At 43.5% G+C, this 60,948-nt stretch overlaps 2 protein-coding genes across 4 annotated transcripts; both read left to right on the top strand.

Moving 5' to 3' along the window:
• The first annotated feature begins 1,511 nt into the window (after positions 1-1,511).
• On the top strand, positions 1,512-32,621 carry mdm1 (Mdm1 nuclear protein). Of its 3 annotated transcripts, XM_018755683.2 has the most exons (14): positions 1,512-1,603; positions 3,760-3,865; positions 4,039-4,385; positions 7,693-7,827; positions 9,121-9,257; positions 10,264-10,360; positions 10,850-10,888; positions 13,550-13,731; positions 14,266-14,520; positions 16,423-16,565; positions 17,383-17,510; positions 18,657-18,891; positions 30,306-30,371; positions 32,476-32,621. In XM_018755683.2, exons 1-14 carry the CDS (start codon positions 1,586-1,588, stop codon positions 32,583-32,585), a joined length of 1,998 nt encoding a protein of 665 aa, XP_018611199.2. In that variant the 5' UTR covers positions 1,512-1,585; the 3' UTR covers positions 32,586-32,621. The 3 variants fall into 3 exon arrangements, with proteins under 3 accessions (XP_018611199.2, XP_018611200.2, XP_018611202.2); XM_018755684.2 differs by lacking the exon at positions 10,850-10,888; XM_018755686.2 differs by lacking the exon at positions 14,266-14,520.
• A 2,976-nt stretch (positions 32,622-35,597) lies between these two features.
• LOC108936480 (interleukin-22) lies at positions 35,598-37,446 on the top strand. The gene is made up of 5 exons (XM_018755849.1): positions 35,598-36,098; positions 36,239-36,307; positions 36,604-36,747; positions 37,011-37,070; positions 37,315-37,446. Exons 1-5 carry the CDS (start codon positions 35,943-35,945, stop codon positions 37,387-37,389), a joined length of 504 nt encoding a protein of 167 aa, XP_018611365.1. The 5' UTR covers positions 35,598-35,942; the 3' UTR covers positions 37,390-37,446.
• The last annotated feature ends 23,502 nt before the right edge of the window (positions 37,447-60,948 follow it).

The raw sequence follows: 60,948 nt of genomic DNA, 5'->3' as shown, positions 1-60,948 counted from the left end.
GGGTGAAAGACCCGATGGACACCTGAGATAACCTGACCCCAGCTGATCTGGTGACATGCTTCCATGTCACATAGGTCACATAGGTCACACAGGTGGTTTGCGGATTGTTGTTCAGTGCTTTACAGCTATCTTGCGATTTCTGTAGCGATACGTGTTCACTGAGCTGCTTTCCAAGTTCTGTCCCAGTCCCGTGCTCCAGTCCTTCATAGTTCTGTTCATATCTTGTGCTCCACTTCAGTCCATGTCTTGTCTAGGTGTATTAGTCTCATGCACGCAAACTCATTGCATTTACTGTCAGAACACTCCATGTGTCTCCTTGTTCTGTGTTCATCTTGTCACCAGTACACTTCATTTCTCAATTCATACTGTGTACTTGCATGTACTCTGCTATTGAAGTTCTTGTATTTTAGTGCTTGTCCTGATGTTACAGTAAAATACTGTACATCTGTCCATTTCACATTACACATGAGCAGCAGTAAGGAGCCAAGAAGAAAAAAAAAACACACACACACACACACACACACACACACACACACACACACACACACACACACACTTTCTGAACCGCTTGTCCCATACGGGGTCGCGGGGAACCGGAGCCTACCTGGCAACACAGGGTGTAAGGGGGAGGGGACACACCCAGGACAGGACGCCAGTCCATTGCAAGGCACCCCAAGTGGGACTTAAACCCCCAGACCCACTGGAGAGCAGGACCTGGTCCAACCCACTGCACCACTGCGCCACTGCACCCCTGGAAGAGAAACAGCCACCTATAAAATAACAAATTTCTAACTAACTTTCATTATCCAGTTTTTTAATATTTGGAAAATTTTTAGGAACAAATTAACTTAAGACTGTTAAGTGGGGAGTATTACATGGTGGGCAAAAACCATATCTGAATAGCACTGGGTATGAGTGTGACTTCAAGGAAATGTTTACATTTATTTATTTAGCAGATGCTTTTCTCCAAAGTGACTTCCAATGGATACTATGTAGTGTTATGAGCCCACACACCTTATTCACCAAGGTAACTTACACTGCTAGATACACTATTTACAATGGGCCACTCATTCATACATCAGTGGAACACACTATGGTTGAACCTAAACAGTCTGTCTTTTTTTTTGACTGTGGGAGGAAACCCACGCAGACACGGGAAGAACATGCAAACTCCACACAGACTGAGTCCTGTAGGTGGTGTGGCACAGAATTCCCACTATCTGTCATATTCACGCGGCAGTGGACTGTCGGGGCATTGTACCTGTACTGTAAAACTTGGGCTTTAAAAATAAATGCCCCTTCTTATAATAATAAACACGGAAGCACAGCGAGTATCGCTGCTCACACTGTTATAGCACCGGGTACTAGTAGTGTGAGAAGACACGTGCCGGGGTTCGAACCTCCTCCCTCGAAAACGGGGGACACGAAGCAGGCGCCTACATGTGCGCATGCGCAAGGGGGCTTAAAGGGACGCTTCAACATTCACCAAGGCAACTCGAGAGTCATCGTAACAGTCCGCGTGGCAGTTACGCACTTCACACATCACTTCCACGGGCACCTGTGCGCTTTGCGCTTGTTTTTAAAAATGCCGGTTCGTTTTAAGGTAAACTCTTTGCAGTTCTGTCTTCTGTACTGTAGCGTGTAGCCCAAGAGCAGGGAGTGCTGTGCGGAATACGGATGTTTTGCACGTACATGCTCACACTAGTCTACGTCACACCTCCCTCCCTTTTTATATATAGCTCACTGCGCAGAAATTAAGGTTTCGATTTCGACTGCGATTTGAAGCGTAACGAGTCATCGGGTGCAGTATTTTTGGATGCACAATGAATATCCGATCGCAACTTCAGTTAGGCCACTTTGCACGTGTACAGGATAATCTCAGGTATCCGCTTCGTTATGAAACAGTTTTATAACGATGTGTCAGATTGTTTTCTTTCTGAATCTGCTGAGGGTTACGAGGACCGGCTGTCAGGAAAACGAGTTGCGTACACAGGAGTTTCATGAAATGACACTAGTAATCCATAAGGGCGAGTAGGATTTGTATGGCGTTGTTCCTAAGGAGATTAGAAGTGTGTTATTCCATTCTTGTTCACACGGCGCGCGCACGCGCGCACACACAGACTATGATCACTCCTGCTGTTCGTCTTTTAAAGAGGCAATGAATGGAGACTTTGCAGACGTCCTCGTTGAGAAACACAAATGAGTTGCAGTCAGTCTGCCTGCAGTACCCACTAAGGTACTTTATTGAATTGCTCCAGTGAGAATACCCTACTGTATGAATAGAATAGGTAAATCATGCTGAAGTTTGTCACACACTAATTCTGTAGGTCACCTGTAAAGGTGTCAGCTAAATATATCAGTAGTTATAGTCAGTGCTGGGGAGTTGGAGTCAGAAGCAATTACGGTTACTGGTGTCGGAGTTGGTAAAAATGTTCCAACTAAATGTACTGTATATGTCGGCTTATAAATCAAACCGGCATATAAGTCGATCCTCAAAAATTACATGTGTAATATAGGTTTAGGGCTGTATTCGCTGGATGAATCGACCCACAAAATAATGTGCAAGTTTTGGGCAGTGCTGTGGAGTCAGAATCGTGGAGTTGGAATTGGAAGCAGTTATTGGGTTACTGATGTCGGAGTTGGTAAAAATGTACCGACTCTGACTAAATGTACCGTATATGCAGGTTTATATATAAATCAATCCGGCGTATAAGTCAACCCTCAAAAGTTAGAGGTATAATATAGGTTTAGGCCTATATTCGCCAGATAAATCGACCCCCAAAATAAGCAGCACTGATGTATGGATGAGTAACCCGTTGTAAGTAGTGTATCTAGCAGTGTAAGTCACCTTGGTGAATAAGGTGTGGGCTGATGAGACTACATAGAATTCATTGAAAGTCCATTCCATTGTCAACAACAGCTTGTCCCAAGCAGGGTCACGGCGATCCAGAGCCTATCCCGGAAACACAGGGTGCAAAGCAAAAAGAGGGAGGGGATGCACTCTGGATGGGACACTAGCCCATTGCAAGGGACCCCAAGCAGGACTACCCCAGACCCACCACGTAGCGGGGACTGGCCAAACCTGCTGCGTTGGGCTAAAGTGTCTGCTAAATAAATAAATGTAAATCTAATGTGCAACTTTTGGGCCTGCGGACTCATATGCTTATGGTTTGGGCCTAGGCTAGGCAGCAGAAGTCAGCAAATAGCCCCGTTTCATATAAAATTATAAATGTTGCTTTACTTACTGTATCCTGTTATATGGCAAAAAGAGTTTTAACACAGTCGGCAGTTTTTGAACACTTTACAGTCACAACAGATGGGAAATATTATCTTTGTCAGTGTGTTGTGGAACATGATGATGGTGAAAATGTATGTGATGCAAAATCAGTAGTTTTACTGGTTCCGAAAAAAATGGACCTACAAGAGCAGTGCTGTAGAATTGGAGTCGAAAGAAATTATTGGGTCACTGGAGTTGGAGTCGGTCGTACCATAAATTGAGGAGTCGGAGTCGAAGGTTTTGTGTACCGACTCCACAGCCCTGCTTATAATTACAATAATGCAGTAATTACTGTAAATCCAAATGACAGTGATAAATACAATGTAATAATTCAAAATATAAAGTGGGAATGTTCTCCAAGAGCAGCATCCAGAATATAGTGTAGGGGTGTGGTTTGCAAGTTGTTAGATTTTGTGTTTGCAGCACCATAGGGAAAACTGAATGGGGGTTTTAGCTCTCGTGACCTCCTGTGACCTGTGCAGGGTGTGAGTGAGTATCAGAAGAAGTTCAAAGGTCAAACTGCACAGTCCGGAGGAGCATCTTTTCATCCTGGGACGCGACAAGCGGGCCTTCGCTCAGACCAGCTAGGTAGGGTACCAGTGCATTTTTCCTTCTGCTGCCTGTCTCTCTGAGTGACTGTACTGTCCCATCAAACATGGAACATGAGAAGAAAGTCTCTTTAAGAAATAGCAAAATCGCCATGTAGTAAGAATGTGTTTCACTGATGTGCCTCCTTGTGGTTGTCTCTGTCATGCTGCCAGGAATCACAAAGGAGCCCCAGTTTCTTTCCAAGAAGAAGGTCCCCTTACACAGACCCCAGGTCTCTAGATCCCTGGAGTGTAAGGAGCTAGTAGATCCACAGTGGCATCCACAAGATTTGGAAGTCCATAGGCCGAGCCCTCCTCTTGCAGAGACCCCTGAAAGACCAGGCAATTCACGAGAACCTCAGGCCTCTCTTGCCTCTAGGGGTCTCCAACCTCCAGAAATCCTGTCTACACACCACGCACTAGATGCCTTACCCCATCTCACTCCTCCAGAGCCTGAGGAACCTAAACAGCTGCCTGGTCCCAAAGCTTCAAGTGACAAGTTTGAGGCTGCTCAGAATGGGGTAAGCTTTGCAGTACCATGCACCAGGGTCAGACTAACAGAATCACATGTCTGGTTTGGAAGTTGCCCTTTTCGTTATTCAGTGGAACTGGGAGTTACATGACCAAGCACAATAATGCTTAGCAGTTGGCATTGGTGAAAGTGTTGCATTTTATTTGCGCAGGATGTTTTAGAATGAAGACTGTCTCTCAACATTTACTCTGGAGCCGCTCCTCTGGCATCTATTTTGTACTGAAATTAGATAAATAATTTCCTCAGCACCACAGGGGTCGAATGTGCGCTCATAACATGATTGGTTTGTAAGTCAAAAGTCAGCTTTACCACCAATCCACAATCTATAAAATCTTAGTAATACAGATGTCCCTTTGTTTGTTTGTTTAGGTTCTGTAAAAACCTCAGATAAAGCAATAATAAACAAAAAAAACCTATGTGACATCATTAATTTTATTAACATCAACAATATTAAAATTATTTTAAAATTACTGAAAAAAATCTCACTTCCACTACCTCCTAGCGTGTGTAAAGCTTGTCATCTTCTCAACATTTTCAACTTTATATTAACTATAAAGTTCAACTATATATTTTAAATTTACAATTAAAGGTTAATGATACAGACATCCATAGATTTATTTATGGCTTCGGTTCTCCAAAACTGTCCGCCAACACTTATGATAAATGAAGCATACTTTGACTTTTTATTTTACATTTTTACGTACACCCAGTCACATTAAAACAGAAACTAATTTAAAATGACAGAAAATAAAAACGTTGTCTCCACAAATTCCTATTTAATGCTGATTGCTGACCAGTTATCCTATGACCATGTGCAGTGATATTCATTTTGTCATTGAACACATTTTTACGCCAAATATCTGCTGTAAAACTGCAGAAACCAGTTGAAGGGAGGTGGTCCCACTTTCCTGTACTATTTTGAGGCCTTTTACTTCCAACTAATGACTAAGTGCGGAAATGCAGGTCTCTTCTGCTTTGCAACAGACAGATGTTTTAAAAGTCACGATTGTAAAATTAAATATATATAATCTGGAAAATTTTTGTATATTATGAATTGTATAATTTAAGCATTTGTCGCAGAAGGAGTCAGTGTACATTTGTATCGTGTTACTGAGTTCTGAATTTTCAAAGATATGAATATTTCACATTTTATATATTTTTTAATAGTGTTTAATAGCAAATTTCTCTTTTGCAGGGAAAAACGGCCAGTATTTCTGCTTGTCCTCATTAGATGGCAGCAAAACACACTCAGAATAGAAAATCAGATGGCAGTGTTTGGGGGGAATGGAGTTGGAGTGAGTAACTTTAAGGACTGACAGAGTGTTTTCGAATTTATTATAGCTACCGGTATATCTGAGACTTATATAGGAACTACCCAGGGAATGAATAGAGGCACATTTCTGTTGGTCTTTTTTTGACAGCAAACAAATTAACCAGATGCTGACAAACATGCTGACAAATGTAATGCATCAGTTTTTTCATTGTGGTAATTTTTTTTTAGTTTTTGATAAGACACACAGTGAGCATTTAAGGTGAAAAACTTTGTTATTTCTTCTCACGTCATGGTCCTGCATTATACTGCAACTCACCCTGCTTTCTCTACTGGCACCTGATGGAGAAACACATCCACATCCTGCTTGTACAAAGCAGGACACAGCACTTTGAAAAGGAGGTTGTGAAAAAGAGTTATTTTTTACTTTCAATAATTTTGAAGTAGAGTTAAAATTTCATATTGCTTTATATTAGTAAAACATTAAATAAGCTGTTGTACCCACCTTACCACTTATGTTGTCAGTAAAGTTTAAAGTTTATTGTCATAAGTATACACCACGTGTACATAGGACACAGTGAGATAGTAAAGAGCAACACTGAGACCTACATAAACTGCTGATGAAATTAGGATAAATATCTTATTTATAAAATATATAACTGCTTGATGAAAACAGAATAAGTTTTATATGGACTTTTCATCTCGTGGCATAATTTGGTGTTTTTAACAGAACCTAATCTATGAATAAATTGCAGGATTAAGCTGTACTATTAATATTTTATAGATTGTGATGTAGTGGTTGGACTTATGAACTATTTCTTTAAGGAACAGACTTTGGTCCGATTTATCTTCTTATTTGTGCTCCTCAGCTTTTGGGTAATGCAGTCCTCTTTCACAGAATGAATTACATAAGATAAGTGGGTCCTGTGATATATTTTTGCATATTTTTGCATGTAGAAAAGTTGCAATCATTCATCTAACTCAGAAATAAAAAACATTGGATTATAGCTTTCAGAAACAATCTATAAATATGTAAATATTTATATAAGTATTTTTTTAAACATGAATACCCTTACACAATCATAAGTGAAGCCTTAAAGAAATTAAGATGATTCGGTATCAAACGTTACACAGTGCCTCTTGTCTGATTAGTAAGACAGTCATCTTGTCCCATCATATACATCTGTGATCAAAATTGTAAAAATGTCTCCTAAAACAGTTTCAAAGGCAGATGAGGATAAATTGAAAAAAGATGAAAAAATGTAATTTTAAATAACAACTTAGCAATCATTTAGCGCTGTTTATGTGATGAGAAGCAAAAATATGTTATTGCAAGTACCGGTTTAGCCTCCGAGTGTGAGAAGAAAGAGAAAGAAAGTGGTGGAAGTAAAGTACAATGATGAGAGGACCACTAAAAAAAAATGAATTATAAAGGAAGCTCTGATACTGCACTCACCTTTCAGCCTTCTGCTTCAGGACTGAAATTAAAATATTTTGGTTTGTTTCTTTTTTATGTATTGGAGTTGGATGGTAATACTCTTGATAGAAAAATTGTTCGCTCTTTGTAATTCATGGTACCAGTATTACTAACTTTAAGTGAAATAATTCCATAATTTTGCTTATAACTATTGTAAAATATGTTGCTTTTGTCATTACTGTCTGTAAAATACCTCATCTTTTACTTTAATGTTAAGTGTAATTTTTTTTCAGTAAGAAAGAATGGTAATTTGACCCCCCACAAAAAACGGATTTTTCTTTCCATGATTTAATTTAATGACTTAGCTCTGTTAGATGTGGGATGTGCATTTACTGTATTGCTGCATGAAAAATACATGGATTCCCAAGAATTTAAAAACATTTTTACTTTAATTTTCCATTTCAAATCAGCATCCCAAATGCTCATTTTATTCATGCATATTCAAATGAGTTCTCGCGGAGCTAATGTAACCCATTAACTCTACTGGGCACACTCAGATACTGCAGGTGCTGGATTCCTTGCAGACTAAGATAGCATGTGCCACCATAGGTTCATCGTGGGCTGAGGACTAGAGCAGGGTTCAGGACCAAGGACCACAAAGGTGGGCTGTACAGTTCAGAGTACCAGCGGCAGTTCCTGTGGAAGGCCCCTGCTGTGAGCTCCCCCCTTCTGGCTGCCGAGCAGGTATTAACGCCCTATTTCTCCCATGGCATGAGTGACTGTTTGACCTAATGGTTTCCTGTAAAACCTCTCACCTCATGACAGAGGAGCAAGGTTTTTGATAAAATTGAATTTCTTGAGAAAACTGATAAAATAGTACAAGTCCTTTTGGATAAACTCATGAGTTCAACTTGAGGTTTAATTAATGACAGAATATGCAGTCATACACCTTGCTGGTCTCATGATTTGTGAGATTTGTGCTTGACAAAGAGTAAAAAATTTTGCCCAAGATTGGCTCAGAATTGCAAATATCTTTCATCTACTCGCTGCTCCTATGTCGAATGTCAAAGGCAACAAAATATTTTTTCTGTGCTGTGGAGGAAGAATGGTACCCTTTGTCAGCTCTTGCATCTCTCACTTTAATGGCTATTAATGTAGTTCTTCGCACTTGCTAGATGGTCTACAGTAGTGACAGTGATTCCACCATTTAAGACAGACCCTCTGATCCTGGAGAGTGAGTACAGAAGAAACTTCAGGGGCTCTCCACCCCCACAAGGCCCACGGTTGCACCGGGACCTGGAGGACAGAGAGGGAGCGCTGTTTCAGTCTGAGAACGTTTCTCCTGAAAGTGCTGCTAAGGTTGTCAGCTCCTGGTCAACTGTGGTCTTCTTACAGTCATCCGTTTGACCTCTGATCCATAAAATTAAAAGTACTAGCTTGGAAATTATGAAGTCTCTAAAATATATATTTTAAGTATTTGACATATTTTAGTTTAAAACATTTGTTTTGAACATCCCATTTTTATAAGCTGATTCCGGTTCCCCGCGACCCTGTATGGGACAAGCGGTTCTGAAAATGTGTGTGATTCAATTATCCGTCATAGAAAGCGGGTACTGTAATTTAAATTTAGTGTGTTCTGTGAAGTTTATTAGGATAGTTGGGAGTGTTTTAGTAAAAAACATTTACTTATTAAGGAAATATTATAACTGTGATGCAAAGTCGTCATAATTGTATTTAACTGCGGTATTTTCCCACAGCAAGCAGTTAACATTTCAATGCACGCGACTGCCTCTTGTGTATATATAGATAATAATCTATCTCTTACTCACTGTGATGTTGTAGCAAATGTAAACAGAAAGGTGAAAGTGTCAACTAAACTGGCTCTACTAGAGGGCGTGAAGTACACAGGCATGTAGTAGTTTCACTTGCAGAACATGTTGGTGAATATAATTTCTGCTTTTGCTTTAATCCTGGCAAATCCAGCTTGGTCGATGATTGACTGTGTGACTCCAGAGCCAATTGTGATCTCTGTTACAGAATGAAAGGAGGAGAAAGGAGAAGATGAAAAAAAAGAAGCAGCACTCAAGGAAGGGCAGCCTCCAGAATGGGTTGCTGCAGCAGCCCACCCCCCCTCGCAGCGGATACCATTCAGACGTTGAGCTGTTAGAGGACAGGTGTGTTTGTTGTCGTTCCTGTTATAGTTTAGTGGGGTTTCTCAAAGGGTTTGGCCTCCACATCAAGTCACCTACAACAGGGTGGGACATCTGAACCTTCTCCATCCCTTCCCCTCCTGTCTCTGTCCTGTCTTCTCCCTACGGACTGCTATTTTGTGGTCAATGTTTTCACACAAATCTCTTTGGTTTTGAATAATATTACATTCCAAGAGGTGGAGAAGCTGGTAGCGTAGCAGTTATAGCAAGCCTTCTTCACTTGAAGGATCCAGATTCAAACCCAGTGCTCATTGCAGTACCCTTGATCAGGTTACTTACCCTCAATTGTTGTAGTAAAATTACCACACTAAATATATTTTAAACAGTTTAATATTATAAGCTGCTTTGAAGAAAACCAACAAAACAAATAGTCAACTTCTATCCTTGTTTTCTATTGGTCTTCTGAATTTATGGTTCTCCACCCATGCTAAACCCTGTTTATGCTGGATTTTCTTCTATATGAGCTTTTAATTTGCTGTGATTACTTGAAATTTTTAGAAAAAATGACATCCTTTCTGCTGATCCATGTTAATTAAAGGAAAGCAGAAGTTGTGGTAATTTGAAAGTAAAAGGCGTTTTCATAAAATCTGTTTACTCTGTATCGGCATCACATTGTCTGCGTTGTCTGTTCTGCTTTGAGATGCTACTGTCTGTAGCATAAGCCTTTGCTCATGAGAACATCAGCTGTGAATAGATCTTGGAACCAAAGACCACTTGTTTCTTCTAAAATGGTAATGGTAATGGTAAAATGCTAAAATGTTTACAAACAACAGTTTTCTTGAAAAATGACCAACTTTTCTCTTACACACACTATGACTTTGGGAGCTCTTTTTATACTTGTGGTTTTTGGTTTATATTTCATAAGTCATATTTTACATGTGATTTTGGGAGCTATTCTGATATTTTTCCAAACTCAGTCACAGACTGTCCATTGAGCTTATGTTTACAGAGTCTTTTTTTGCTACCGCAGGAAATTAAAGACAGAGTACAACTCCAACTACCGCTCGCCACTGCAATACAGGTACAAGGATGGGATCTGGATGAAGGCCCGTACAGCAGGAGACGAGGTTGGAAAGAGTATTTTCTACCAATTCTCCTTTTCTCTTGGAAAGAATTCCAGCTGGTTGGAGAAATGATCAAAAAGTATTTTCTTGAGTTTGGCACAGAAAAGGTTCAGATTCTTTAACATGGTGAAAGGCTAAGCTGTCCTCACCAGGACTCCTCAGAGTCTGGCCATTTCAGATTTACAGCCTATTCCTTTGATAAGATAGATAATATAAATACTTTATTGATCCTTGCGGGGAAATTGAGTTGCTTGCAGTCGCCAATACAGAGAAAAATAGACAATACACAAACCTGCAACAATGTGCACATACAAAGTTACAACACAAGATAATGATAAACATATAAAAACAGTATGTTCCTGGTGCTGGTCCCCTTTACCTGTTTAGTCTGTGGAGGTTTTTAATTGTCTGATCAGATGCAAGGCAGGCATCGGTGGGACACTGTAATGTGAACAATGACTCCTCGTTTAACTTTACTTTTCATTCCCACAGGGGCGTGACAGTAACCATAGTCACATGTGGTATGAAGAGGTAATTCAGTCTGCCTGGTATCCCTCCAATTTCCATAAGGACATCCCTCTTTGTATCATCTCATTTCAAAAATATGGCTGTTTGCAATTTTCCTCTTGCTATGTTTGGGAACGCAGTAGTACACAACATAAACAGGGTTTCCGCAACTCCAGCTTTTGCAGGCTGCTGTTTTCTCCTGATCTCTGAATTACTAGTTTTACTTTGCTTTTGACTGAATGACTTGCGTAACTGGAATACATCTTGCATAACTGGAGTTGCCAACCCCTGATGTGAAGCACTCTACCTGTGTAAAAATACGAGCGTCTGTAGACGTAGTAAGCAGAGCACTCAGAGAATAAGTATTTTATACCATGCACGAATCTTGAACTGCTTTTCTGCACTACACAAATAATGCTTGTTTCTAGCTCAGTGACCTATGCTGGCAACTGGGCCTTTGCAGCCATCCTAGATTAGTGTTGCTAGTAGGGGTTGCACAGACTAGTCGACTTGTCGACTTTACTGCTCTGCAGTGATGCTTTAAGCTTGATGTTGACTAGTTGCTGATCACATGATTATGACACTAACAACATGGACGCCTCCGAGAGGACAACAGGCGAGGAGCCTGGTGGGTCAGTCATTGCAGCAAACCAGCAGCGGTTCACACTGTCTGAAACCACTTGTCCCGACCAGGGTTGCAGGGAGCCAGAGCCTAACCCGGTAACACAGGGCATAAGGCTGGAGGGGGAGGGGTCGCACCCAGGATGGGACGCCAGTCTGTCACAAGGCACCCCAAGCAGGGCTTGAACCCCAGACCCACAGCAGCGGTTCAAGTGTGTGGAAGTACTTCACTAAAGATGAAGCCTTTGCTGTTGTCACTTGCAAAACGTGGAAGTCCGTCCTGCAGTACGACAAAAGTACAAGAGCAATGCACACATCTGAAAATGCATCCACTAACACTAGCAGAGGAGCGATCCAAATCGGTCTGTGTACCTTGCCTTCATTCATTTTTAATACGAAATTGAAAAACAAAATGCGAATTATGATGTCTTCATTTGTTTTTTGTTTTAAAAGTGAAAAAACAAATTATGAATAAACTAACAGAAAAAATTAGAAAAACAGCTTTATGCTGTTTCTGAGTACACACACAAAAAGAAAAGGACTTGTTTATTAATTTTCTCTTTTTGTTTAACGGCATGGTGGCACAGCGAGTAACGCTATAGTCTCTCAGCGCCTGGGCTGTGTGAGAGGACGTAGATTCGATCCACTACAATCCATACCGTATCGATTACCGTTAATGATCCATACGTTGTGTGGACTTTGCATCTTCTCCCCGTGTCCGTGTGGGCTTCCTGCCACAGTCCAAAAACAGGCTGTTCAAGTTCACCTGTAGTGTGTGAGTGATAGAGAGTGTGTTCCACTGATGTATGGATGAGTGAGCCATTGTAATTAGTGTATCTAGCAGTGTAAGTCACCTTGGTGAATAAGGTGTGTGGGCTCATAACACTACATAGAGTTCATTGGAAGTCACTTTGGAGAAAAGTGTCTGGAAAAAAAAAATAAAGGTAAACGTCCAACAAGTAGCCTAACCTCGACGTAAAAGTGAGCTTCACTGGCAGCCTTTTCTTCGGAAGAAATTTCCACTCTGGAGCCATTTGATTAAAAACTAGAACAACATATTCGGAGATCGCAGACAATGTAGTACAACGTGCCACGCAGGGTTGTTCTACAGTGAGTATCTGAAGATGTGGTGGGCAGCACAACGTTGTACGAAGAGGACACTGTCTAGCACCTAGTGATCCATATTAACTAATGATCAATAACTCGGAGTGAAGCCAGCATGTTCGATGAAGCCGCTGATGGATTATGTGCGGTTTCAATTCGTTTACATGCGGGTTATTCAAGAATTCCACAAAACAAAATAACTCAAAGTCAAAAAATAAGATGGCAAGAAACTATAAATGAGGCATATTTTAAATATTTTACATTTTGAGCAAAAAATGGTTTTTAAAAATAGTTAATTCATAATTTGTTTTTCATTAAAGAAAAAAAGCATTTATTTTTTTTATCTGGCTATGATGTCCCATCTTATCTGTTTTATCTATATAGGATATATATAGCTATATATCTAGCCTGTGTATGAGCTGTCTGTTGTCAACATATGCATTTAGTTTTAGAATACAGAATGAGAATGTTGTAAAGCATTCCCTTCTCCCTTATTTTTATTCATGACGTCATCAGCGATGGGGGGGCGCGGTGGCGCAGTGGCGCAGTGGGTTGGACCAGGTCCTGCTCTCCAGTGGGTCTGGGGTTCGAGTCCCGCTTGGGGTGCCTTGCGATGGACTGGCGTCCCGTCCTGGGTGTGTCCCCTCCCCCTCCGGCCTTACGCCCTGTGCTGCCGGGTAGGCTCCGGTTCCCCGCGACCCTGTATGGGACAAGCGGCTCTGAAAATGTGTGTGTGTCATCAGCGATTAGTCAGCGTCGACTGGACTTTCATCACATAACTCTCGACTTTAAAAAATCTAAAGTTGTGCAACCCCTAGTTGCTAGTAGTGACTAGTAACCAGGGGCACAGCATGGGCCACATTATGGGTACAAGGAGACACCCACAATGTACCTGCTTCTGTGCTGGGGGCACAGGTGTAAGTCATATTTGGAACTACAGCTGATATGTCTGGTTTTCAGGTGCGTGAACTAAGGGAGAAGGCTGAGGCATACAGGAAGAGGGCATGGGGCACTCACTTCTCCAGGGACCATCTCAGTCAGATCTTGTCTGAGCACAACCAGTTGTGGGAAGCCTCAACCACCTCATCTGCTGTGATGGACCTGCATGGTAGCAGCCCCTTGCATGCCCTGGACCTGGCTAGGTGAGCAGGGGTGTTGGCTAGTTTCAGAACTGGCAATATCAACGACAGTGTCAATAATTTTCATCATTAAATGTATATGTGCGATTGGAATTACTTCTACAACTGATAACTTAAATCACACTGAAAATAATGAGTCTAGTTTTCAGCGTAAGTGCAGAACTGTGAGAAAATGTAACCACGTTAATACTCTTAACATGGATATGAAGTAAATCCTCATCTTGGTTCAGTGGAATTACACACACACACACACACACACACACACACACACACACACACACTGTCTGAACCGCTTGTCCCATACGGGGTTGCGGGGAGCCGGAGTCTAACCCCGCAACACAGGGCGTAAGGCTGGAGGGGGAGGGGACACACCCAGGACGGGACGCCAGTCCGACACAAGGCACCCCAAGCGGGACTTGAACCCCAGACCCACTCCAGACCAGGACCCGGTCCATCCTACTGCACCACCGCACCCCCCCCTCAGTGGAATTAATATTGGTTTATTTTGTGTCTCCCCCTTACTCCCATGTCTACCAGTGTAAGGAGCAGTGCAGGATCCAGGACCTCCGTATCCTCTGTAGCCAGCCAGAGGAACTCTGTGGGGGATGGAATGGATCAGGGGCTCCATGACGTTGCCACCTTGCCAGTGCAGAAAAGGCTAGCCTGGGAGGATGCAACCAAAGGGGATGGGCCAGAGTTAAAGAGCCAGCTGGAGAGAGAACAGGAGAAGGAGAAGCAACACAGTGAGAAGCAGGAAGAGGAGGTGATTAACAAGCAGGACACAGACAATGAGTATGTATACGTCACTATGTCTTTTACCTTATTTTGCTTTAGAACCCTCTTTATGTCTCAGTCATTTAAAGTCTTTTTTGAGATCTCTGAGTGGAGCTTTCTGAATAAGCTTTTTAAGAACCTCATTCTTAAAAAGCAACCGGTATCTAAAGTGATATGAAAAGTTCACTTCACACACACACACAGAGTGTGAAATTGCTTGTCCCAAGCGGGGCGCGGCAAGCCGATGCCTAACCTGGCAACACAGGGAACAAGGCTGGAGGGGGAGGGGACACACCCAGGAGGGGACACCAGTCAATTCAATTCAATTCAATTTTATTTTTATAGAGCACTCTTCTCACACAGTGAGACAGAGTGCTGAACAAAGGCAAGTATTTGCCGCTTTCCTATATTCTTGATTTTTGCAGCTGTCTGACCCTAAATTTCATCAGATTTTTTCTCAGCTTTTGTAGTATATTAATACAGATGAAATGGTTGCTTCTTGAACTCCTTGAGGTGGCACCAACTTTATTGCAGTGACTATAAGTGAACACCTCTTACAGCTATTGATTGGGATTTTGATCTATTTCTCCTTGAATTGCTTTAGTTCAGCAACTTTTTCAGGTTTTTGAGCACAAACAGCTTTTTCTTTACTACAATGCCACTACCACCTTACTGCACTGATGGTATTAGGGTTTTAGTCCAAAACTCTGTAACTGGTTTCTCCCCATGTCATTCAGAAAGTTTTGATTTATCAGTTCACAGAATATACTTCCAGAAGTCTTGAGAGTCAACAGCATGGTTTTTGGTGGCCTTTAGATGAGCTTTCTTGTTCTGTTTAGTGAGAAATAGTTTCATGAACATGAGCTGAAGCAAGAGAGGCCTGCAGTTCCTTGGATGTTGTTCTGGAGGGCATTCTCAAATCTGAGGCAGTTTGTACTAGACTGTCAGTCAGTTGATGCATGTATGCATTTATCTGCACTTGTTGACATGTATTGCTTTGACCACTTAATGGACAGTATATCAGGTAAATGAGGAAAGTACTCTGTTATGTGGTATTTTCCACCCTGAAGTAAATGGTCTATTAAAGCAAATTTCTAGTTAAGCAGGTATCCCTTAGGTGGATATTGAGCCCTTACTGTACTTTTGATTCCTGTGATAAAGATGTTAGTGTAAAAGACTCTAAAAAGCTTTTTATAAAAAATCTGTTTAATCATAAAATGAAGAGCAATTCACAGAACTGTCAAGGGTGTTTTCCATATTTGTGCTATAGTAGCAGCTTGGACCATTGCATTGTAATGTATGTTTGAAAATATGTTAGTGTATACATTTATTCATTTAGCTGATGATTTTCTCGGGGGTGCGGTGGTGCAGTGGGTTGGACCACAGTCCTGCTCTCCGGTGGGTCTGGGCTTCGAGTCTCGCTTGGGGTGCCTTGCGATGGACTGGTGTCCCGTCCTGGGTGTGTCCCCTCCCCCTCCGGCCTTGTGCCCTGTGTTACCGGGTAGGCTCCGGTTCCCTGCGACCCTGTATGGGACAAGTGGTTCTGAAAGTGTGTGTGTGTGTGTGTGTGTGTGTGTGTGTGTGTGTGTGTGTGTGTGAGATGCTTTTCTCCAAAGCAACTTACAATGTTTCGCACCTTGCAGTTATTTACCCACTTATACAAATAGATAATTTTACTGAAGTACCTTGCCCAAGGGTACTACAGCTGGAGGTGGGATTCAAACTTGCAACCTTTGGTTCCAAATGCAGCAAGGGGTCATGCAGCAGTAGATGAAATGTGAAGCTGAAATCTTTGGATCCAAAGGCAGCAGCTCTAACCACTATGCTGTTAGTATCTGCATATACAATGGGCTGTAGTCATCAATGTGTTTCTTATCATATCACTTATGTCTGACTAGTTACATTGCTGTTGTGACCAAGGGTGAGAGCACCAGGAATACAGCATCTGTCCTTAGAGTCCATCTCAGATACATCAAGAGATGAGGGAAGAGTGCCTACCCCAAAACTGAAGACCATTGCTGTGGTCCCAAGAACCCACCATGACCTCACCACCCCAGTGACTGGTAACCATTCCTCTGCCCCAGAAATATATTTTTGTACCAGTTTTTGTAGCTCGATGAAACTAACACTATATAGGTCCCAAATTCCTGAAACTTGACGAAGACTAATAATTTCATGATATTGCCGTGATTCCCACAGTGTTGCAGCAGGGAATGATAAAGGGTAGGAATGACATGCAAGTTGCACAAAGAAAAAAATTATTGAGACCTTGCATCTGAAAACATCACTGTTTCATCCTATTCTACAGACAGAAAGTGTCCCTTTTAAAGATTAGTCATCAAAATTCAAATTGTTTTATCAGTATATTTATTGTTGCTGTTTTATTATTACGGAATGCAATTTCATTTGGCATCTATCTATCTATCTATCTATCATGTACAGTTGTACATTTTTAATTGTTCATTTTTCAGCAAAGATTTTAAATATAAGCATTTGCTTTGGATGTTATAATAACATGAAAACATGGTGCTTGTTAGTGTTACAGTGACTATTGTGTTATTATTGTGTAGTTTTTGGCACATTCACATTGTTAGCTTCCTACAGCTAGCACTCTGTTTACTTAAGTTTTTATTTTTGTGTTGAAAATGCAGACATGCAGTTATGTCTAAACTACCTGAATGAAAGTCTTTTAGCTATTAGACATTGTACAAGGATAAGTCAAAAAGTATCCAAAGTAATGTTTATAGAAAAAAGTCAACATTTTTTTGTGGCTGCTTGTTGACTGACCCTTGTACCTTTTGATATACACTGTAGTAATCAGTGATTTAACAGTGAGACCATTATATTTGCATAGTAGCATTTGTGCTGGTTGTGTTTTAGGGGGTGCAATTCTGGTCTCACCTCTGAAGTTAAAGGACCCCCAGAGCAATTTCCAAAGGAGCGAGACCCCCCTGGGCAGAGCCTTCAAGCATGTGTCCCAGACCTCCATCCATCAGGAACCTGGGAGGGTGCGTTCTGCTGCTCTCTACATAACTCAGCATTTTTTTTTATTCTAGGGTCTCTGTAGTATTAGATATGCCATTGAATTGAGTCTGACACATAGCAACCATCCATCCATTGTCAATAACTGCTTCTACTGAGTGGGGTCGCGACGATCAAGAACCTACTTGGCAACACAGGGCGCAGGGCCAAGGGAAGGGGAGACATGCCCAGGACAGGACGCCAGTCCGTCACTAGGCACTTCAAGCAGGGCTCGAACCCCAGACCCAACACACAGCAGGCACTAGCCAAACCTACCGCACCCCCCCCAACATAGCAACCAGTCACTGGTTTTCTAGGCAAGGAAGGAACAGACATGGTTGGCCATTGCCTTTTTCCATGCATGTCTGTGGGATGCAAACACAGGGTGAAATAAGCAAACATGGATGACTAACCCCTTGTAAGTAGTGTATCTAGCAGTGTAGTCACCTTGGTGAATAAGGTTTGTGGGCTAGAAACACTATATAGTGTCTATTGTAAGTTGCTTTGGACAAAAGCGTCTGCTAAGTGAATAAATGTAAATGTAAATCTACACGCTCTGAGCCAGACTCAAACTCTATACCCAGCAAATGATTTAGGAGTTGTGAGGCACTGGTTGAATCCCTTATGCTGCCCTGTCCCCCTATATAAAGAAGCTAAAAAACACCCTAATTGCAGCCATTTCTATTGATTATTTAAAGAGAATAAATGTAAGGTGAAGATACGATTATTTACTAGCTATATTCTTTCTAGGCTAGACTGTTTTTTACAAGTAGGTGCCACAAATGCTGTTGATCTGCAAATAAACATGTTTTGGCAAAATACACCTATCAAACTAAAGCATTGCCTAGAATTCTAAACGGAAATATCAGATGCACTGAACATTTCATAACCTGGAATATGTTAGTGCGTTTGCCTAATTTTGTTCTTCTGCTCAGTAGTAAACTGAAAATGAATGGTGACTGGAAGTATGTTGTAGTCCAGATGTTTATGATGGCATAATGCTGTTTGTTCTGTATTATGGCTTTCCCTGACGAACTGAGCACTAGTTCGTGTGTCTTTATGTTCAGCACAGGCAGGGACATGAATAAAGAACTGCAGGCATAGTGTGCATTCATGTGTTCTCTGTTAATTAGGTTGATGACAGCGGCTCAGTCCAGGTCTCCCCAGCTGTAGGACTGTCCACACTGGACCCCATCCCGCTGAGAGAGGATTTCTTGGAGACTGAACTACATCCTGAGGACCCACCAGCTCCATGCCATGACAGGTCATTCCAGAAACACAATGGATGTGGTCCTTCCCATCTCAGTATCACTGCACCGGCTGTTCGCATTCAGGGAAAACTCAGGGACCCGGAATTCCAGCATAATGGTAAGGGGCATTGATAACTGCTACAAACCCTGAAAGAAAGTCAGGCACTAACATTTCCAGGTAATTTGGATTTACCAGAAAATCCACACAAATATAATGAAATTTTGTAAGGTGTATCAATTTTTTTTGTTTATTTTTAACTTATAGATTGAAAGACTACCTGGTTGCCAAGCACACAGTGATTTAATTTACATTTATTTATTTAGCAGACGCTTTTCTCCAAAATGCCTTCCAATGATCTATATGTAGTGTTATCAGCCCACATGCCTTATTCACCAAGATGACTTACACTGCTAGATACATCACTTACAATGGGTCACTCCTCCATGCATCAGTGGAACACATTTTCTCTGTCACTCACACACTGTGGGGGAACCTGAACAACATGTCTTTGGACTGTGTGAGGAAACCAGAGCACCCAGAGGAAACTCACACAGACATGGAGAGAACATGCAAACTCCACAAACACTAAGCAGGGATTGAACCTATGTCCTCTCCCACCACCCAAGCACTGTGAGACAGCAACGTTACTTGCTGTGCTGCCATGACGCTGTCAGAAAGTAGTCAGAACCCTCCACTTTCTCCACAATCTGTTGTGTTGGCATTTTAAAATAGATTGAATTTGTTCTTTTTTGTCATCAGTTGACACACAATACCCCATAACAGCAAAGTGAAAACATTTTTTGGAAATTTTAGCAAATTTATTAAAATTGAAGAACTAAAATCTCCCACTTACATACGTATTGGAACCATTCAGTACTTTGTAGGACCGCCTTTAACAGCAGTTACAGCTGTGAGTCTTGGGTATGCTTGTACCACCTTTGTACATCTGGATTTCGGCAGTTTCTCCTGTTCTTGCTTGCAGATCCTCTCAAAATCTGTCAAAGTGGATGGGGGTGTTCGTGAACTACAGTTTTCAGGTCTTTCCAAAGATTTTCTGTGGAGTTCATGCCCAGGCTTTGGTTTAGCTAGACAAGGACATTCAGAGACTTGCCCTGAAACCATTTCATGTCTTGACGACATACTTCAAATGGTTGTCATGTGGAAAGGTGAACCTTTGCCGTGGTCAAGGTTATGTGTGCTCTGGAGCAGGTTTTCTTAAAGGACTACTCTGTCCGGCCCTATTCATTTTTCCCTCAATCCTTACCAGTCTCCCTACCACTTGTTTTAAGAAGAATCCCAACAGCATGTTGCTGCTACCACCATGTTTGACTGTACGGAGGGTATTAATCAGGTGATTAGCGGTACCTGGTTTTTGCCAGACATGATGTTTGCAGTTGAGGCCAGCTTTTGTCAGACTGTATAATCTATTTTTCTCATGTTCTCAAAGTCCTGTAAATGGTGTTTGGCAAACTTCAAACTTCTGTCTAGCACCTCTACTAGAATCAGTCGAGACCTGACAGAAAGCCACAGAGATGGTTGTCCTTCTAGCTGGTTCTCCTGTCTGTACACAGGAACTCTGAAGTTCTATTAGAGTAGACACTGGGTACTTTGTTACCTCACTGACCAAAGCCCTTGCTGTGCACCTTGGAAATTTTAATGCATTGCAGTTTTTTATACCCTTTTCCAGATGTATTAATTGACAGAATTATATATATCTTGGAGGTTTCTGGAGAGTTCCTTGAACTTTATGGTTTGGTTTTTACTCTGCCATGCACAGTGAACTTTGGGTCTTTATTAGGATCAGTGTGTGCCTTTCTACACTTGCAAGACACTTCTTCATGTTTACAAAGACTGAATTTAAATTTTCCATATCTCTGCAGCTGATTGATGCAGGAAATTTGCGTTTACATTACATTACATTCATTCAGCAGACATGTTCCTTTAAAGCACCCTATAATAGTTGTTATGCTGTATTTAGTTGACACTTTTTATCCAAGGTGACTGACGCTGCTAAATGCACGACAGTAAACACCATACAGGGGGGCGCAGTGGCGCGGCAGGTTTGGCCGGTGCCTTGCTGCATGGCAGCTCTGGGGTTTGAGTCCTGCTTGGGGTGTGGTTGCCCTGTCTTTCTCCCTGTGCTTGCCTCCCCCGCCATGCAGAGGAAGGACCTGGCAACCCACCTCTGTTTCCTCCCTTGACTTGCCTTGAAAACCACGCGAGTGGTCGCTATGGGTCGGCTTTGGCTCAGCACTTACCATAAAATCAGTCACCCATCTATACAGTAGAGCAGAGCGAGACACACACACACACACACACACACACACACACACACACACACTACAGACCATTTAGGAAAGGGACATAGAGAGGCTTGAGCCGACCTGCTGGCTTTTGGTTTGGGGTCTTGGCTTGGGTACACACCACACAGGACTCCACAGACTCCTGCACATCTTCACAGATGAAGGGCCACCAGTAATTTCGTTGGATTAGAGAAAAGGTCCCTCATCAACCCGGATGACCAGCGGGGGGAGCATCATGGACCTATCAGAACAGCTGCAGTTGCTTCCCTATGGGGACGTACTCCTTTTCCTCGGGCACATCCTCAGGGCCAGGGTCCTGTTCCTGAGCGGCCCTAAGATCCTGCAAAAGCTACTACTGGACGGGAGCAACGAAACATGACTTGAGCAGAATGGTTTCTAATGGGGCCATGATGGGGTCCTTGTTGTGGATGCAGGACAATGCATCTGGTTTGGTGTTTTTTGACCCTGGTCTATAGAAGACAGTGAAACCGGGTGAAGAACAATGCCCATCATGCTTGTTAGGGGTTTGGATGACGGGCCATTCGTAAATATTCAACGTTTCAGTTATTGGTGAAGACCAGGGATCTAGACAAAACCGCCCAGGACAAAACCCCTCAAACAAAACCCCCGCTTTTGAAACACAAAGTAGGACAAATCCTTCTTAATTAAATTAAAAAATTACAAAAGCCCCTGTTTTTTTTCTGTTTTTGCACTTTAATGCCATTTAATACCATTATAATTTGAAGAAAAATATAAATTAAGTAATGTAATACGGAAGTAATCCTAAAAAAGATTATAGTCTTTCTCTGTGTTGGTTCCTTTCTGAATGGCATAGGATTCAGCATCAGGTGGTAGTAAATGAAATTTAAATAAACCTTAACACTCAATGCACACACACACACACACACACACATTTTCAGAACCACTTGTCCCTTACGGGGTCACGGGGAACCGGAGCCTACCCGGCAACACAGGGCGTAAGGCCGGAGGGGGAAGGGGACACACCCAGGACGGGACGCCAGTCCGTCGCAAGGCACCCCAAGCGGGACTCGAACCCCAGACCCACCGGAGAGCAGGACTGCGGTCCAACCCACTGCGCCACCGCACCCCCCAATGATGTTTTCAATATTGCTTTTTTATTTTTCAAAGATTTGGTATTATTCTTTTATGCATTTGTCCAACGTTCAGTCTCTGGACAACAAACTGGACGATCTCAGAGCGCGACTTAAATTCCGAAGAGATTTACGGAATTGCTGTGTTTTCTGCTTTACGGAGATGTGGCTCACCGCCAGCACACCGGACCACGTGGTCCAGCCCAAGGGCTTCTCAATTTACCGTGCAGATCGGACTGATTCATCGGGGAAAAAGAGAGGAGGGGGCGTATACTTTCATATTAGCAACACATGGTGCACGAATGTGGAAGTGATTGCACAGAACTGCACTCCAGACCTTGAATACCTACTGATCAAATGCCGACCGTTCTACCTGCCCATGGAGTTCTCGGCTGTCCCCATGGCTGCAGTTTACATCCCACCCCGAGGGAATACACACAGTGCGCTGAACGAACTGTACTACCTCGTCACTAAGTATGAGAACAAGCACCCAGACGGCCTGTTCATTATTTCTGGGGACTTTAACCAAGCCGATGTCAGGAATGTGTACCCAAAGTACCATCAGCACATCTCCTGCCCCACCAGAGGCTCAAACACCCTCGACCACTGCTACACTTCACACAAAGGTGCGTACCGCTCCCTGCTGCGTCCACACCTCGGGCAGTCAGATCACGCCTCGATCCTACTGCTCCCGGTCTACAAGCAGAAACTGAAGTGAGAGGAGCCTGTGATGCACACTGTGCAGCGCTGGACACCAGAAGTGGAGGAAAGGCTCCAGGACTGCTTTGACTCCGTGGACTGGGACATGTTCAGAAACTCATCCTCCGATCTGGACGAGTATGCCACAGTGGTCACAGACTTCATCGGGTACTGTGTAAATGTCTGCATACCACATAAAACAGTCCACTCATTCCCCGACCAAAAACCGTGGATTACCGCTGAAATCTGAAATAAGATCCGCGCACGAACTTGCACGTCTCAGTCCGGAGACACGGACTCGTACAAGAAGAGCAAGTACAAGCTTCGCAAAGCCATTGCCAGCGCGAAACGGGGATATAGCAGGAAGGTGGAATCAGAGTTTAACTGCGCTCAAGACACACGTAGGCTATGGCAGGGAATCCAAACCTTAACAGATTATAAACCACAGGTCATTGACAGGTGCCGCTGCGTCTCTCCCTGACGAACTGAATACGTTTTATGACCAGTTCGAGAACAAAGACCCCCCGCTGCGAATCCCCACAGTACGTGATGATAACGCTGGTCTCACCATCTCTGTGGCACAGGTGAGAAAAACTTTTAGCCGAGTCAACATCTGCAAAGCTGCTGGTCCAGACAGAATTTCAGGGTGAGTTTTTAAAACATGCAGTGAGCAACTGGCTACTGTCTCCACGGACATATTTAACACCTCCTTAAAAAGCTCAACTGTACCCACTTGTTTCAGAAATGCCACCATCATCCCAGTTCCCAAGAAAACCAAGTGAGCTGCCTTAATGACTATTGCCCAGTGGCACTGACCCCCACTGCAATGAAATACTTTGAGAGGCTGGTGCTGGGACACATTTAGGACACCATCCCAGACACTCTGGACCCACTGCAGTTTGCCTACCACCACACCAGATCCACTGAAGACGCAATATCACACACTTCACACCATTCTGTCTCACTTGGATAATAAAAACTGCTATGCAAAGCTATTGTTTGTAGACTATAGCTTAGCATTTAACACTGTCATCCCAACCAAGCTGATCCAGAAACTACTAGGGCTGGGACTGAGTGCCGCATTGTGCAGTTGGATCCTGGATTTCCTCACCAACAGACCCCAGCGTGTGTGGGTTGGCAGTAATACCTCCTCCTCACTGATCCTCAACACTGGCACTCCACAGGGAAATGTCCTGAGCCCAGTGCTATATTCCTTGTTCACACATGACTGTGTGGCCAGGCACAGCTCCAACACCACCATAAAGTTTGCTGACGATACCACCATTGTGGGTCTGATCACCAACAACGATGAGACAGCCTACAGAGAGGAGGTGAGGCTCCTGGCAGAGTGGTGCCAGGACAACAACCTGTCTCTAAATGTCAGTAAAACTAAGGAGCTGGTGATTGACTTCAGGAAACGGGATACGGTTCAGGCACCCATCTACATAGGAGGGGACATTGTAGAGAGGGTCAACAGCTTCAAATTCCTTGGGGTCACCCTCACTGCCAAACTCACATGGACTGAGCACACAGCATCAACCATTAAAAAGGCCCATCAACGCTTCCACTTCCTCAGGCATCTGAAGAAAGCCAGGATGTCCACTACAGTCCTCCCCACTTTCTACAGGTGTGCTGTGGGGTCCATCCTCACAGGGTGTATTGCATTCTGGTGTGGCAGCTGCTCCATACAGGACAAGAAAGCCCTACAGAGGGTGGTCAAAACAGCTCAGGAAATCATCGGCACACAGCTACCAGCAGTACAGGACACCTACACCACACGCTGCCTCATAAAGACGATGCGCATCATGAGAGATCATAGTCACCCCGCACGGGCACTTTTCTCTTCCCTGCCATCTGCAAAACGGCTTGGGTGTATTCGAACCCGCACAGCTAGGTACAGGAACAGCTTTTGCCCCACTGCTATAAGAGTATACAACACTAACCAATGTGCCACCTTTAGTAGCTACAATTGGACTGCTCCTCCCAAGCACATTGGTACATTACACTGTCACTGCCACTTTAAGCATTCTCATTCTGAGTTCTCTGACTGTCAGCTGGCATTATTGTTACTACTGTTAGCATTATTTATTGCTATTACTGTTGCACTACTCACTGTCATTGTCATTGTTTTGTTTGTGCAGTATTTCTACTGTCTTTGTCCATAGTCTGTGGAGAAGCATTCAGGAAGATTTTCATGATACATGTACATGGTACTTGTATCTATGACAATAAACTTTAAACTTTAAATGATCAGAAGGATGGAGTTTCGCCAGGATCCCTGTCGCTTTGAAAGCACAGTGCCCACTTCAATGACCGATGCGTCAACTTCAACTACACACAGCAGCATAGGGTCTGGGTGCCAGAGCACCAGGTGGTAGTGAACAACCTCTTGAGGTTCTGAAAGGCCTCCAGGGCCTCTGGAGACCAAATTAGTCTTGTGACCTTCCCCTTATGCAGGGAAGTAAGAGGTGCTGCAATGGTACTGAAGCCCCGAATAAACCTCTGGTAAAAATTAGCAAACCCTAAAAAATTACTCCAGGGCCTTTATCGAGGTTGTACGGGGCCAGTCTTAAACTGCCTGGACCTTTGAGGGGTCCATTGCTATCCCGTCAGGGCTAAGGATGAACCCCAGGAAAGAGACTTGCTTCTGATGGAAAACGCACTTTTCACCCTTGACAAAGAAGTTGTTTTCCAGAAGCCAATTTAGCACCTGATGTACATGCCCTACATGCTTGGACAATGACCTTTAGAACACCAGGATGTTGTCTAGGTACACAAGGACACACTTATTGACTGAATGCCCTAGCATGTGGTTTACAAAGGCCTGGATGACGGAAGGGGCATTTGCTAGGCCAAAAGGCATTACCAGATATTTATAGTGTCCTAGGCTGGTGCTAAATGCGGTCTTCCACTCATCTCCCGCTCAAATGCGGATCAGATTATAGACGCGGAGATGTAATTACGTAAAAATCTGGGCCGCATGAACCTGTTCTAGAGTGGCCAAGATGAGAAGCAAGGGATGTGAGTATTTTACGGTGACCTCATTCAAACTGTGATAATTATTAGATTATAATCTACGCAGGGACACAACCCCTCGTTTTTATTCTTGATAAAAAAAGAAAACCCCGCCAAAGCAGAGGAGGTTGATGGCCTGATAAGGCCATAGACCAGTGCTTTGGTCACATAGTCCTCCATGACCTTTTGTTCAGGAAGGGGCAAGGGATAGATTCTGCCATGCTGCGGCAAAGCTCCTGGCAAAAGATTGATTGTGCAGTCCCACAGCCGGTAAGGGGGCAATGCGGATGCCATGGTCTTACTAAAGACTTCTGTGAGGTCCTGATAAACCTCAGGCACCTTTAGAGGGGGGCCTGCCTTTGGGCTTTCTATTTAGGTTGCCCTACATGGTAGCAACAAACAGGATGATGCACATTATGGGCTCCAAGGCACTAACTCCCTGGTGCTCCAGGAGAACATGGGATTATGCTGGGCTAACCAGGTATATCCTAGGATAACAGGATTGTCCGGAGACTGGATCGGTATGGTGGCACAGCGAGTAGTGCTGCTGTCTTTCAGCACCTGAGTGGTGCGAGAGGACATGGGTTAAAACCTTGCTCAGTCTTTGTGTAGTTTGCATGTTCTCCCCATGTCTACCTGCGTTTCTTCCAGGTGTTCTGGTTTCCGTCCAAAGACATGCTTTTCAGGTTCACCCATTGTGTGTGTGTGACAGAGAGAATGTGTTCCACTGATGTATGGATGAGTGACCCATTGTAAGTAGTGTATGTAGCAGTGTAAGTCACCTTGGTGAAAAAGGGGTGTGGGCTGATAACACTATACAGAAATCATTGGAAGTTGCTTTGGAGAAAATTGTCTGATAAAAAAAATAAATGTTAATCAAGAAGGGGGGGTGCAGTGGCGCAGTGGGTTAGACCGCAGTCCTGCTCTCTGGTGGGTCTGGGGTTCAAGTCCCGCTTGGGGTGCCTTGCGGCGGACTGGCGTCCCGTCCTGGGTGTGTCCCCTTCCCCCTCTGGCCTTACGCCCTGTGTTGCCGGGTAGGCTCCGGTTCCCCGTGACCCCGTAAGGGACAGGCGGTTCTGAAAATGTGTGTGTGTGTGTGTGTGTGTGTGTGTGTGTCTTAATCAAGAAAAAGGGGGGACTTTCTGTGTGACAACCCCCCACTTGGAGGGTGGCAACTCCATACAGGACTCCGACTCCAAAACAGCATTACCGAGGGATTGCCCATCAAACGCACTAACCTGTAACAAGATGTCACACGCACAGGTGGGAATGCCATTCGCTTTGGCTAAAGCAGAATCCATAAAGCTGCTGGCTGCTCCAGAATCTACTAACGTATGTGTAGCGACCCAGATTCCCCTCACGACAAAATGATTTGGACTGAGAGACGGGGTCACTTCACCTGCTGCGGTGTTTGGGGGCTTCTTTGGAAGGTCTTGCTAGGCATGTTGGAGTATTATTAGGCAATGACCGGCTGTCTTACTAGATGTGGGGTGGTCGAAGACAGCCTCAAATTGTTTTTTGAATTCACACACACACACACACACACACACACACACACACACACACACACACTGTCTGAAACCCCTTGTCCCAAGCGGGGTCGCAGCAAACTGGAGCCTAACCCGGCTACACAGGGCACAAGGCCAGAGGGGGAAGGGACACATTCAGAATGGGATGCCAGTCCGTCGGAAGGCATCCCAAGCAGGACTCAAACCCCAGACCCACCAAAGAGCAGGACTTGGCCAAGTTTGCTGCGCCACTACATGCCCTGTTTTTTGACGCCCGCATACATAAAGGTGGAGTGCTGCCTCCAAATAAACATGGCCCATTCCAAGGCTGGTACCATCGGCAGGGACACAATTTAGGTAACTCGGTTGTCATGCGGAAGGCTGGAAAAGCCCAGCTCGCATTGTAGGAGAAACCCATGGTATTTATTGCTAACTGTTAGCCATAAAATTAGCCCTGGAGGAGTGGAGACATTGGCTGGAGGGATCTGCTCACCCATTCCTGGTCCTCACTGTCCACTAGAACTTTTCCACTGAATATTTCCGAACAACTCATTGTCTGAACCCTGGGTCACCATCATATCTGTGGAGTGTAGCAAGTCGGGAGTCCGTTGGTGGCACTGGCGCAACAGTGACTGTTGATGACACTGAGAGTGATGTGGAAGCGGCGGCGACCATTTTGGTGTCCTTGGTACGCAGTCCTGTCAGAGGACGCCCAGTTTTTCTTGCATTATCTCTGCCATCTGTTGGAGGGTCTGCTCATAGTTACCGAGGAGCGCTCCTTGGGCGGAGATGGCATTCCAAAGACATTCGATCTCTTCTGGGTCCATGGATAAGGCTGAATTTTCTGTCACAGGCAGCAGAGGACACGGTAGTCACTGATCCCAAGTGCAGGATTATTTATTCAGAACAGAGGGATTAGACAGCTATTTGTGGTCGGGGACAGACAAATAGTTGGTCGATTTGCAAGTGGGGTGGTAGTGAGAATCCAAAGTCGTGGTCGAGGGATAAAGCAGGTGGTCATATTCAGGGAATCGAGGAGCTGGGCTTTTGGGGACAATGAGGGAACAGGCATGAAACGGTAGCAAAGAAGGATAGGAGAGTGCAGAGGGGACTGTTGTCTCAGGAGAGATTCCACAAACGGATGGTGGTGGACTGGCTCCACTTATACCTGGTCATGCTGATTAGGACCAGGTGCATTTTGAGCCTAATAAGATATTTGAAGTTATGCTAATATGTAGTGCTTTATATTGTTATTCAATGGAAAACAGATTTGTAGAACATTTTCTTCTAAAGTTGATTGCACAGTAACCAGCCCTTATCCCTCTGCTACATCTGTGTAGCACTGCACAATTAAGACTATTATTATAAACTTAGGTTGCAATGTCCATGGAAGATTCAAATATGACTGTTTACGTAGGGGCTTAGAATATAATTGTGTGGGTTTTATTCATTAATATTTAAAATGAAGGGCTACATGTTCTTGGACATCCCCCCAAAACGATGGTGTACCAGCTGCAGTGCATTTGTGGAAAATACCCAGACCATGATACATTTACAAAGAACTTGAGAAAGAACCACTTACCGTATTCCCTTTTGTGTGAGAACAGTGAGGCATGGTTTCCGCCCCCGGTGGGGACAGTTTGCCGTATGTAGGTCAGTCTCCACAGGGTACGGCCTCCTCAGCACTTCTGAGCAATTTCCTCCACACGATGGCCTCACCCTCACAACCCTATACTCACACTCTTGCCTGGCACTCAAGAGGTCGGGTTCGGATTCCAATCCCTGGGCACCTGTCCTTAAGCTGTTTCCCAGATACTGGTTGCCTCCACCTCTTTGGAATTCCCAAGTCACACAGACTAGGCACCACGCCTAATTCATGCCATGGCTAATGAAAATTAAAGTGAATTGGGTTACAAAGCATTGATTCTGTTAACGTTTTTTTTTTTTTTACACAAATCAGATTTTTCTGATACAACAAAATAGTTTGTCAACTTCAAACAATAGGCTATACCTTAAATACTTGCATAAATAAAATAAATAGCTTTTCTTTCTCCCAGTAGATTTCAAATTAAAATTAATATATACATGTTCAATTGACATATTCAGGTTTCAGTATCGTAATGTGTCGCTATTATAATTAACCAGGGTAAGCTCAAAATCCTTTTCTGGACTGCTCAACATTTAACAGGTGTATTGTCTCTTAGCTGCAGTAGAAACTGAAGGCATTTAACTAGTGAAGAGCTACATGTAATAACAGTAAGTAACATTACTTACTGTGTAAATGTGAGTTAGCTTTCTTGAATGCTGTAGTTTGGGAAAAAAAATCACATGCACTGAGCAAGTAGAGACAAATAAGTCACTTATCTGTCCTGCAGTAAGACCTGTAGTACAAACTGTAGTAATTTACTTTATTTACATTCATTTATTTAGCTGAAAACTTTTCTCCAAAGCAACCTACAAATTAGAGGAAACAAAAGTACACTTCACAGCAGGAAAAGAACTTTAGCAGATGCTGAAAATACATTATACATCAGATCCAATTATACATATACATTATACATTAGATCCAGTTATATAGATACAGTATAACTGGCTGTCATGGTTTTTCTAATTTCAGGTATGAAATACAGTTGTGACTCTTGTGTTGTTTACTCGTTAAAATCCTCACCCCTGAAATGTTCTACAGTGTACATTGTTAAATACATTTCATATGTACTTATTTAAAAAACCTTTTTATATGCTGATGATGATATCACAATTACTAATGAAATGCTCACCAAAAAACTACCAAGCTTGGCAATTTGAATCTAAAACTTAATATGTTTGGTTATAGCAGAGTTCAGAAAAAAAGCTTATGTGACTGAATTGACTGATCTGTCTCTTCTTTATTGCAGGTAACTTAGGACTCAGAAGGTCAGAGCTATTTGCTTTCCCATCCACTGACTTGGCCACCTCAGAAGGTAAAGAAAGAATGCTTGAATTACAAATAAATTTTGAGAATTTGTAAATGTAATGCTGTAAAGGCAGTTGCACAATTTGTGAAATAATGTGTATGTATAAATCGGCTTCTAATAACTTGGATTATAATTCATAGCATCTTGTTTCCCGTCTTTTGATGCTTTTAGTCTTTGCAAGAAAAATTTGCAAATGTGGTAAAAAAAAGAAAAAAAAAAAAACCGTAGGGTAACTTCTTTGTGAGGTGCCTGCCTCAGAGATTGATTGCATCAAAGCATGAGTTCACCCACATCAGAGGGTTCTGACTTAAATAGCCATTTTTTCAGTTATGATGATTTACAGGAGGCCATGTCAAGTCTCGGTCAAATTTTGTGTTGGCACAATTGGAAAAAACCTAAGTACCCATTGTAATGGGAAATCTTCATGTGGCACTATTGAAAGGGTAAAAGTTCATTTTTGCCCTGTGTTAACGGAACTTTGAAATGACACATTCATTGAAATAATCATAATGAAGCCCCTTGCTGGAATCCAGCTTTTTTGAGGTAACTCCAGCTAAGGACAGAGGAATTGTTAGGGAGATGGTTGGCAATCTGTTTTTTATGAAATTCATCATTTGATATTTATTTATATATTGCTGAAACAGCCTTCATGTCCTGTCATATTGTCATTCCATACAGAACTGATCTGTGTATTTTGTTAAGCATATGATTTAATTAACCAGATTTCGTGTCCAGATTTTTTAATGGGCATTCCAATCCCATGTTTACCTGCGCAGTAGTGCTTATTGCCGGTTTCCAACATACTACCAGAATGTATGATTTGTGTTTCATTTAGTCTAGCATTGTAAAACACAAGAATGAGTGGAATCAACTTGCCAAGAAACTGACTGAGCCAGATTCATAGTAGTTCAGCTTCCATGTATTTTGTTGAAACAAGCTGTTTTTTCATAGAAAAATTAATTTATCCCAAAGAGTTTGTGTAGAAGTCATATAATGATATTGTAAATAGGACAGATATGCCAAATTGTGATCAAAATAGATAAAAACACAAGGGAAAATATTCTAATTTTGAGTAACTAAATCAGTTACAAAAGTAGTTAAACAGGTAGCTTTTAAGTGGGATACAAGTTAAAAATATGTATCAGTTATTGAAGAGGTTTGACGAGCAGTACTGCAAAATTATTTAAACTGGGAAGGGAAGTAGTGTGAAAAATTATGATCACATCACAACAAGAAAAAAGAACTCCAATTCAAAAGCAGAACAACTGCGAATTGAAGCTCACCAACAGCGACAAATCCATCAGCAACGCTGGTAAAATTTAGAAACTAAATTGAAAACTAAGACCAAATTAAATAATGTGAGCTTTACAAACCTGGCATTTATGGTTTGACCGCTGTTCAGAAACTTCTTGTTACTAAGGCCATTGCAAAAGAGATGTACAGCCTTTAGAATTTAAACTATTTTAGGGAACCGGGTGCACCGTATGTTGCAATCACTGTTTTCCATATTTTCCGAAATCCCCATGCACAATTACATTCAAAAGTGACTTCAGTGACAATGTCTCTGCTCCTCATTAGTTACTTGACGTTGATGTGTGTAAGAAGGGGGAATGGTGGCGTGGTGGGCTTGGCCAGGTCCCACTCTCTGGCGGGTCTGGGGTTCAGGTCCTGCTTGGGGTGCCTTGCAGCAGACTGGCATCCCGTCCTGGGTGTGTCCTCTTATCCCACAATGATGCAATCTTAGCTTCAGGCCACTTTCAAATTGTGCCCTGTGTTACCAGGTTGGGTTCCGGTTCGCCGCGACCCCACTCGGGACAAGCGGTTTCAGTCAGTGTGTGTGTGTGTGTGTGTGTGTGTGTGTGTGTGTGTGTGTGTGTCTGAGAGATATGTATAGCAGTCAACAGACAGTGTCACTGTTCAAGAGATTGTTTATTTTTATCGAGAACTTGAACACAGGCATAGACTTGTTTGCTTAAGTCTCGCTCTTGATGCATCTTTCAGTATTTACCCTGAATTGCTTCTATAAAATACACAGCTGTATAAAGTATATCGCTTTCTATTATTACTATTATTATTATTATTATTATTATTGTTGTTTTTCTAATCACAGATGACAGGATGTCGCTGATCTCATCCATGTCGGCAGCATCATGCTCATTTGCCTCCCAGGTGCTAGCCCGTGCCCAGAAGAGGAAAGAAGATTTCTGGGGCAAGAACTAGTACCCAAAGACCTCTAACCTCACCCATAAAGTGACACACTGGACTGACAGAACTTTGCTGTTTAAATTTACATGTGTATTTAAGGAAGTTTTTTTTACAATAATATTTGAAATAGATTTCTTATTGTAGTAAATTTTACATTTATTTTATATACTTAGTTTTGTACGTAATATAAACTGTATTTGTGATAATGTGATTCAAAATTAGCAGTAGTCCTTGTTTTTGTATTGCAGTGAAATTCTAGTTACATATAGGTGGAAATGATAACCATTATAAGATGAAATATAATTAAATTATTTTTGAAACGAACCAAAGTTGTTCTTACTGATTTTAATTTTTTTTCCTTGGACTTTTGACTCAATATGGCTCCATAAAAAGTATTTAAAAAAAATATTTCATGTACATGTAGAAATAGTTTCACATTTTTACGTCAGAAAATGGAAATTCAGCAGACTTTGCCCTGATTCTCATTTCCAGTATGTCGTGACATTTTATTTTGTTGTGTCAAACTTAACAATGCACCCATCCCTCTTCTAATGGGGTTAATTTGTTCCATGAAATCACCCTGCCAGACAAATTTCCGTTACAAGGGGGTTGAATTTACATTATTTCATGTAGAAAAAAATAATTTGTTCCCGGATGAACAAATTCAAAAGCTTAAATAAAAGTTATTTATATGGATGACGACAACACCAACAAAGTAATTATTTTTTTAACAAAATCATTATTTCTAACTTGTGTTTTAATCTTATTTTGTCCTTTATTCATTCATTATCAGTAACTGTCGTTTGTCCATTGCAGGTTTGTGGTATACTGGAGTGTATCCCACAAGCATAGCAAATGAGACAAGGAACATTTTGTGCTGGAAATAGACATTTTGATCATTTGGATCACAGATGTTTATGATATAAAGAAAGTTCCCAAGAACACTGTCTGTGGCACTCTGTAAATGTGTCACATTATGTGTCATGCTCAGATGAAGTGTGTGAATTTCCCTGCAGAGATGAATAAAATAAGAGAAGCTATACAACACGTTTGAGGCTAGATAGTACCAACTGAGATTATCCTAGTGTAAGGCTGTTAATGTTATTAAAGGTGATTATATGAGTGTGGCAGGGGAGTAGGGTTGTGGTGGCATGGTGGGTTTGGCCTATGCCTGCTTTCTGGTGGGTCTGAGGTTCGAGTACTGCTTGGGGTGCATTGTGATGGACTAGTGTCCTGTCCTGGCTGTGTCTCCTCCCCCTCCAGCCTTGTGCCCTGTGTTGCTGGGTTAGCCTCTGGTTTGCTGCGACCCTGCTCGGGACAAGTGGTTTCAGGCACTGTGTATATGATTGTGGTGTGTGTGTATGCTACAACAGCCTAAAGGGGTGAGGAATGATTATCCTCATCACCCTTGATTTAAACTTAAAAGCAGTAGAAGAGGTCAAAGAGATCTTCTTATATCAAGTCTGTCACTGGTTACCATTTCTGCACAGAGCACAGATAAAATATAAGTTTCACAAGTCCTTTGTCCTGCTTCCTAAAAAAATCTGGCTTGTAATGTAATGGAATTAATATGTACATGTGTATACTTTATAAAGACTCAAAAAGCCAGTGTTTCTATTCCACCTCCCGCTCTAGTGTCCTTGAACAAGATACTTATGCTGAATTGCTGCAGTAAAAATCACCCTATATTGTTATAAAAATAGGTAAATAACTCTTATGTAGCTTAACCTTCTAAGGTCTTTTAGAAGAAGAACATCTGTTAAATTAATAAATACTGTGGCGCACTGTGCTCTGCATTCAGATGAGGCGAAAGATGCACGGACAGCGTTCATTTCAAATGTTTATTGGAACACCGGGACACAGCGAGAGGTATAAACATGTACACAGGGAAATAATGTTCTCGTACCCCTTTTCCTCAAGGATCTGCACCTCAGGTTGGCCTTCCCAGCCGGCTTAGAGACCCTCCAGCTTTCCTCCTCCTTTCACTGGCCAACACACTCACCCCTTACATTCCCCATGAGTTCCCATAGCGGTTGAACAATTCCATTTTACCCACAATACAACTATTTACAATAGACCCCTTTTCCTGTGCAAACTCCCAGTAATGCAAGTCGCTATGATATAACAATACTTAATCAGATGCCTCGGTTGTGACTGTTGCAAACAAAGCTTTGGGTGCCAATGTACAAGTACAGATACATGAAAAATAATCATGACTGATCTTTTGTTAGAATACTAGAAAAGTGCCAAAGGCACACAGAATATAGTTCTTGATCCAAACAATGCCTTCTCCATAAGATCCACGATTAAAGCCCCATTCTATGGCATTAAATAACGTGTTACAGTCCCTTATAGACTCCTCTGCAGTTGCACCACTATTAGCATTTCCCGTCATTCTCTAAATTCCAGATATTAACAGCTCACATCCAGTTATCGCTCACTGGGGCACCCTTCAGTAGCGTGGGACGTTACAATATGAATCCATAACTGTGACTCTCTGAGCTCTCCAGTCTAATTAGGAAGTTGTTCTCCCATGTTGTCTTGCGCTAAGCACAATTTTCTTTGTCTTAAGGTTAATGTTCTATGCAGTTATACATAAAGTATACATAAATGAGTATACACAAATTAATAGTGTTCTGCAATTGCCTTAATTGTTTGCACAGTTGTTTCTTCCATGCTTACTTTGTTTTTGTGTTCGCTGAGCTGATCACCGCAGATAAGAGTGGTATTATTGGTATTCACCCGCATGTGGTAGCTGACATGCAATGCTCAGTTACTTCTTACGAATTTGTAAGGTTAAAGTTGAGGCAGTGCAAGGAAGCAGGCCAACCACGTGAGGGTCAAACGTGCTGTTGAACACATTTCAACGCCGTTTCATATAAAACAGTACTATGCACATTTAAATTTATCAGCCAACTTAGATATTTTAAGTACCTAAGTAATACAGCCTGCTTTCGACAGGTAGTCTACATCATATCAACTTCAGACAAATTTTGAGCTGTTCAGTTAGTGATGAAATGTCCTGGTCAGTTTATTTTTCACCCCACGTTGCGTTGGTTCGTCTGACCTGAAATGCCAGGGGTGAGGGGTGGGGGTTAACGTAATGTCATAATTCCAAGGCAGGCAACATCAAAGGCACGGACGGCAGACCACAAAAGCGACAGTGTGACGTAACATCTTATCAGATCTGGGCCACGTCTAGAGAATATAAATACTTTCGCAGACAGCTGTGAATGATGTCAAAAACCAACTTAATTCAATTATCTCCAGTGGTTTAATTTAAAAGGTAAATTAGCTTAACTGTCTATTCTTTTTCTCATCACTCGATAATTTTAGTGAGTTTCCAGCAGCTACTGTACGGAAGTGCCCGTGATGCAGTGCGCGGTGACTCTCTTGCTCGCGCTCTCCGTGCTGCCGCGGGAAAGCGCCGCAGGTGTCATCGAGCGGCGCGTGAAGGCGGGACAGGTGCGCAGCGCTCCGCTGGACAACCCCGGCACGAGCCAGCGCGTGAGGGAGCTCGCCTGGGCCGTAAGTACAGACACAGACACAGGCACAGACACGGGCAAGGCACGTGCACTTAGGAGAGCGCAGCGCCTGAATGAGCTGCAAATCGAGTGAGTGAGTGAGTGAGTGAGTGAGTAAGTGCGCTTAAGTTTTTATTCTGACAGGCGCAGCAGCTGGATGATGACCACGAAATAAGACTGATCCCCTCCGAGCGCAATATCATTGATAAAACGGTAATAAAAATGTATTAAACTAGTATACGTGCAGATCAGGGGCGTAACAACTTCTGAGTTATTGGAGAGACCAAATATCATTATCAATATCATGACCAGCAGTAGTACTCAGTGGAGTTCCACTCAAAATGTTTAAGCCGGGGACACATTGTTGTTGTCAGAACACTAAATCTGCACATCATTTCACCTTCGCTACACCTCTGATGTACATGACTGTTTCTGGCCTTTAATTGTACAGCTTTTGTAAACAATTCTGTAGCCTCGCTTATTCACACTGCTTACATGTATTGTGGCAGAACCTGTACATCTGCTGCTTGCATGCCAACATCCTTGACTTCTACCTGGGAAATATACTGCAAACTGAAGAGAAATTTCCACACCTGAGCACTGTGACCATTGACCTGGCCAGGATCAGCAGAGACCTGTCAGAGAAAGGATGTGTAAGTACTGTGTGCTTAAAAAAAATCAAAAATATTGTGATGCCTTAAAAAAAAAAAAAAGATCAGGTTAGGGTTTTTATTTCAGTACCAGGTATTCAAAGGTCTTTTAACAGCAGAAACTTGCACACTTCTACTTTTACCTGAAGTTGTACCAATGAGGCACAAATTAAGGTACAGCACTTTTGGTGGCTTTGAAAATCCTCATCGGAGGAAATCTTATGTACAGAAGTGCTAACTTCTCGACCCTTTGTTTCACTTTGCAGTCCATCAAGCATGTGAATGAGCACGAGCACAGTAGGAGTTTCACGGAGCAGTTCCACAAGGTAATGTTCCTTTGTTTGATCTTGGCAGATTACAATGTTCTATAGCTTTACAATGATTTACCCATTTTTACTACTGAGTTATTTACTGTATCAATTTATAGTAAGTACCTTGATTAATGCTACTGCAGCAGTATTTAGATCAGGAACCTTCAGATTACAAGGTGATATTGCCAGCCTGGTAGATGTTAAGGTGTCCACTTTGTTTAAAACAAATAAACTACTTCAGCTCTCCTTTTTTTTTTAGTTGGGAAAGAAGGGTCAGACAAAAGCAATTGGAGAAATAGATATCCTATTTGACTATCTGTCCAAATTCTGCTGAGAGCACTTGGCTGAAGACCCAGAGACCTTATTTGAAGACCTGAAGATCACTGAGGGGTGTCAGTGTTTCAAGTAGCAATAGTAAGGTCATTTTAAAAAGATTCTTTTTAGTGTTTACAGTTCACCTCTGTATTTATTTTATATATATATATGTATACTTACGTATATTTTTTATATAACTGTTATTAATTTTTAGATGTTTTAAATATTTATTTTTAATTTATGAAAAGTTCAGAAATATTGTGTTTAACTGGAGCTCTTCCTAGCTTTTGGGGAATTGTTTCTACCGATGGAATTTCAGCAAAAAAGACAATACTTGTAGTGGTATGTAGAGGTGGCTGACTGTCAACACAATTCCTGTGGACTTCCCTGTGTATGATGCAAATACACACACACACACACACACACACACACACACATTTTCAGAATCACTTGTCCCATACGGGGTCGTGGGGAGCCGGAGCCTACCCGGTAACACAGGGCGTAAGGCCAGAGGGGGAGGAGACACACCCAGGACGGGACGCCAGTCCGTCGCAAGGCATCCCAAGCGGGACTCAAACCCCAGACCCACCGGAAAGCAGGACTGTGGTCCAACCCACTGCGCCACTGCGCCACCGCACCCCCCATGATGCAAATATTTGAGAAGTATTTCCCTCACATGCACATTCTATGGTGTACCACAGTTGTTTGTAGAGGGCTGTGTTCTTTTGGTTTGGAAGCTCGGAGTTTTCAGATTGTTGATCTTTTAAAAAGAGTAAATCTGCTTTTAAATTTTTTACATTGTCATCTTTGTTCAAGTAACAATGAGAAAAGTGTTTATAAGCAAGCTCTATCATCACTTGTAGCTTAAGTCGGCTGTGTATGAAGGGAACAAAATGTGTGCACTGTGTCCATAGCTGCTCACTCAGGCCATTTTCTAAATAAAGTTGTACTTCAAAACATTCTTATTTGAATGATTTGTCCTTCTCTGTTTTACATACAAGGTATATTTTTAGCTTCCTGAATACCTGCTTTCCCATTAGTCTGATCATGCTGTTGCATATCAGCATTTGTCTTTGAAGAAAGAAACCCTAGAAACTCACTCAACTTGATATTAATCCAGCTACTCTGTCTAGCAGACTCATTATTATACAGTAGTGAAAAAAAATGGAGGAACAAAGGGATAGCTCTGACTTCTTTACCAGAGAGCTTTCACTACTGCCTACATGGATTTTAATATGTCAATATGTAGGCAATTCTGCAGGTTTCAAGTGGTTATTGGTGTGAAGTGAAAGTATGACGTTAGTTTTAATACATGTGATTCATTGTTTTCATACAGCAGTTTGCCTATAACTTCATTAATGCACATTTATAACAAGTAACATTTTCAGAACAGTATATTGCACAACAATGTAGAAATAAGCACATATGATAAACTTTAATTAATTTTTATGGATTTCATATTCCATTTTATTGGTATTTTTCTGCTCTAGAATTGTCTCCTAATTTGGTAATTTCCAGTTCTGTATCAGGCTCAACTTTCAGCATCACTATGTACCTTCCAGGAACCGGATGGCATTTGTGGGCTCATGCTCCTCCCAGTGACAGCCCTGCCAACTCGCTTTCTTTTTTTACAGTGTGCGTGTAAAAAAGGCAGCTGTAGTGGGCTGCCTGTTTTCTGTGGTGCTGTTTTACATCTTTCTACTTTTTATGGTGCCATGGCATAGCACCTTGCAGAGGAGATAGTCCCCGCTGACTGAGACTCATATCTGATTTCTGTAGGCGGACGGAAGTTGTGGTGGGGTGCCAGTGTTTCGTCCACTTGAGACAGCTGGCCTACTTAAAATCTCTGTCTCGTGGAACAATACCCCTTAGTTTCCACTGCTGTGAAACAATTTTACACACACATTTCATACATTTCATAATTTTGTTGGCACTTTCCCTGGAAAATTATTACACCAGTTTCACCAAAGCCAACTCTAAGCCAACCTTCTCATGTTACCATACTCCCTACCTGTAAAATCTATATTTTTCCACTGAAGACAGAATGCCTGGTGCAGAAGTATTTGTCTCAGTCTCATACAAATACTTCCTTAACCACATCCTATCCAGATTTTCAACCCCGATAAAGTATAATAACAACTCCATACCGGTCCAGTCAATGCAGAATATTAACATCTATCTATTTTTTTAACTTGATAAAATATAGTTTTGGCACTTTGTGATACATCCCTGGCTACAATGTACAACTCCTTGGTTTCATTCTCGCATTGCTACATAGCCAGGGCGTCAGGGCCAATTCATTTTCATTGTATACATCAATGACCATGTGCCATATACAACTCTCAAATTTTGAAAATAGGCTCTGTTATAAAGGTTCCAAATGTCATTGCTTATTCCTTAAAGTCAAGTTAGATATCTACGTTTTATGATGACAGTGTATTAAATATTCACTCTCCTGTCCTTTCATCTTGTTACATAGCTACTTTTTTAAACATTTGCAAAAATAGTGAACCAAGGCTTCTCAGATGAAAAATGATTGTTCAATGCAAGCTGTGTAGAACATAGTTGAAACATTTTCAAGGAGATATTTCATAAAAACTAAATAATTCAAGAGGAAGGAGTTTGAAATTCTTCTTTAGTGCCAAGTGGCAGGCATGAACACCAAATTTGATGGGAATGTGTGGTCACTTGATTTGTTTCTATTCCAAATGTAACAACTGTTGAGGAAATGGACAAACTTACTAAAGGTAAAATACACTGAGCCTTGAAAAATAAGTTACTGAAAGCTAAAGGAGCAGAAAACAGCATGATATCTTTGTATTGTGCATCTGTGTCTTGAGTCACTAAATGGGATGATACAGAATGTTGTCAATTTACTTAAATTTATCAGCTCTTGTGTACTTCAATATATTAGCTTTTTGAGGAGCTACACACCCAGAAGAGGGACCTAGTTTTATATACTAAGGTTGATGCCCTTTGCCATGATAGGTGGTGCAGCGAGTAGGGTAACTGTCCCATAGCTCTTGTGTGGTAAGCGATCATGTGGGTTCAATTCCTACTCATTTTTTGTGGAGTTTTTATATTGTCTGTGTGGGTTTCCTCATGAAGACATGCTGTTCAGGTACATTGGTGATTCTAAGTCACCTATAGTGTGTGAGTAACTGAGAGTGTGTTTCACTGATGTATGGAGTAGTAACCCATTGTAAGTAGTGTATCTAGTAGTGTAAGCCACCTGGGGTGAATAAGATGTGTGTCAGGCACGAGGACTAGAGACAGGTAAGTAGTGGACGCAACTGCGGGTTGGTTTTATTCTTGTAACCAGGTTCAAGGGACGAGATGTGATCAAGGTCAGGAACAGGCGTAGGTCTTTCCAGGCGAGAATGTCACAAAGCAGGCAATCCAAACTCGGTAGTCAAGAAATCAAGCAAGGGTCAAAACCAGGAACAATATAACAGGCAGGCCACAAAGAGCAAACCAAAGACACTAAAACTGCAAGACCACTAGGGCAATTGCAAGAATCTGCGTCAACGTGTGGACGAGGAGCTCCTTTTATCTCGGGTCTTCTTAATTGGTCGCAGGTGTTGCTGCTTTGCTTGTTCCCGGGGGCGTGACAGTACCCGAGCCGAGGCCGAGGTAGATGTCCCCGAGGCTGAGGCGTCGGGCGATCTGGGTGATCTCTATGAAAAGTGGCAATTAGGGCTGGATCTAGGATATCTTTCGCTGGTACCCAACTGCACTCCACCGGACTGTACCCCTCCCAGTTGACCAGATACTGTAGTCATCCGGGGCACTCTTGGGAGTCCAGGAGCTTCTTGACTTGGTATGCTGGGGTCCCATCCATCTGCACCGGTGCGGGTGGCTTCGACGTCCTCAGGCCCTGGAGGTGTGACACTTTGTATGGTTTGAGTAGGGATATGTGGAACGATGGATGAACCCGTAGAGACAGGGACAGACGTAAGATGGTACGTGATGGGATTTATTTGGCAGGCAATCTGATAAGGACCTATAAAGCGGGGGGGGATTTCTTTATCTAGAGGGAAGGAGTTGTTGTGTATTGAATGTTGTGAAGACTCAGGGATAAGTGTTAATAGGCCACTCTTAATAGTAACGTGGGTTAGAGTTTGGTTGGCCAGGTAATATGTACAGAAAGTGCAGAAGAGTTGTTGTTTGGACGTGGTCCACTAAAGAAAGAAAGAAAGAGAAAACATAATCCATCGTGTCTTATCTTTGTGTTCGAGTGTAATTAATACACCCACAAAATACAACAACCCTGACAGGGTGTCAGCCTTACTGTTCTTCAATCCCGGCCAATAGGTCACCGTGAACCGGAACCGGGTGAGAAACAAGGCCCAGCGCACCTGTCGGGGGTTCAGGCGCTGCACTTTCTGCAAATACTCAAGATTTCTATGATCAGTCAGCACGAGGAATGGGTCCGCCGCCCCCTCGAGTCAGTGTCGCCATTCCTCCAAGGCTAACTTAATGGCAAGGAGCTCTCTGTTACCAATATTGTATTTCTGTTCAGCTAATGTCAGCTTTTTTGAAAAGTAAGCACAGGGGTGAAGCTCAAGAGGGTTGCCCTGCCTCTGGGATAGAACAGCCCTGACCCCGATCACGGAGGCGTCCACTTCAACCACAAACGGGAGCGCAAGATCAGGGTGCTGCAAAATCAAGGCTGTGGTGAACCTTTCTTTCAGCATCTGGAAGGCTCTCTGTACCTCTGCGATCCACTCCAGCCTCTTTCTCTCACCCCGCAAGACGGCTGTGAGTGGAGCAGCCACTGAGCTGAACCCCCTAATGAAACACTGGTAAAAATTACCAAACCCAGGAATCTCTGCAGGGACTTGACAGATGTTGGCTGAGGCCATTCAAGGACTACCTGCACCTTCCTTGGGTCCATTGCCACCCCATCCATGCTCAGGGTAAAGCCAAGAAAGACGACCTGCCTCTGATGAAACAAGCACTTCTCCCTTTTGACGTACAGACGGTTCTCCAGTAATCGGGACAATACTTGTCTGACCAGACGGATATGTTGCTCCATCATGCGAGAATGTATCAGTATGTCGTCAAGATATACAATAATGCCCTGGTTCACGAGGTCTCCCAATACATGGTTCACATAGGCCTGAAACACGGAAGGTGCATTCGCCAGACCGAACGGCATGACTAGATATTCATAATGGCCCAGTGAGGTGCTGAACGTGGTCTTCCACTCGTCACCCTCCTGGATATGGATTAGGTTATAAGTGCTGCACAGGTCCAGTTTAGTGAACACGTAGGCCCCATGGACCTGCTCCAGCAATGCGGTGATAAGTGGCAGAGGGTGTGGATATTTCACTATAGCGGCATTGAGGCCCTGATAATTGATACAAGGATGTAGCCCTCCGTCCTTCTTCGCCACAAAGAAGAACCTGGTGAATGCAGGAGAGGTGGAAGGCCGAATGAACCATAAAGCTAAGGCCCCCTTGAAATAATCTTGGAGTGCCCGTTGCTCAGGTAGGGATAGGGGATATATTTGGCCCCTCGGTAGAGACACACTTAGCAGTAAATCGATGGCGCAGTCCCACAGCCTATGAGGGGGCAGGATGGCCGCCTTACTCTTACTAAAGATATCCACCAGGTCCTGATACTCCCTGGGGGCGACAAAGGAGCTGGGCTTGTCCGGGCTCTCCACGGAAGTGGCTCGGCAGGGCAAGGCTAGACACAAAGTGGCACACTGCTCCCCCCATGCTACTAATTTCCCCCTTGCTCCACAAAAAAACAGGGTTGTGCTTTGTCAGCCACGTGAACCCCAAAATCACCGGCGTCTCTGGTGACCTGATCAAATAGAACGCGAGGTCCTCGGTATGGCAAGCCTCGACCCGGACCTGTAACAGTATGGTTTGTTTCTCCACTACACCCGTGCCCAGCGGTTGCCTGTCTAGGGCCTTGATCCGTTGGATGATCTCACATTCGCATATCGTTATGCCATGGAGCTGTGCGAAGTTAATATCCATAAAACAACTCACGGCCCCTGAATAGACCAACATGCGGGTTTGTACCTGGGAGGACCCCCAGCTCGCCTCTAACGGAACGTTAGTTGGGATTTGGTGCGGAGAGCAGCACTCACCTCGGTTCCGTGTTGGGGCTGACTGGAGGGCTTCACAGGACTTCACAGGGCTTCACAGCTGGCTCGGTAATGCCCCGCTCCTCTGCAGTACAGGGATAGCTGGCCCTGGATCCACCACATTTGTTCCTCTGGACAGAGGTGCCCTTGGCCCAGCTGCATGGGTCCGGGGCCTCCGATAGTATCACTGTCTCCGATGGGGGCACCCATGGATGGGGAAGATGCTCCCGAGCAAGGTTGTCCATGATTATGGCATTTTCAATGAAGTGGCCCAAGGTCCAATCCTCCCCGAGGTACACTAGCTCTGCCTGAATCCAGGGGTGCAGCCTGTGGCGGAAGGAGGCCAGGAGGGCTGTCTGCTTCCAGCTGCTCTTCTCAGCCAGCGTCCAGAACTCCAGGGAGTAGGTGGCTATGGTCCGGCTCCCCTGCTGGATTACCATTAAGCGGTCGCTGGCGGCACGCGCCGAAAATGGGAGATCAAACACTGCCTGAAACTGGTTGAGGAAGCACGTATAAGTGGTGTTCTTCTTGTACCATACCGCCGTGGCCCAGTCTAACGTGGGTCCCGTCAGCAGGAAAATTATGTAGGTAATCCGACTTATGTCAGACTGATATATCTGCGGATGGCTTGCAAACACCAGCTTGCATTGCAGAATAAACCCCAGGCATTTTTTGGGTGCCCCATCATACTTTTTGGTGTTAGTCGGGGGTCCATCGTTGGCAGGATCGGGGTGATTGGTGATGACACAGGAGCAGCTGTGATGGCAGCCGCAGGCATTTCTGCGACAGCCAGCGGAGATGCCCTGGCGGCTTCAGGCTCAGAAGCCGCTGGCCTCAGGTTCTGAAGCGTCTTTAAAATTTGCCACAGAGTCTGCTCGTGCAATCCAAGAAGTGTACCCTGCGCGGACACCGCTTCTCGTAGGTGCTCCAAATCCGCTGGGTCTATGTTGAGTCGGCAGATTCTCCTGTCAGGCACGAGGACCAGAGACAGATGAATAGTGGACCCAATTGCGGGTTGGTTTATTCCTGTGACCAGGTTGGAGGGACGAGACACGATCAGGGTCAGGAATAGGCATAGGTCTTTCCAGGCGTGAATGTCACAAAGCAGGCAATCCAAACTTGGTAGTCAAGAAATCAGGCAAAGGTCAAAACCAGGAACAATAGAACAGGCAGACCATGAAGAGTGAACCGAAGACGCTGAAACTGCAAGACCACTATGGCAATTGCAAGAATCGTCGGGAAGCGACGCAGACCTCCTTTTATCCCGGGTCTTCTTAATTGGTCGCAAGTGTTGCTGCTTTGCTTGTTCCCAGGGCATGACAATGTGTGCTGATAGCACTATATAGTGTTCATTGGAAGTTGCTTTCCAATGCTTATATATTCTTTCATTAAGTCATGAATTTATTTATTTATTTATGTGGCCCCTAGGCAATCTGTTCCCATGTGTAGATGGGTATTTGGGGTGTAAAATAGTTATATAAATATGGGGAGGGTTATGGTTTTGTAACTTGATGTTTTTTTTTAATTCCTATATTGTATGTTTTTTTGGTGTTTATTGGTAGGAAAAATGTCATTTAGGGACTGCCCAATCGGTGCTGGTGGGGAAAGTACTCGCGATCTTGCGGGGCGGGATGTTCCGGGAGAGAGGTAGAAGAAGAGGGAGTAGGAAGGAGAGTTGCAACACTGCGTGGAGAGAAAGGGAATTTTTTTGAGACCAGGCTAGGAGAACGAGCCGGTTTGGGTTCGTTCTCGCTGAGGTGTTTTGATAAACTACGCGAGCATAACAGCCAGCGGATGTGCAGTCAGTTGGTTTGAGTAGTTTGGGGGGGGGGGGGGGGGGCATGTGTGTGGGAGACACCGCGTTTCACCTAGTTTTTTTTGGAGTTGTGACCTGGGGCAGTGGAAGTGCCAGGGTTTTGCCAGCGCGACTGGACCGTGCAGAGAGTGTCACCAGGATTCACCATCATCGCTCCACCCTTGCCGGAGAGAGAGTGGATGTGAGGACAGGTCGCTGTCAGTTTCCTGTGGAGAACTTACCTCGGTGGTGGACAAGGAGCTCCAGTAAAGCGCACCAAAAAGACGGTACCAGAAACTGAGTCATATACATAAAAAAAAACCCAGGTACAAGTGACATATTTGTTTTCTCTGTCGTTGCGAATACTAACGTTTATATGTGTCAACTAGTAGTTTTATATTAAAAACTAAACTGAAGGAAGGAAGTCTAAACTGAAGGAATGGTGCCGTGAATGGCCGCCTCGGTGTGGAGCTCCACAGTTGTTTTACTGTTGTTGTTAGTTTGCCCTGTCTTTAGTTATACTCCGACAATCAGTTTTACCAGGGAAGAACTGCTGAACATTCGGCAGTACACACCATCCAACATTTTACCGGTTTTCGATTATTCTGATGTTTTGCTGGACATTGTAGTCGGAGGTGCAGCGGCGCTGCTCAAGCGCTCCAAGACACGCAAGCATGGAAAGCGAGCCGGCGTGCTAGTCAAGCTCCGAAAGCGCGGCTTCAGAACAGCGCTGCCTAGCATCCATCTGGCGAATCTCCGCTCCCTACCCAACAAAATGGACGAACTTCTCCTCCTGTCCCAAAAAAACAAGGACTTCTTAAACTCTGCTGCTCTGTGTTTCACGGAAATCTGGCTGAATGAAGCCAATCCGGACAGCGCGCTACATCTGCCGGGCTTCCAGCTGTTCAGAGCGGATCGCGACGCGGAATCAGCGGGGAAATCACGTGGCGGTGGGACATGCTTCTACACCAACGAAAGATGGTGTACAGGTGTAACAGCATTGAAGAAGATGTGCTGTCCCAACCTAGAAGCATTCTTCATCAACTGTAAGCCTTTCTACTCGCCACGGGAGTTTTCCTCGTTCATCCTTGTAAGTGCTTACATTCCACCGCAAGCGTGTGTGAACGCAGCTCTGCAACAGCTGTGCGATCAGATCACAGAGCAACAACACCCGGACTCTGCTATAATCGTTCTCGGGGACTTTAATAAAGCAAATCTCTCCCGTGAACTGCCAGAATACAGACAGCACATTTCATGTCCTTCCAGAGACAGTAATGTACTGGACCACTGTTACACCACAATAAAGGATGCATATCACTCTGTCCCACGGGCAGCTTTGGGGCTCTCTGTTCATCTTATACCGACCTACAGGCAGAAACTGAAATCAGCTAAACCTGTAATAAGGACTATTAAAAGATGGACTGAGGAAGCAGAGCAGGACTTACAAGCCTGCTTCGAGTGCACTGAGTGGAGTGTTTTTGAGGTTGCTGCTAGTGATCTGGATGAGCTCACAGACTGTAACATCATATATCAGCTTCTGTGAGGATATGTGCATCCCTACCAGGACTCTTTTAACAAACAACAATGGCAAACCATGGTTCACTGCAAAACTCAGACAGCTTTGTCAGGCCAAAGAAGATGCCTACAAGAATGGGGACAGAGTACTGTATAAACAGGCCAAAAACACACTGGCAAAGGAGATCAGAGTGGCTAAGAGAAACTACTCTGAAAAGCTGAAGAAACAGTTTTCAGCCAATGATCCTGCATCAGTGTGGAAAGGCCTGAAAGATATTACCAATTACAAGACACCATCCCCCAGCTTCATGTCAACTCAACAACTGGCTGACGATTTGAATGAGTTTTATTGCAGGTTTGAAAAACCCTGTCTCACACCCTACACCCATTCTGACCCTCTTTCGACGCATCAGTTAACACCTCCAGTAACCCCCACCTTCCCCCCTCCTGCACCTTTGATCTGTGAAGAGGAGGTGTGTTGGGTCTTCCGCAAACAGAAGACAAGGAAAGCATCAGACCCAGACGGTGTCTCACCGGCCTGCCTAAAAACCTGTGCTGACCAGCTGGCCCCTATCTTCACAAAGATCTTCAACAGATCACTAGAGCTGTGCGGAGTTCCTTCCTGCTTCAAACGCTCCACCATCATCCCCATTCCGAAGAAACCCAAAATCACAGGACTTAATGACTACAGACCTGTCGCGTTAACGTCTGTGGTCATGAAGTCACTTGAAAGACTGGTATTGGCCTACCTGAAGGACATCACTGGACCCTTGCTGGACCTCTTGCAGTTTGCTTATCGAGCAAGCAAGTCTGTGGATGATGCAGTCAACATGGGACTGCACTACATCCTGCAACATCTGGACAAACCAGGGACTTATGTGAGGATCCTGTTCGTGGACTTCAGCTCAGCCTTCAACACTATCATCCCACACCTCCTCCTGTCCAAATTAACCCAACTCTCTGTGCCCACCTCCATCTGTCGGTGGATCACCAACTTCCTGACAGACAGGCAGCAGCTAGTGAGACTGAGAAAATGTTCATCCAATACTCGCACGATCAGTACTGGCGCCCCCCAGGGATGTGTGCTCTCCCCACTGCTCTTCTGCCTGTACACCAACGACTGCACCGCTAAAGACCCCTCTGTCAAACTCCTGAAGTTTACAGACGACACCACACTCATTGGCCTCATCCGGGATGGTGACGAGTCTGCTTACAGACAGGAGGTCCAAGAGCTGGCTGTCTGCTGCAGTCATAAAAACCTGGAGCTGAACATGCTCAAAACAGTGGAGATGATTGTAGACTTTAGGAGAAACACCTCAGCACTATCCCCACTCACCATCATGAACAGCACTGTGGCAACAGTGGAATCATTCAGGTTCCTGGGCACCACCATCTCACAGGACCTGAAGTGGGAGCCCCACATAGACTCCATTGTGAAGAAGGCCCAGCAGAGGTTGTACTTCCTTCGCCAGCTGAGGAAGTTCAACCTGCCACAGGAGCTACTGATGCAATTCTACTCCGCAGTCATTGAGTCTGTCCTCTGCACCTCTATAACTGTCTGGTCCGGCTCAGCTACGGAATCAGACATCAGAAGATTACAGCAGATAGTTCGGACTGCTGGAAGAATCATTGGCACGTCCCCCCCAGCTCTCCAAGAACTGCACTCGTCCAGAGTCAGTAAAAGGGCTAGCAAAATCATTCTAGACCCCTCGCATCCAGGCCACTTCCTCTTCGAACCTTTGCCATCTGGCCGGCGCTACAGAGTACTGAGCACCAGGACAGCCAGGCACAAGAAAAGTTTCTTTCCTCAGGCCATTTACCTCATGAACAGCTAAATCCCCCCTAGAGAGTAAACTAGTGCAATACACAACGCTATTTATATTTATATTTATGACTATCACATCATATCTCTTACTCACACTCCCTTGCATTTGTAAGAGCATACCTGTACATACATACAATGTCTAGTGACTATTTTTGTATATTGGGTACTTTATATTTCTATATATTTTTGTCCTTCATTCACATATTCTATCTTCTCATCTGTGTCTTGTCACTGTCATTCTGTCTGTGCTGTGGAAGTTTCTGTCACCAAGACAAATTCGTTGTATGTGTGAACATACTTGACAATAAAGCTCGTTCTGATTCTGATTAATTGTTCGTTGGGTTTATATTTCACCTGGAAAAGGGGCTGAGGTTGCTAAGTGTGATGCATGGGAGGTTTGTACTCACAATATAACAGTATAGCTGCACGATGCTAACTGGGCCTCTCCTCACCCTAGCGAGAGTCATACCCCGCAACTGGAGAAGCAACAGTACACGCATCCCAAAGTTGTGTTGTAGACACCACCAATTCACCTCCCACGCTAATGCTAATAATAATTAAAAAAAAAAAAAAAAAAAAAAAAAAAAAAAACACCCAAATTGAGTGGGTGGGCTACATTTATTTATTCATAGTCAGCAGAAGTACATGTATGTCCAGCATAATATGTGCTTTATACAATATATTTGTACCTGTGCTTTAGTGTATTTGCATGCCATGTCAGCCTTAGCCTTAGGGCCTTGAGCAGAGTCTCCGCTTCAGATTCAACCTGCAGGCAACATTCCTTCCAATCATTTAAACCAGCCCTAAAGACCCCAAGTCATATTTATATGATCTTATTTATATTAAGAAGTGAATTTTAACATATGCAAGATTTCCAGCCTGTATTACTGTTATTATTGTAGTGCTGAGGTACATGGAATCACAACTGCATTCCCACCCAAGTTATTGATTTTCCATAAGGCTGAATGAAATCAAGCAACACTGACTCAGATTTTGACAATGTATGATTATTTTGGATTATCTGCTAGAGTTACTATCAAATATTTTTTTAAATCATCGAGGTGAGTTTATGTGTAGGCCTACACATTATGAAATATTTGTAGTAGTTATCTGGAATCTACTGCTTGTGTTATTTTAACAAGGCTTCTCTATATCAGTAGCTTTTTGGAGGGATTGTCAAAAATCAATATTGAATTGCGGTGTCCGAAAGGAAGGTACACCATTCATTAGAGGTTTTACTGAAGCAAAGCACTGGAACACTTGGAGTGCACAAATAAGAGAGTTTATTGAGAACAGCAGCTTGTGTCACAATCTCCCTTCTCACTGTGGAACCTCTTTTGCTCCCCCATGAAGAAGCCCGTGTGTAGGCTATAACAATTCCAGCTTCAATTAAGAATTGACCAATGACAATTAACCTTTGTCAGCTTACACCCTGCACCAGTGGTCTCCAACATGGTGCCTGCAGGCACCTGGTAGCCCGCCTGAAGTCTGTGAGCCACCCGCCAAACACGTTCTATAAATAGGCTCAGTTTTATTTATTGATTTTAGCTTAGTGTTAACATTTCATATAACATTAAAACATCAAATAAAATCATCATTTAAAAAATGTAAATATTTAGGAGTTTATGCATGTTATTAACGTACGTAACGTACGTTTCTCGTAGGCTATTCTGTGAGTTGAGGCGGTAGCGAGCTGACAGCATAAACAAGGTGAAATCAGCTATAAGAAAAAAACAACAACGGATTAATTACGGCTGATGGTGCACCCGGTCCTTCAAAACAGAAAAAGACTCTTTAACGAGAAGCGGGAGACAAAATTTCTCTTCACTCTCAGTGATTTGTTCTTGGTGTAAAACACCACAGCTCCTCCTCTGTAGCTTCCAATCTCTTACTAATCCTTAAGAGAACATTTATTTATAATCCTTATCAACCTCTAACCAGAACAACCAACACACAGTCTTGTTGTTGAAAAAACTTCTGGCCAAAGATTTCATCTTTACCATACCCCAATGACTTTCATGAAGTTTTGCCAGTAGTCTATCATGCAATTTTTCAGGTATTACTACACGATACACCCAGAGCAGACAACCATTTTCCATGGAAAGTTCAAATTTCTTTGAAAAGAACGGTTTTAGCACTTCTTCGGATACATGCTTTGGCCAACCACACATTACATATTACTTAACCCTTTTAAGCACAGGGTCAGTCTCCATTTCTCGTGGTATTTTATTTGCAGTGACAGGTAATTCTTCAAGATAAGACACTCTCTACACTGGATTGGACCTAATAGTGTTATTGTTCATGGGTAGTCTCGATAAGTCATCAGCATTTCCATACTGTTTTGATCTCTTGTGCTGGATTTCATACCTGTATGCAGACAAGATCAAGGACCATCTCTGTATCCTAGCTGCAGTGAGGGTAGGTACCCCTGTTTTTGGACCTAGAATTCTCAACAGTGGCTTATGATCTGTTACTAAGGTAAACTGTCTACCAAACAGATAATCATGGAATTTCATTACTCCAAATTCCAGTCCTAAAGCCTCTTTTTTGATTTGAAAGTAGTTTCTCTCAGCTTTTGCCTTGAAGCAAATGCAATAAGCTTTTTACTTCCATCACTCATTCTGTGGGAGATTACCGCACCAACTCCTACAGGAGATGCATCACGTACTAAGACTAGAGGTAACTCAGTGTTGAAATGAATCAGAACTTGATTGGACATCAAATGTGTTTTTGAATTCTCAAAAGCTGCCTAACATTTCTTTGACCATTCCCAGTTCACATCTTTATACAACAACTCTGTCATGAGCTGTATGATGGTGGAAAGATTAGGAAAGAACTTGCCATAATAATTTAGCAGAGCTAAGACAGACCTGAGTTCTGTCACATCTGTGGGAACAGCAGCCTTTTCATTCATGGGGTGAATACCCTCCACATCAATGACATTGTAACGATCTGGCTAATGAGTTAGCCCAGATCCTCACGTGGATTCCAGAAAGGCGTATAATTATATAAACCCAGACGGACACGGAAAAAAGGAAGCTCTTCTTTTTAATATCTTGTCGGCAACTATGGATGACATATTTTACACAGCTGTCTTTACGATAAAACAAACAACATTAAAGTAAACTCCAAAACGTGCGAGGCACAAAATGTGTACACGGCCAAGTATATCAGCCTGCACGCGCGTGGGAGAGAGAGGACCGAGGGAGGGGCAACCCCTTAGTCTCCACTATAATACGTCATCATTACAACATGTCCTAAGTAAGAGATGCTACTGTGGAAAAAAAGAGCATTTATCTCATTTGACTCTGTGATTATATGCATGCAACCTCTTTAGAACTCCTTCTAAAGCTTTCATATGCTTTTCTGTGTTGCTTCCTGTGATCAAGATATCAAGATAACATATTACATCATCCACACCCTGCAGTACTTGATCCATAATTTGAGAAATTCTGAGCACTAGCAACACCATACAGTAACCTATTATAGGTATACAACCCTTTTGGTGTATTTATGGTAAGGTATCTTTTGGAGCTTTCCTCTAGAGGTACTTGTTGATAACCTTGAGACAAATCTAATTTAGTGAATCTCTGACCTCCTGACAACTTAGCAAACAAATCCTGTGTTCGAGGTAAAGGATACTGCTCTACTTCCAACCAAGGGTTAAAAGTAACCCCTTGTAGTCTCCACATATCCTTACACTGTTGTCCTTTTTGGAAATACACACAATAGGTGCTGCCCATTCACTGTAACTGACAAGAGATATTACACCTTCTGCTTCTAGCTTCTATAACTCCTTTTCAACACTATCCCTCAAAGCATAGGGCACAGTGCGTGGCTTGCAAAATTTTGACACCACCTCTTTCACTACATGGAATTTAACACTGATTCCCTTAAGCATCCCTAAATTTGATTGAAACACTGAGGAATATCTGTCACACAACTGCTCCACTGTCTCACTAGTCACTTTGTTTATGTGTGACCAATCTAAATTCAGGTGACTAATCCAGTCTCTGCCCATTAGAGAGGGCCCATTACCTTTCAACCATTAAGTCTAGTATATGTGTTTGTTCCTTACTTTTCACTCTTACTGTGATTTTACCCTTAAGCTCTTTACTGTACGTTTTCAAAACAGCATTAGCTGGAGATAGATTCTACAAGGTAAAACTACGGTGGTACAACTTCTCTGAAATCACAGAAACAGCTGCCCCCATATCTACCTTCATCTTCACTCGCACCTTACTGATTTGGACATAAACATACTATAGTTTGTTTACTTTGTGCACATTCGTGTCAATAGCAAACAGTTCTGTCCCTTGTATGTCACTTTCTCTGTGAACATCACTGACTTGTGACTCCTTAGTGCTGTCAAGTCCGGCTTTCTGTAGCTGGAGGGCGTTGCCATCACCTCCGCGTCTGCACTTGCGAGCGACGCAATCCAATGCACGGAGTTTGTTGCTCCTCGTGGTTAGCGGCGATCTCGGATCTAGCGAAACATTGTCCTGTAATGCGGTGGCATCCAGATGCTTTGTCTACTTGGCTTGTTTGCCATCATTTTTCCCTTCTTGATGCGCCTGGCAGGTTCGCACAAGATGTCAGTTCTCTCACAATCATGGCAATCAACATCTTTGAATGGGCAAGCATCGAGCTTGTACCCCTTACCGTTACATCGGTAGCATAGTTTTGCGATGGCATCTTTTGGCTTTGTGGAACCCCACTTTTCCACTACATGTGCTTTGAAAGTCTTTTGAGAAAACTGTTGTGAACTCTTCAAAGTCACTTCAAATGCCAGCCCCATTTCGATTGCAGGTGCAAGGGGTTAAGTCTTTAGAATGTGCTGCATTTAAACACACGATCTCTTAGCTCAGCACTTTTCACGCCACACACCAATCTATCGTGTAAAGCCTCATCTAAAAACTGTTCAAACTTGCACGTAGCTGACAATTTTCTCAAATTTGCAACGTACTTACTTATTGATTCGCCATCCAGTTGATTCCTGGAGTGAAACTTGCATCTCTCCGCAATGAAATTCGTCCGGGACACATAGTGGTTTTTTTTTTAGCAGCTCAATCAGCTCTGTGAAAGTCTTTTGCGCTGGTTTTAATGGTGTGCATAAGTCTATTAGCAAACTGTGAGTCCTTTTCCCCCACAATTGTCAGAAATATCGCTTTTGTTTTTTTCGTCGGTGTCTCTCAGTTCATTTGCCGCAAAATACTACTCAAACCCTTCCAAATAGGCATCGAATTGTTCCTCACTTTCGTTGAAGTGGAAATCCTCTGGCTTCCCGAAAGCCATTTTTGACTCTCTCTGTTCGCCGTCACTCTCTTCAGTGCTATGTCCAAGGCCTCACCGGAGTTACTCATAACTCTGTTTCTTTACGGGAAAACATCCCATCCTCGTTGCCAAAACTGTGGTGTCCGAAAGGAATAATGATTTAAATGTGGACAAAGATTCAGCAATTCTGAGCGGGGGGGGGGGGGGTCGTTCCACCACAATGCAGCCAGAACTGAGAACCTCCATGCTTTACTTTTTGTGCGTGGCACTACCAAGCAGGCAGATGTGGAAGAGCGTAGCAGTCAGGTTGGGGTGCAGCAAATGATCAAGTCTTGTAGATAGCTGGGAGCAGTTCTATTGATGTATTTGTGGGCCATAACCAGGGTCTTAAATTTGATCTGGGCAGCTATAGAAAGGAGTGACGGACGTGCAGAAGCCAGTGCAGAGAAATGAGTAGAGGAGATACATGGAAACACTTCAGCAAGTCAAGCACAACTCATGCAGCAGTCTGTTGTATCAGCTGCAGAGCTTTGATGCCAGTAGCAAGAAGGCCACACAAGAGAGAGTTGCAGTAGTCCAGACGGGAAGTCACCATGGCCTGGACAAGCAGTTGCGCAGAGTCGGTTGTGAGGTAAGGACAGATCCTGCGGATGTTACGCAGGATGTATCTGGAGGTCCAGGTTGTGGCTTCAATGTGCTGAGAGAAAGCTAGACTTGAGTCAGTCATCACTCCCAGTCTCTTAGCCGGGGAGGTAGGCAAAAAGAGTGAGCTGTCCAGATTAATCCAGAGATCATGGCAGGAAGACAGGCCAGCTTGGAGGTGTAGGATCTCTGTTTTGGAGAGGCTCAGTTGTAGGTGGTGATCAGACATCCATACAGAAATGTCCAACAGGCAGGCAGCGATGTGTGTGGAAATGTCTGATGCCCCGGGTGGAAAGGAGAGGAAAAGTTGGGTATCATTAGCAAAGCAGTGGTATTTGAATTCATGGGAGGCAATGACAGGGCCAAGGGAGGAGGTGTAGATCAAAAAGAGCAGAGAACCCAGTACCAAGCCCTGCAGGACACCAGTTGAGAGAGGCAGAGGAGAAGAACGGGAGCCCCGGCAGACCACTTAATAGGATCTGCCAGAAAGGTAGGACTCAACATCTTAGTGCTATTTCTTTGTTTCCAAGCTGACTAAGAGAGGAGAATCGAATCTGGTGATAGTGTTGAATCCTGCAGACAGGTCAAGGAGGATGAGGACTGAGGAGAGGAAGGCCGCTCTAGCCAACTGCAGAGCATCAGACATTGCCAGGAGCACCGTCTCCATAGAGTGACTAACTTTGAATCCTTACTGATATCCATTGAGGAGATGATTCCGAGTGAGGAATTTAGTAAGCTGATCACAGGCCGCTCATTCTAGAGTTTGCCTATAGTTTTGGACTGAGTTAGGATCCGGAGAGGGTTTCTGTACCGGAGGTGAAATGAAAGCAGTTTTGAAGGCAGATGGGAAGCAGCCAGAGGAGAGCGAGGAGTTGATCTTAGTGATGAAGGTCAAGAGTTGCAGGGGGATGGTCTGTAGGAGTGAGGATGAGATTGGATCTAGTGAAACGGTGAGTCTGTGTGTTATCAGGAGGTCAGAAACTTCGGATTCTGAGAGTGGCTTGAATTCGAAGGATCCATGGGATTTGCTCAGGGAAGTCCAGCGCAAACAGGGCAGGGTGATGTTAAGAACTTGCCCATGATTGCGTTGATTTTGTCTCTGAAAAACAAAGCAAAGTTTTGTTTCATCAGCCATGAGAGAAGGAGGAGGAGGGGACGATGGAGAACACAGTAGGGATGAGAAGGTGGCAAAGTGTCTGTGTGGTTTTTTTAGTTGCAGACTGTATTTTGTAGTACGTAATGTATCAGTCAGCCATGGGGTCGTACTGCTCTAGAAGATGTGGACAGAGAGAGTCAAGAGAGAAAGATAGGTCAGAGAGGAAAATGTTAGTAACATTGTCTGTAGATAGATCCGAGAACTGTGCAGCAGAAAGGAGAGCAGAGAGATTTAAAGTTATGGCGAAAGGTAAAAATGGGTGCAGAAAAAGGAGAGGGATTAGTGGTGAGGTTTGGTTGGAAGGAGAGAAAGAAATAATTGGAGAGATAGAACAGAGAGGACAGGAGAGTCACAGTTACAGAAGACAAAGTCAAGGCAATTGCCTGTTTTGTGAGTAGTAGGGGACTGAGACAGCGAGAGATCAAAGGACTGCAGGAGTGGCAAAAGGGCAGTTGCATGAATGTCCTCGACATGCAAATCCTCTTAAGTCCTCTTACTTTGATATTTTTGCTTCTTTGTGTCACTGATATACTGCTTGTTTACCTGCTTGGCACTCAGAACTGCGGAAACCGTCTACATTCAAGAAGGTTCTGAAAACTCACCCCTTCCGGACCCATTTCGCCCAAAATCTCTCCAGCTTATGTACGGTGTAAATGTTCATGCACCGTAACTTAATGAGCATCACCAGATACAGCCTTTATTCAGCCACTACTCCAGCATTGTTTTTGCTTGCTTGTGTTTCTTATAATATTAAAAAAAAAATAATAAAATTTGGTAGGAGGGTATCAGGATTTGTAGGGGGCGTGGTGGCGCAGCGGATTGGACCGGGTCCTGCTCTCTGGTGGGTCTGGGGTTCGAGTCCCGCTTGGGGTGCCTTGCGGCGGACTGGCGTCCCATCCTGGGTGTGTCCCCTCCCCCTCTGGCCTTACGCCCTGTGTTACCGGGTAGGCTCTGGTTCCCCGCGACCCCGTATGGGACAAGCGGTTCAGGAAATGTGTGTGTGTGTTAGGATTTGTCTATCCTGTGTTTTATGCACCTACTTGAACGGTGAACCTCGGTGTAGCAAGTGGTAGGCAACAAACTAGGTTCACTTGAGTCACGTTTACATTTACATTTATTCATTCAGCAGACGCTTTTGTCCAAAGTAACGTACATCTCAGTAAAAGTACAATTTATGCATTATGTCTGCAGCTATGTCTCTTTCTCTTAATGTAATGCATAAATTGTACTTTTGCTGAGATGTACGTCGCTTTGAACAAAAGCGTCTGCTAAATGAATAAATGTAAATGTTTGTTTTTCTTTCTGTAGATAGTATAAAAGTAGTGTAGTTAGGAAGATGGTGGAAGAGTATTTAGGGTTTTGACCCTTTTTTTGTTTCTGGGTTTGAGTTACAAAGTTCCTTGTCTACAAAGGTTAGGTTAGTTACACTTTTCTTTTTATTTTTGATTACTCATTGCATTTTGTTTACTTTCATAAAGCTTTGCTTGTTGGCTCTTTACTTTGTACACTTTGATTATTTGCTTTTTCATAACATTAAACACACACTGTAGTCTGTGCACACTATTTACTGTCTTGTCAATTCATAATACAGAACTTGGTATAAAAATGTTATGTTACACCCCTCTACACACAAAGTTGGGGTTGTAAGATGCCTTTGTACGTATATGGACTGCTGATTAAGGGCAGCACAGTGGCACAGCAAGCTTGGCAGCGTTTGGGCTGTCTGGGCACGAGTTCAAATCAGGATTGTTCTTTGCTGGGTTTGGATGTTCTCATTGTGTTTGTGTGGGTTTCCTCCAAATGCTCTGCTTTCCCCCCGACAGCCCACTGACAAATGTTTTAGGTGATTGAGTGACTCCATATAGCCTGTAGTGTGTGGCTACCCTGTCATGTACTGGTGTCCTGTCCAAGGTGTACCTTGACTAGCTGTATGTGTGCTTCTGGGATAGGCCCCACACCATGCTGACTTGGACAAGTGGTTAACATAATGCTGTACACTTTTGTATTAATACTGCTAGATTTTTTTCTTTTTCACCAGAGCAAATCTGTCTAAATACTGATGAAGAGTACTAGGGCGATAGGTGTGTGGGACTTGATAGGGCTTACTACACCGTAAGTTTTACACACACACATTTTCTGAACTGCTTGTCCCATACGGGGTTGCGGGGAACCAGAGCCTACCCGGCAACACAGGGCGTAAGGCCGGAGGGGAAGGGGACACACCCAGGACAGGATGTCAGTCATCATAATTAGTGTTCTTCATGACGACATTCAGAATTCAGTTGATCAAAATCTAGTTATAATGATTCATAAGTGTTTGTGTTACTAATCTGAGTTTAACTATACTGTACATGAGGTGAAGCCAAAAGTATGCAAGACATTCCAGGACGTCAATAGCGGAAACACCTTTACATCAGACATTAAATCTATTTAAAGTACATATTTACTTTTGGAATTTTACTGGTACAAAGGCTTGTCAGTTGTTAGGAGATTCCAGTTTGGATGTCAGGATAGATTAAAATGGTTTGAATTGGCAGAAGCTGTCTGTAAAACCTGATTCAGGAAATGCAGTCAGACAAATGAAATGTGATCTAGTACTTCCTGGTTAGGGAGGGGGGGAAAGGTGTTTCAACACATGTCAACTGGAGAATGTTTATTGTGATGCAAACATGTGGATTTTACATGTGTGTAACTCCTCAGTCATGTGACCACAGTGGGGATTTTTAAGAAAGCAACACCAAAATCTGAAAGGGATTTTTTTTGCATCAAGTAGAAGTTTCTAAAATAAATTGGTTTGAAGCAACAATGTAGAATACAGTGCTATTTGTCAGTTGAGCACTAAGACATTTCTTGGGCCAACACCATGGCACAGAAGCACAATAGTGCGTCCTGTGTTCCCCTGGGTGGGTGAGACAGCAGGGCTAACAGCATATCACCCAGTGGAGCCTGCAGAGGAAAAAAGTTCAGGTGATTCATTGTATTCACTCTGTTTCTTGGCATGAGTATCATATTCTAAAGAGGTGACATAATAAACTGGGTAATTGTTCACAACAAGGATGAATTGAAAAAAGTGGTAAAGCACACCTAAAATTTATACTGGCTTGCTGATTTAAAAGAATACACACAAACACACTTTCTGAACCTCTTGTCCCATACGGGGTCACGGGGAACCGGAGCCTACCCGGCAACACAGGGCGTAAGGCCAGAGGGGGAGGGGACACACCCAGGACGGGGTGTCAGTCCATCGCAAGACACCCCAAGCGGGACTCGAACCCCAGACCCACCGGAGAGCAGGACCCGGTCCAACCCACACCTAGAATACTGAATCAATAACTAACTTGTAATATATTTGAATTTCATTAATCTAAATAGCAGTAACATGAAGAAGAATTTCATTTCCTTTTACCATGTAAAATGCTATTTAAAATTGTGCATGCAGTAAATCTTATTCCAGTCCGAGTTATTCTCTTCATGCGTACAAATTCCTGAGCCTGACTGAAGCCTGCTCTATAATATCTTTTTCCTTTGCAGTTCCTTAAGGCTAAATTAAATGTTCATAACATACGGTGAAAAATGATTTCTCTGAAAACTGACAATGAAAAGTTATACAGCTGTGTCAGCCAAAGATTAAAATGAAAACAAAATTGATTGAATTAAATGCAATCACACACACTTTCTAAACTGCTTGTCCCATACGAGGTCGCGGGGAACCGGAGCCTAACCCGGCAACACAGGGTGTAAGGCTGGAGGGGGCGAGGACACACCCAGGATGGGACACCAGTCCGTCACAAGGCACCCCAAGCAGGATTTGAACCCCCAGACCCACCGGAAAGCAGAACCCGGTCCAACCCACTGTGCCACCACACCCCAACATAAATGTTATCATTGGTTCCAAAATAAAAAGGTCACTGCTTTACAGATGGCATTTATGTTAGTGAGTAAGTATAGCTATTAATTCTTTGGCTTCATGTTTTTCAAGAGGAACACTTTAATAAAATAACCACTTTTCAACATATTTAATGTAGAACACAAACCAACCACGCCACAGTATTCCATCCCTCCCAAAACCCCACCAAACAGTTCCTTTCACAAGAAAAATCAGCCCACATCATGGGCAAACACCATCCTCCTCGCCGGGAACCACCGCGAGCACTTCGTTGGGGTTGTCAAGTGGGCACCTTCCTTCGTTGATGTTTCATTGAATTGAGCCCATGACACCTCCAGAAGGCTCAACGGCGAGATCTGGCATTCCAGACCCACCCCCCTCCATGCCCACAGTGCAATCCCAGCAACTCCACCCACAAAAAACCACCCCAACCATACATCAACCAACCAACACACCATCAGCATATGGAGGTGACAACAAAACATAGGCGAGTACTCCCCACTCAAGTGTGCTTCCCCCCCAAACACCCTGATGCCTCCTCATCCACAACCACTGACTGGATCTTTCTGCTACCTCTGACAAGCTTTTAATCGCTGCTCTTAACGACTGACCCCTAAAACCAAACTCCAACAGTAGCGACGTGGTTGATTTTGCAACAAACCCTCTAGATCTCCACCGGTCTAATAACGCACTGCCAGCCTCGCTCCCTCACCTCACCAGCCAACTCAGTGTACTTCAATGTCTTCCTCTTAAAGGAATCTTCCAATGAGTCTTCGAAGCCGAAGGGTATCGTTAATTCAATGAAGTGCACTACTATCCGTGCACCCTCGGAGTACAGCACAATATCGGGTCTCAACGCCGTGATCGCATCGCAATGCACTGTGGCATCTGCAGCTGTTTTCCCACGTCCGCTACCAACTTCCAGTCACGCACTTCACCCCACTTAAAACTCGTACCACCACGACCACGCGCGTGACTTGCAACACTCTCCCCCTCCCGCACAAAAGAAATGAGCTTATTTCTTCCACACCGCAGGCTTGCGACAAACCGGGGGCATGTCGTGACGTCACGTGGAACGCGGAGTTGTTATCGCGTTTTTTCGGGTGTCGACCCTACCTCACTAAAACTGTGTTTTTCATGTACTTCCGTGTGCTCAACGTAAAACCAAGGCGGCAGTGACGTTCTGCACAGATACCCCCTCCCCCCCGTCCCGGCCATTCAAGATGTCGCCTTCCTGATCTTGGAAGTTGTATGCAGATAGAATGTGCCTCAAAGAAAGAGGCTATACCACCGCACAAGCTGCAAGTCGGCTCTGTACCTACCCAGCGATTAAGATTCTGCGGAGTAGGGAGAACATCGTAGGTGGCTCCGATGAGAAACAT

Source organism: Scleropages formosus, chromosome 24 (genome assembly GCF_900964775.1).
Source record: "Scleropages formosus chromosome 24, fSclFor1.1, whole genome shotgun sequence".
Classification (NCBI taxonomy): domain Eukaryota; kingdom Metazoa; phylum Chordata; class Actinopteri; order Osteoglossiformes; family Osteoglossidae; genus Scleropages; species Scleropages formosus.
Note: the sequence above shows the minus strand (reverse complement) of the source record. Positions and strands in the feature narration are given on the sequence as shown.

Bases quoted from the DNA above. Each gene is read 5' to 3' on its own strand.
- mdm1 (XM_018755683.2), top strand. The intron at 4,386-7,692 runs GTAAGCTTTGCA...GTGCCACCATAG, and splicing joins TTGAGGCTGCTCAGAATGGG to GTTCATCGTGGGCTGAGGAC. The intron at 16,566-17,382 runs GTAACCATTCCT...GTTGTGTTTTAG, and splicing joins CCTCACCACCCCAGTGACTG to GGGGTGCAATTCTGGTCTCA.
- LOC108936480 (XM_018755849.1), top strand. From the start codon at position 35,943: ATGCAGTGCGCGGTGACTCTCTTGCTCGCGCTCTCCGTGCTGCCGCGG. The intron at 36,099-36,238 runs GTAAGTACAGAC...TTATTCTGACAG, and splicing joins TGAGGGAGCTCGCCTGGGCC to GCGCAGCAGCTGGATGATGA. The intron at 37,071-37,314 runs GTAATGTTCCTT...TTTTTTTTTTAG, and splicing joins TCACGGAGCAGTTCCACAAG to TTGGGAAAGAAGGGTCAGAC.